This window comes from Gymnodraco acuticeps, unplaced genomic scaffold, assembly GCF_902827175.1.
Source record: "Gymnodraco acuticeps unplaced genomic scaffold, fGymAcu1.1, whole genome shotgun sequence".
Classification (NCBI taxonomy): domain Eukaryota; kingdom Metazoa; phylum Chordata; class Actinopteri; order Perciformes; family Bathydraconidae; genus Gymnodraco; species Gymnodraco acuticeps.
This window is the reverse complement of record NW_022990501.1, coordinates 1,545,928-1,601,377: the sequence shown is the minus strand read 5'-3', so window position 1 is coordinate 1,601,377 and position 55,450 is coordinate 1,545,928. Positions and strand designations below refer to the sequence as shown.

The 55,450-nt window shown below is 39.9% G+C and overlaps 2 protein-coding genes across 2 annotated transcripts; both read left to right on the top strand.

Annotated features, from left to right (window-relative positions):
* Positions 1 to 1,832: 1,832 nt before the first annotated feature.
* LOC117552987 (protocadherin alpha-C2-like) lies at positions 1,833 to 24,198 on the top strand. Its single transcript, XM_034226726.1, is given in 5 exon segments — positions 1,833 to 3,504; positions 3,507 to 4,642; positions 8,316 to 8,374; positions 12,021 to 12,106; positions 20,278 to 24,198. Coding segments are annotated over 5 exon segments (2,991 nt in total). The 5' UTR covers positions 1,833 to 2,102; the 3' UTR covers positions 20,586 to 24,198.
* Positions 24,199 to 35,451: 11,253 nt separating this feature from the next.
* On the top strand, positions 35,452 to 43,922 carry LOC117552986 (serine-rich adhesin for platelets). The gene is made up of 4 exons (XM_034226725.1): positions 35,452 to 35,824; positions 36,998 to 40,249; positions 41,914 to 41,988; positions 43,595 to 43,922. Exons 2-4 carry the CDS (start codon positions 37,068 to 37,070, stop codon positions 43,812 to 43,814), a joined length of 3,477 nt encoding a protein of 1,158 aa, XP_034082616.1. The 5' UTR covers positions 35,452 to 35,824; positions 36,998 to 37,067; the 3' UTR covers positions 43,815 to 43,922.
* Positions 43,923 to 55,450: the final 11,528 nt, after the last annotated feature.

Genomic DNA, 55,450 nt, shown 5'->3' with positions numbered 1-55,450 from the left:
ACAATTATAGACAACAATATGTGACAAAAGAGCTGGTGAATTTAATTTAAAGGTGACACACAGACAATGAAATTCCACTAGAATCTACCGACCAGGGTTTGGGTTGCAGTCCACCAGGAAATGTAACAAATGGTCACTCACAGCCAAAGAAAATGTGAAATTACATGAAACACAAAAGTAAAGATAAAAAAAAGAGGCAAAAAAGCACTTAACCACGCATTAAAATGGCTCATCTAATCATTTCACCATATGGTGTACTGTACATAGGCCTACTACCAAACAATAAGAAGCCTCTGAAATCGCAAATAAAAAAGGAACAATTAAACAATGAGCCAGTATTTGCAACTACTGACATTTGAACCTAAAGGCAATTTAAATATCTAAGTTCACTTAGGAGAACATGCTGCCTCTTACATCAGTGTAAACTCTTGCTTGTGTCTCCCCTATGTTATAATTGGTTTCCCTGATTTTTTTAACAATCAACTGCAAGGTTGGAAAGCAAATCCCTAGAAACAGCTAATGGAATAATTGAATATTTGCATTTATTGAAGAGTAGAAATATAAGAATAAACCTTAAAAACATAAGATAGATATTATTGTTTTAGCTTGATCTTCCTCTGATAAAGACAACACGCTCAATCCTGTATGTTGATTAATGCAGCCTCAGTATTTATTTATTTAACATATTCTGCACGCTCTCCGTTATTCCCATAGTATACCCCTATATAACGTTTCTCTTCGGGATATATATCATAGAGAGGAAATGAGACTGCTTTATGGGGTCCACCACGGGCATCTTAGATATGATTATGTGACCTGACAGTCTGAGGTCTGCCTCTGACAGTGATCCATGTGGAAGGAAGCTTGTGATTGTCAGTGCAATGCTTTATTTCTTCTGCGCCTTGCCCAAATGCTCGCCATGCGGGATGGCTCACAGAATCGCTACCGGCAAATGAACCATCTTCATGTCTCCAGCATACAGACAAATGGAGACACACACAAGCCGGTCCCCAAACGTGCCGATGTATGCGACCACGTTTCTGCTTGTATCTTCCATGTTGGGGGGAGGTCCCGGTGTTAAATATTGTGCAGATGAGCCTCGACCTTGCCTTTTATGAGCAACAGTCGAGTAAAATGTAACAACGGGAAATAAGATAATTTATCATCAGGTTTTATTTTACGTTTTCAACATAGGCTAGGTTTTTCAGCCATGTGCTGCACAGCATTTCTGATTTACGTTATGAATTACCGGTGTTGCTGAATAGATATTCATTTTTAATTCTGGGGGTGCTTTTAATGTGGTGGTCGTTCATTAGCTCCCAGACCGTAAGCAGACATCGCAATGGAGGCATGAGAGGCGAGAAATGGGTGGGGAAGGAGGAGGGGAGCTGCGCCACATTGGAGAGGAGAAGGCAGGGGTCTGAGCGCGCGCTGAGGTGGGATGTGTTGCTTCCAAAGTCAATTCAGCTACATTCAGTTATATAACCTCCGGTTCTAGTTTTCAGAATAAATCTTCTACATACTAGCTGTGCTGCTAAATGTTTAATAAGGCACACAGATTTATTGTGATGTGTTGTATGTTTGTAGCAACCACACGCAATACAATACATTCAATAAATTCATTATGCATAATGGTAAGAATTAAAGAAACTATAAGTCAGGATTGTATAACAAATGTAACAAGCTATGACTCCCAGCACGTAATTGAAAGATCGTTAAAAAAAAAAAGTGCTGAGAGAGTACAATGGGAGTGGGTATATGTGACAAGTTTCTTATTTTATTTTGAAAAGACTCCACCACGTTTCCAGTAATCTTGGTGCAGAATTCGAACGGCTTTACCTAACTCACAGCTCCAGAGGCAGGGAAACACACCCGTCAGCAGCGCGCATTGGAGATAAAAAAAAGCGCATCACGGACAAAGGAAATATGGGTGCGCTAGAGAGGGTTCATCTCCGCCGGGTAGCACAATGGATGAGCTGCTTGTGCTTCTTTTACCGGGAGACCAATTAGCCCACCTTAATGAGGTGCTGGGACGCAAGATACTGCAAGCTAAACAGGCGGAAGGCTGCGTTTAATCCGTCTGCGGATCCTTTGAGCTTGCAATGGCTGTGACGGGGATATGCAACTGGATAGGGAATAATGTGCCTTTTTATTTTGTGATATTTTCCTTATTTTGTGGCCTTTCCTTTGGACAATTGCGCTATTCTGTTACAGAAGAGCTCGAAAATGGGGCACTGGTCGGCGATGTGGCGCATGACTTGGGGCTGGATATTCGAAAGCTCTCCACCCGAAAAATGAAGGTAACCTCCAGCAGCGGTAAACGTTATGTGATTGTCAACCCCAAAAATGGGAAATTACTTGTCAATGAAAGAATCGACAGGGAGGCACTGTGTGATTTATCCAACACCTGCCTCATAAATCTGGAGGTGCTGGTCGAAAATCCCAATGAGGTGCACCACGTTGAGGTGGAGATTGTTGATGCCAATGATAATGCGCCGCAGTTCCCCAGAGACGAGTACCAACTAGAAATCACAGAATCTGCTTTACCTGGTTCTCGTTTCCAAATTGAAAACGCTGAAGACCCAGACATTGGTTCAAATTCTGTTCGCATGTATCAGCTCAGCACAAACGACCATTTCGCGCTGGTGTCCAACAAACCCTCCCTGAATACAAAGCATATCGAGCTTGTGCTCAAAAAGCCCGTTGACCGTGAACAGACGCCTTACCACCAATTTATTCTAAGTGCTGTGGATGGTGGGATGCCAGAGAAAACAGGCACCGCCACAATCAATGTCCGAGTCCTGGACTCAAATGACAATGTCCCCACGTTTGACAGCTCAGTGTACAAGGTGAAACTGTTGGAAAATTCAGCCAAAGACACCCTGGTTATCCAACTGAATGCATCTGATCTGGATGAGGGCACAAATGGAGAGGTGTATTACTCTTTCAGCAGTTACACCCCTGAGAGAGTGAGGCAGATGTTCAGCATGAACACCAATACTGGAGAAATAAGAGTGAGGAGCAATGTTGACTATGAAGAGACCAACTCCTATGAGATGTACATCCAGGCGATGGACAAGGGCCCTGGTGCCGTGGCAGCACACTGTAAGGTGGTCGTAGAGGTGGTTGATGTAAACGACAACGTTCCCCAGATAGTGCTGTCATCTCTGTCGAGCCCCGTGAGGGAGGATGCCCGTGCAGACACCGTAGTGGCCCTTATTAGTGTGACCGATCAAGACTCTGGCGCTAACAAGCAGGTGAGCTTAGAGATCCCAGCAGGCCTTCCTTTCAAGATCAAGTCATTCAGAAATTACTACACTCTGGTTACCTCAGCCTTCCTGGACCGCGAGACCACTGCTGCCTACAATGTCACTCTGAGTGCCACAGATGGAGGGAACCCTCCCCTCTCCTCTCAGAAGACCATACAGGTGGATGTGGCTGATGTTAATGACAACCCACCCCGATTTGAGCAGACTTCGTACACCGTCTATGTGGGCGAGAACAACGCCCTGGAGCCTCTTTGTGTACTGTGAAAGCTCAAGACGCAGACATCAAAGAGAATGCACGCATCACCTACACAGTGCTCAATGACAACAACCATGGCATCCCTGTCACCTCGTATGTGTCTGTGAAGGCCGATACAGGGGAGGCGTATGCCCTGCGAGCCTTTGACTATGAGTCACTGAGAGAGTTTCACTTCCAGGTCAAAGCCCAAGATGGGGGCATTCCTCCACTCAGTCGCGTCGCCACCGTCTACATCTACGTAATGGATCAGAATGACCATGCACCACTGATAGTCAACCCTCCCGGCAACGGCACACGCTCCTTGGAAACAGTGCAAAAGAACGCAGAGCCTGGTGTCATGGTTACCAAAGTGGTGGCGTACGATGCAGACGCAGGTCCAAATGCCTGGCTGGTGTATGTGCTGGAGACGGCCACTGACCTGGACCTGTTCAAGGTGCACGAACACACAGGGGAGATCAGGACCACTCGGAGGATCCTGGAGGACAACTCCACATCTTTCGGTCTGACTGTTGTGGTAAAGGACCATGGGCAGCCTAGCCTCTCCTCCACTGCCACCATCAATGTGGCTGTCATGGAGGTGCCGCCCAAAGTGGCCCCTGACCCGAAGAGAATCATACGCCCCCACAGCACGCTGCTGTTCTCCAATGTGACCCTCTACTTGATCGTGGCTCTGAGCGCCACCACCTTTGTTTTCCTAGTCACTGTTGTGGTGCTGGCAATCGTCCGTTGCCATGCCTACTGCACCCAACCTGGATCTTGCTCTCCTTGCTGTGTGTCGCAAAAGCCCCCTCCCGATGGGGGGAGCAGCAGCGTGAGTGCTGGTGGGGTAGGCGGCGGAGGACCTGGAGCACAGCCCAATAGCAATGTGATGCTTCGGAGAGACCTCAAAGTGGAGCCTCACTACATCGAAGTGCGTGGTAATGGCTCTCTAACAAAGACTTACTGCTACAAGACCTGCCTGACAGCCACCTCCGGCAGTGACACTTTCATGTTCTACAACACGGGACGACCCATCAGTGGCACCTGGGGCAGCGGCGCCGACCGCTTCTTCACCAATAACAGTGGATTTGTACGCAGACTGAGCATGCCTGATGCCTCCATGCAACTCTGCCCAGAGGTGGGTCATTCATTTTGTATGTTTACCTTTGTGGGAGGTTAGGACTGGAAGGTCATGAATCACCATGTTTACACATTAGTGGCTTTAACGTAGCCTACGTAGGGCTGCAAAAAAAACACCTATTATTTTATACAATGTGGATTAATCTGCAGAATATTTTCTAGATTCATTGTATGCACTAAAAAATACAAGAAACAGAAAGTCTGTAATCTTTTAATGTTTTGTAATGTCAGTGAGAAACCTATTGATATTCAGTTTAATATTATATAAAACAGCATTTTTAAGAGGCTGAAAACAGCATTTCCTGACATTTGTGCAGAAAAAATAACTTTCAAGAATAATCGATTATCAAGAGATGTTAAGATTATCTCCATCAACTCAATCGACAAGTCAACTAATCGTTGCCGCTCTACTTGTATGACATATTTTCTAGCTCGAAACAATGTAACATCCCTTTTTAGTACATACTAAACATGACTTTTCATTAAGGTCTATTGCCATAGCATGCATTGTCATAATTTCTGTCTGTGTGATAGTGTTGCTGCAGGGCGTTGATATTTCTGTATGTCAAGTTTGATCGCCTCCTGCAATGAATTGAATCCTTGCATGCCGCATTCTCTCTGTGCAGTTCCCACTTGTGCTGTGCTGTCGCCCAGCCCAGCTCAGCACTCACACTGCATTAGTGTCAGGCCTGATGCTTTTCAGGGTCTTCTGTTATTTCTGATGATTCAGAGATTTGTGTTTCAGTTTGAGGTTGTCATCACATCTACACTAGGAACAGGTCACGTAGTATTCACAACTCTCTCATTCTCTGTGCAAGTGTGTTTCACTTTTGTGTGTGGGGGCAGACTTGTGTGTGTGTGAGTTGTGTGTGACTGTTGCACTGGAGCAGTAAGGGTTAATTGACTTGATCAGAGGCCCTATGACTAGTTTTTTCTTCTGAACTTGCACGACTATTCTAGATGAGTTAAACAGTGAATGCCTTCACCTGCCAAGCCATATCTAATGATTTAATTCCACACACACTACATCAAAAATCCCTGAATTACATGACATTATTGCAACAAAAACACCAACACTATTATCACTTATATTGCTGTTTAATTGACATGATGCTAATCGAGATGCTCTATATACATGCTTTCCTGAAGATACATGTGCCATTTGTTTAGACCTCTAATGTTGACATGTTCATGTTGTAGATTTATGGAGTCCATGTTGGAGATTTCTGGGTATATATTTTGCCTTTATGCAGGAGACGTTAGATTAGAAGGTACAAATATTTCTGTCCGATTATTAAGGCAAATGCTGCTAAGGTTAGGCGTTCATCTCTGGATGCATCATCCTTATCGGTTGCCAGCCACTGGTACATTAGTTACAAAAAAATCTCCAACCAAGACTAATGTAGCACTGTAAATTAAATTAACCTCCAGCCTCTGTTCCTTAGCCCTGTAAATTAGATTTACTCAAAGATGCTGGTTCTCCCAGCAGGAAATACTCCCCTCTGAATTGAACTGAAGAACACAATGTGCCAGCATTATCTGGGACACTTGCTGCTGCCTGAGCAGGTTTGTGTCTTAAACACAGCTTTTTATTTTGTTTTAAGGGTTATTCAGGTTCCGAGGCTACAACCCACATGATGCTGCCAAATTTTTTGCATGAATGCAGCTGTTCACATTATTTCATACAGTGCAGCTAGACGGTACCTATTCATGAGGAAAGTGATGAGTAGGCATAATCAGGCATGAATGATTAGCTCATTAAAATAGGGCTTTCCCCCTATGAGACCAATATGGTATTTTTTTTATATGAAGGCATTATCATCAGCAAAATGTGTCCATCATCAAAGGCAAAGGAATAGCAGTCTTGGCAGCCTTAACATAATGTCCAAACATCTCAATACTTTTAACCAGAGCTGCAACTAACAAGTGTTTTCATTATCGAGCTGCAAAGTATTTTCCTTCTTAAACATTTTTCTTGTCAATAATGATTTCCCTATCAATAATTTTTGTCTGAAAATCGGAAGAAATGTCCATTAAAGTTGCTTCAATGTCTCTGAATATCTTCTCGTACAAATGTCAGTCTATAACCCAAATGTATTCAGTTGTATATGATGTAAAAAAAAACTTTGAGAGGCTAAAGAAAGCATATAAATGTATTTATATCAAAAATAAATCTTACCATTTACACCATCACAGCTCTGATGAGAGCTAATGTAAGATCATTTAAAATAGTGTTACATACTGTATGTTGTTAAAGATTACCCTCATCCAAGCAATGTGTTTCAATTTCAGTATAGTAAATATCCAAGGTATGTAATATAGAAGAAATTAATTTGTGAAACATTATTGATCAGTTGTAACATGCATTGTCTTACACTCAGACACATTTGCGATTTGCTATACTGTACTGATATTGTTTATATAAATGCCTCAAGTAATACAAGTGGTTGACAGTAAATAAGTACATTTACTTAAATACTTTACTTAATTACAATTTAAGTTCCCTTATTTGAGAATTTTCATTTCTTGCCACTTTATACTTTTACTCTATTGAAATGCACAGGAAGTGTTTCATTTTTTACTTAACTACAATTATCACTTAGCTTAAGTTACATTGAAAATTCAAATTAATAATGAAAATGTACAATTACTAAATATTTTATGAACATAATAATATAATACTGTATACTGAATTGTTTTATGATTAGGCCACTGTGCAGGATGAGTCATTTTAATTGTTGTACTTGAAGTATTCTTTGACGCAAATACGTTTGCTTACTTTCACTTTAAACAGAGTAAATCTACTGTTTTGTATTGCTGCTTTTACTTTAATAAACGATCTAAATACTTAATCTACTACCCGGCTAATATAAACCAGAGGTATTGGATGCGGTTGCCCTGGCGATAATGGCTCTTGCTTATTGGTTTTCAAAGGCAATTATTCACCACAGGGACTGCTGGGACTTCCAACCACTCAGCTCAGCCCGGGTTCATCAGGAGCAGACAGACACTCACAGTTACATACACACACACACACACACACACACACACACACACACACACACACACACACACACACACACACACACACACACACACACACACACACACGCACACACACACACACACACACACACACACATACACATGTGTCTGTGCACACACACACAGCCATCCGGCACTCAGGGAAAGGGTATTTCTCCCACTCCCACATTTATACAGTCGCAGAGTGACACTGTCCAAAAACTCGTCAATATGGCGTTCAGTTACTGCCCTTTTTCAAGTCCTTCTGTGTCTGTGGATATCAATATGTATGTGTGTGTGTGTGTGTGTGTGTGTGTGTGTGTGTGTGTGTGTGTGTGTGTGTGTGTGTGTGTGTGTGTGTGTGTGTGTGTGTGTGTGTGTGTGTGTGTGTGTGTGTGTGTGTGTGTGTGTGTGTGTGTGTGTGTGTGTGTGTGTGTGTGTGTGTGTGTGTGTGTGTGCGTGTGTGCATGTGTGTGTGTGTGCGTGTGTGCGTGTGTGACACGACTGCAGTGTTCCCATCACGTCCAGAGCTGGGATGTGTATCATGATTAATTGATGAGGCCATGGCCCAGCCTAGCGCTGCACTGAATGAGATCAAACCTAACTCTCTCTCTCTCTCTCTCTCTCTCTACCTCCTGCTCGCTCAGCCGAAAGCCCCGAATGCTGACTGGCGATATTCTGCATCTTTGAGGACAGGGATGCAGAGGTAAGCACATTTCCATCTTTTAACTCTTTTACAACTTTGATCCTCTAGAAAAAGGCACACTTTACACTCTTTATCAGAGATGCTAAATGTACAGAATCTAATACAACATTTATCCACACATCATCACCTTTTTTGCATATCCCTACACTTCCATCAGAAATGATAGCAGCGCAATAAAAAAAACTGCTGACCAGTATGTGCCATTATTAAAAACAACCATCAGTGGCCCCCTCAGCATCACTTTGTGAACGTCTTCCTTCTTGGGGAACAGCCATCTGCAGCTCCCATCAGTGGATGCATAGCACTCCTCCTCTGCAGTGTAACACTATATAGGTCATCTACATTCTGAGCGTCGCTTCCCCCCAGTCTTTAAGCAGGAAGCATGAAGGACAAATGAGCTGACTATGACCTTTCTCAGATGATCAGAGCCACACATGCATCAGTCTCTACGTGCACATCACACATGCATGCCCTTCTGTGTGTCTTTTTGTCCAGCGATGAGGGGAGAAGTTGTAAATACAGACAGTAGAGGACATTTTTGGACTTTATTCCTGCTGTTAATTGGCCTGCAGTGAGATTCCTACGCCTTATTGCTTGACCAAATCTGAATTATAGATTGGTCTAAAGATCTCATTATCATTAGTTTCAAAGCAATCAGAGAATACTGACATTGGATCCAAAAATAGCTTTTTTGTATCTACATCTGTCATTTGAATTTGGTAATGATCATGTCAGAAAAGTTATTTAAAATACATAATCAAGTGTTTCGCTAATTTAATACGAGGACAGCTGTAACGTCGGGGGCAAATTAGTTTTACCTCCGCATGTCTGTAATTTGTACTAAATTCTCCTAATTTCCTGCCAACAATGCTCACCGCTCAGTCGTGCAGTCCTCTGCGTTGTCTAAGTTTGATTTAATTGGATATTAGTGTTAATTTCTATGGCGTGGAGGGTATCATAATGAGCATCATGTCATCAAGTCACTGTAACATGACATGGATTAACATAAATCATCATTGCAATTTGCCGCTGCCATCTCTAGAATGGCAGTGCCTGTAACACGCTAAGACACAGAGAGGCTCATGTATTAACACTTCACCCTAACACACGCATGCTGTAATATATCTAAACAAAGCGTGGAGCATCAACTTTACTGACCCACATTCCTAGGGTAGTCAGTCAGTGGAGAAAACACCAGTATCTGTGTCACGCTCTCACCCGTTACAACTAGCTCCCTTGATTATGGAAAAGTTAAACTCACACTGTTCAGAATGCACACAGCCATTTTTTATTTATAACTAATCCCTATTCAACGTAACACATAAGCGTGTTGCAGTTTTGAGGTAGATGCTCTGCTGCATTGCAGAGGCCACAGCCAGGATAGTGCCTCCTATACAGTAAGCTCTGGATTCATTATGGATGTATGCGGGGAAAATCTCCGGACTAGGTTGGAAACCCTTGGCTTTGGATGTTTATAACATCATTACAAAAGTTTCTTAATCTAAAGTTACAATTGAGTGATTCTGTGTCATCCTTTTCCCCCAGTTGTGTTATGCTTATGTAGGAAAGCTTAAGGGAAATTAGCCCTATTAATGTCCTGTTTGACTCTTTGACCTGAAAGCATGGGTGTAAATAATACATTAAATGATGGCTGAAATCCATTTAGCTGCTTTGATTTCAGGGTCCTGCATGCTGGCAGGATGTCACTCTTACCTCAACAGTCATTTAGAAAGCAACACCGGAGCTTTTCCGAGAATAAAACATTTTTATTGTATCTTGTCAAGTCAAATGTTGCCATTTAAAAAGCTTATTCTGATTCCTAAATGCTCTGATTTAACAACAAATTATGTCCAAGGAGTGTAGGGTTTGGGAATTATGGCAGTTATATGACGAATTTCGAGCTGTCCTCCACTCCACTAGCTGTGACATCACGCACTCTAAGCCTTAACGAGCTGCGCAATACACACTCATATTTAAATCTGAAGAAGGCCTCTTTACCAAGCTCCAAACTAAGTTAAATATCTCAAAAGGTGTAAAAGATATGAAGGATCTGAAGAACAAGTTTTATAGCTGAAGGGCTTGTGATCATTTTAAAGTTGGAATGAAGTCTTTAGCTGAAAGTATGTGGAAGGAGAAGCATTTGGCGCAAGGTGTAGGTAAAAGAGGATTTGAAGGTTCCTCCCATAGTTCCATGTTAAAAAAAGAGTTTAAAAAGCTGAATATTTCAAGTATAAAATATTTTGAAAAAGTTGAAAGTTTCCCATCATGTGCTGAAAAGGCTGAATATTTTTGATATTTGAATGGTTTCTGTAGCTGAAAGTATGCTGAAGTTATTGAGAGCCAAACTATTTGGTGAAATAAGAAGATGATTAAAGAATCGAAGAACTATAGTGGAATGCTGTAAACAGCAAACAAATGTTGCCTAGAGGTTCCTGACGGCTCGCCACTGGTAAGTCGCTTTGGATAGCGTCTAACATGTAATGTAAAGGGTAAAACAATCATCTTACTATTCAATGTTAAAAATAATAATTACTTTGAGGCCTTCTTGTAGAAAATATATAAAAGGAATGACTTCTACATCTACAGCCCACCCGCTGAGTCGAATAAAACAGTCGATCCCAGAAAAGAACACCCTTTGGGTTTCATGTCTACTGATGACATTTAAAATAAAAAACATCTCAGACTTCAAAAACTGCCAACATCCTGAGAGTCTATGTTGTGCTTGTAGCGTGAATTCTTAATATTTTTCATTTGGGTGTGGTAGGAGTGTCCTACTTTCTATACACATAATTATTCAAATATAAATATGTAACAAGATCAGCTGGAAACACTTAAGTACTTTCAAAATGTTATGTATCCCAATTGAATATGTAAATAAGTCTAAAATGTTGACAGATGAAAAACCAGCAAAGTAGAAAGTGCTATTGGAAAGCTTTTACTGTGAAGCAGCGTTTATAGAAGAAAGGCACTCAGCGTGAGAGAGAATGAATTGTAGAAGAAGGATGATGGGAAAATAGGGGTAAGGGCGTGACAACTCTAAACCACAGCAAGTCCTGTGTTACTCAACAGCTACACAAATATACTAAACTGAAAGCAAATGTTCTAAATGGCTTCTTCTATATTCCATCTGTCAATGTCTCGCTCTCTCACAGACAGCGAGATCAGTAGAAATGGCCATGTCATGGGACCTTTAATAAAATGTATGTTGGCTCAATTTTATTTAGCTCTTTATTTGAGGGTAAAAGGGGATTTCTCACACTGTTTAAAGGCAGTGTATTGTACATGTAAGGGTTGAATGTTGTTGTTTTTTTAATATATGAAAACTGATAAGTGGATTCTACGGGCACCAAAAGCACAAGAAATAGATGTAGTAGTCCAAAAGTGGTCGCTCTCGGCACTGGGGTTGTTGAGGCCTGAAAATAGTGGCCAATGCTGCTAGAAATGTTTAGAATGTAAGTGTTTAATAGCCATTCAGTTGATGCTTTGGAAATATATACTATCATAAAAACAAACTTCTTTAATATGAAAATGCTTAACAGCCAGACTGTATAGCCATGAATAATGACTCAATGTTTGATTCAAAGGTTGAATTAATATTTGATTTGAAGTGTCTCATTGAGTTTGCTGAATGTGTTCTGCCTTTCAGTTCGGTCCACATGGAGGAGTCCTCTATGGTGCAGGGGGCCCAGGGGATGCTGGTCCAGAACTGGCCCACTGTGTCCAGTGCTGCAGGTGAGTAGCAGTGAGGAGAGAGTGGGGGAAAAGCACCGAGAGTGTCAGCTTATTTGGGGAAATTGTGTATTCAAAAGCAGAGGATGTTCAAGTCAGGTGTACTGGAATGTCCTTACGCAGGCACCAAAGATGTAATCCCTCTGGGACCCTTGTTGTGCGTGCCAAAAACATAATGGTCGGGGAAGCCAGCAAGTGTTCATGTCCCTGTCGCTGCACTCATGTTACTCCCTCCCAATAAAGCTGCTGGCAGGTGAATAAATTAAACCCTGGGGTTCATAAACACAGTAGGTTGTACAAGCTATTCTTATATACATAAATAATAACATCATTAGACAGAAGGGCATAACCCAACACTGCCCAGGGCATAAACTGTTGTGTAAGCTACTACTGTTAGCTAAACAATTGCTACAGTGATGTAGTGGACTATCATTTTTTTTGTATTATGTATGCTCTGTAATAGTGTCACAAAACACATTTTTTAGACACATTTTAAGTCTTCAAGGAAACAGATAATAGTTTAGTAAGCTAAAGTAAAGAAGTACACTAATTTATCATTTTGGGAAATGCGTGTTTGTTTTCTTAACAAGGGTTGGGTGAGAAGAATCATTCTACTCTCATATCTGTAGCTCATTAGAAAACAGCCATGATACGCTTAGCTTAGCATAAAGACTATAAACAACGGGAAACGGCTAGCCTTGTTTTGATTAAAGTAGTTTTTTAAAAATGGCTACCAGCACCTCTAAAGCTTGCTATTCAACATGTAATAGGCTCATCTTGTTTGTTTATTCTGTACAAGAGCCAAAGTGTAAAATCCGAAAGTTGCTTTGCAATTTTTTTTCGTTTTCTTTTGTACTGTTTAAAGGTCCCATGTCATGCTTTTCCAGTTATTACCCAGGTTTTTCTGCATGTAAACGGTCTGCAAAGTCACAAACTCTCAAAGTACACTCTGTAGCGAGTACAACTCTAACACAGAAAAGACCTGTCTATGCTGCCCCCTATTCTAGTAGACCTCAACAATGGAATTATGATCAGTAGAAATGGCCATGTCATGGGACCTTTAAAGAAGATATGTGGTTTGTCCGTGAGATTTTACAGGTACCTAAATGTTTGTCTTTTACGTTTGAACAGTGCTAGGCTTACTGATTCTCCCAAATATTGGTATTCAGGTTAAGCTAGGCTGACTGTCTCCTGACACTAGGTTATTATTTAACGTACAGAGATGACATGTGTATTTATTATGTGAACATCATTGCAACAAAGAGCACTTCCTAAAATGTGAAACAATTAATAAAAAATGACAATATATTATCTAGGTCAATATTTGCAGAAAGGAGTCCCATAGGGCATGCAACACAGAGGTTGTCTCAAAATAAAAGCCACTAAATTACATTTAATCACAATCACAATATGTAATACATTTGTAAAGTTGAATGAATCTTTGGTTCAGATAATATAGTAAAACTTTGGATTTGACATCTGCTTTAAATATCTATATGATCTGAATTCCACTGCAGTGTTCATGCAGAGCTTAGCTGAGGTGCCAAAAGCCTGGAGCTCTTTCACAGAGCCACAGATAAACAACTGTATCCTCCCTTGAAAGCAGCTGCAGCATAGGGAGCTACAGACTGAAAAAGCTGTGTGTTTTTAATAAGACATGAGCTGTCCTGAGTGGGTGGCAACATAACAACTGTGTTGCATAGCACAACATAAGTGTAAATAGAACCGGCTAGGAAATGACCTGTGCTTCACATAAACACAAGCTCAAAGGAAGCTAAAGACAGTTTTTGTCCAATGATTGGAAAACTTTTGAAACGTACAACTTCGAAACAGTGTTTGGAACATTGTGAGCTGTTCCATCCTTTCTTCCTTCAGCCATTTATTGATTTTCTGTCTAGCTGCAGGAATAACAACATGAGTAGAGATCTGAGGGTGAAGGGTAGCATCCCAGTCAATCACACGGCAAGCAAGTGACAGAATATGTCTTACTGTCTGTCAGCGCTTCTCTCTGGGGAAAAAAGCTGGAAAATGATTCAAGGTACAAGCTCTACCAGCATCTCTGTGCCTGTTGGCTGCAGAGGAATGTGTTTTTGTCAGCAGTTTAAAAAAAAAGCTGCCGGCATGGTCATGTAAAGACTCAAATATTGTCTTTAAGCAGAGTGTACAGTGTCTACTGCAGACATGCGTTGTTGCATGATAGGAAATAATTTGTCATGAGTGGCTTGGCACTAAAGGCATAGACATGTAATGGATTGCAGGTTAATCCTCTTATGCATCAAGAGGTGGAACCTTTTTTGTGACACATTTTCATGTCTGCAGTGAATTGTTATCATGAAGTTGTCTGGTATGCTCTGATGCATCTAAATGTAGCACCCTCAAAACTGTGTTTATGTAAGTGACCCATGGTGCAGATGAGGAGACCTTTGTCTAATGCCAGAGGGGGAGAGAAGCTATTATCAGTAATAAGAGAGTATCAGGGAGAAAAAAAGAGATCCAGTAACATTAAAAGCTATTTTAGAGAGGGATAGCAGAGGAGAGGTACAAGGGGATGGAGAGAAAAGGAAAACAGCGAGGTGTGGGGGGATGGAGGAAGAGAAAGGTTAAGAGGATTGGCAGGTTCCTGCAGTAGTGTTGTTGCTAGGGAACGCCATGTGACCTGTTGCCTGGCAACACTGTCTAACTGAGAGATTGCTGCAGCAGCCGCACCCTCCATCAGCAGGGAGTGGGCGAAGGCAGTTTCCATGGCAACGGGTCATATCTTTAAATGGAAAATGTACAGACAGAAAAAAAAGGAAGGAGCAGGGAACGGAAAAGGGAAGCAGACTCTGCAGGGGCAGGTAGTAGGAAGAAAAAGGGGATGCAGTAATATTTGAGGAAATAATGGTTCTGGTAGATGTTTCTCATGCAGAATGCATGGGCTAAACCGCACATATTTATACAAGCGTTACTGCACACACAGATGTGTGACCCTATGTGCTACAAACCACTAGAGGGATTCTTTTTTAGATGGAATCGTATCTTGGATGAAATAGAAAAAAACACAGCCTATTTTAAATGTAGGACATCAAGGTGACACGAAATGAGGCTTCAAACACCCACATATCTAGCAGGTGTCATGGCAACCTCCTCACAAGGAGCTGTGCTGACCTGCTTACCAGCCATTTCACCATAATCCGTTTCAGGATGCGAATTTGCTCCAAAATATAGGCTAATATGAAGCTATGGCAGAGTTACAAATAATCCTCCATGTTAGAGAAACAGTAGCAGAGGAAGCAAAGCTCTTGCAGCACGTTATGACTTCTTTTTTTCACGTACACACAGAGGAATATCTCAGATTAATACCTGGGCCAGGATTCTAATTAACAATGTCAGGGTTTTGGATTCGTCACAGCCGCTGCAGAGAGCCCTGGGATGTCCCGAGTCGCTGAGACAATATTCATTTGATTAGACACTTCACAGCCACTTGACATTTTACCTCTGTTGGTCATAAGGACATGAAATGCTATAGCCTCATCAAGTGCAAATAAACCAAACACTGTACTGCTCTCAAAGTGTACAATTTTCCTCACTGCAGGAACACAGTCATTATAGTGAGGTTTCCAGCTTCTTTACTACTAGTACAGTAATTCAAAGGTTCAAAGGGTTTATTGTTGTATGCACAATAGCTACAGTGCAGTCTGGCAATGAAAAAAGTCTCAGGCTCATAATCAGCACAGGTTAATTATATATACAAACAGATATTAAAGTTTACAGAGTTTAGCATTTCTATGTCTTCTTAAAACATGAAAGGAAATTATTTATAATATTTGATTTATTGATAACATTTAACATTTAAATGAACTCAAAAGGCACTATTTAAAAATTACATTTAGTACGTTTCAAAGTCTTCTGCTTTTATTCACTTTAAAAGAACAAAAAACGATGTCAGAATTGGACATTGCAATGAAAACAATAAATTACGCAGGCCAAATCTAAAGGCTTCTTGTTACCTTTTTCTATAATGAGTGGTCCACCACAATTAAGGTCCTGTAGCCTGCCTGCAATGGTCTGGCCAAAACCAAATAACTTGGATCAAATAAAAATATACCAAGAATGACTAGACACATAATATTCTATAAAATCTTAAGTGAATATCAATTTGAATCGGAGGATAATCTGGATGTATAGGTGGACCCATCATCACCTTTTGTCTAGCACCTCCATCAGGCTTAGTACATTTTAATCATAGACCCTATATAAGAAGTGGAAGTAGTCACTATTATGTCAGCCATTGCTTTTTGGATTACCAATTTCAATACTTGAGTTGGGCCTTCTTGGTTTTAGGCTTGTGTATTTTTCTCTAAATGGCTCTGTTATTTTCTAAGTGCACATCAAGCTGTATTAAAGAACAATTGAAGTGAGCGATATTTACGATAAACTTGTCAGGAAAAACAGACATCCGCAGAGGTCTTCCGCTTGATTAAAATGTAATGAGCACATTCAAACTTCCAGGAGGCAGAACCCTTTCCACTGTGTGCACGTATTGACCTTTCTCCTCCATTTGGTGTTTGTATTTACTTTGGGTCTGACATTATTTGTGTGTAATCATATTTGTAAAGCTGTAGGAGAGTTGTGCAACCTGCCCCGTTATACTTAAATATAATTAAAAGTCATGTTATGGTAAAAAGGTAGTTTGCAGGCTGCTTTGGATTAGGTGTAATGCTTTACTTTTAAATTACAGGGTTTTAAACCTGTAAAAATGAAATGTCAAAAGAAATATCCTTTGTATGTCTTTACCTCCATAAATACAGGTTAAGACCGTCTAAATAATGTGTTAACAAAATATAACGACTGAAAACACTTACCCACCTTTAAATAGGTAACAGGACATGTCAGTTATATAAAATGGAGGTGCATTGCGTACAGCAAATGTACTCACTGCATTACTGGCTGAATGAGATCTTCCACATTCTGCCTGACAGTATTTTGCACATCTAACTAACCGGCTGTCTTTTCAGGTTATTTTAAGAATGTTGTCCTCCTCCACATGAGAAGCAATCTTGCTGTCTAACCATTGAAAGCCATTGAATTGGACTGATTTAAAAATACCAGATCCTCTTCCTGGGTTTAATACCCAGATTAAAGAGCATACCATCAAATCATAATCCTCTGAAACAGCATTACAGAATTATACTAATGGTAGGATAAAATGATAACATATGACACTGACAAATCATTTAACAAGCTAAATAACTTAGGTCAATGGCAATCTACGATGGCAATGGAAGAGTCTACCAAGGCACAAGCTGCTTTCAAGTGTTCCTTGAATGGAACCATTTCCAAATTTGGGTAGTTGCCCATCTAACTTTAGTGTGTTCATGACACCACAAAAAAGTTTTTGTTTACTCTTAAGAGTTTTCAACATCATCTTGGTACTAAAGATAACATTTGTTGTTGCGACATAAGGGGGCGTTCACTTGAATTTTCTCGGTTGTGGACTTATTTTTCAGATTGGGAAATGTTTCTGTCACCATTTAAAAGTACCACAAACACCCTCTCTGGAATCGTTGAAGCAATTTAAGAAACACAATTCAAGTATTTGCGCCTTGTTCTGGATCTGCTCCAAAATGTAGTTGTTTCTGGACCACCATGTAAAGAGAGCTGGTGGCCCATGTAATGGAGCTACAGTATGTCACAATGCGGAGGACCCTTCTGTGTTGGCATGAGACAACCTTTTTAAAACAAAGAAACTAAATCTGCATTTTCCTCTGCAGTCGAGGCTTGAAGTGATTTATTAGCTATCCTGTTCCTTCACATGCTTATTATTTAATGAAGCTTACAAATGAATACTTCTATTTTTGCCAGAAGAAAACTAATTATGTATGTGTGTTTCTGTTCCTGTCACAATGGTACGTTGCTGCTTTGTTACTTTAAGACACACTATCTGACCACTCCTGCTATATTACAACCTCAATCCTTTACTGTGTTAATATATGCATTGTGGTATTGCCCATTACATCTGCTCTTATTATAGTCCATTTATATATAATTTATTCTCATACTTGAAGAGCTCATTTGTAGGGGCCGGTTCATGGATGCATTTTCAGAATAGTGTACTTCCCAATGGGACTATGGTTTGAAACCATTTCAGCATTCCAGTAGTGTCATAAATAGCCTACAACAAAAAATCAAACAGAATCTTTTGCAAGGGCCGTGTTTGATCTAAATGAAATCCAGAGAGAAAGTAGGTCAGCGCAGAGGGAACTGGTGTGGGCCTGAGAGCACGGTGTCTGCAAAACCCACCCACCCCCATCTTTCTTACTGCCTCTCTAGCGCTCTCTCTCTCTCTCTCTCTCCTCTTATCTCATCTCACATCCTCTTTCCTTTTCATTCCGCTGTCTTTAACCTTTTGACCTTAATATCTATGTCTTATTTTCACTTCCCATAGCAATTCCTCTATATATACACAGGTTTTTTGTCCTACTATCTTTTCCCCAAATGGGTTCCTTTCTGTCACATCCAAGCTTGAGGGCAACATGTTAGATTTTGAATCCCTGTCTCTGGCCTCCTATGAGAGTAGGATTAGGCTGCTGTCATCAGCCAAATACAAATAACACTGCCACGTCAAACATCCCTGTGGTTTAAAGGTTAGCCCCCTCCAGTGTTCCCTCCTGTGGTCTATCTGTCCTGAAAACATCCACTCCCTGTGGCTACCGCTCCATTGTCAGGCTACTGCTCTCCACTCTTTTGTGCACCATTTTGATTATTCCTTACATGTCAGATTAGATGAACATCTCAAGGACCAAATCATCAAGTCTTATTAGGAAGCTATGCATGACAAGCAGGACAATTAATTCACATTGAGTAGCAAAGGTGGATTTACCTCTGTGAAGTCACGGTCAGAATGGACTGCCCTGCTTCTGCCACTCACAAGTAATCAAAATATAATTTGCAAAGAGCTACTGTGGAATTTATACTTCAAGGAATAGTTCTATATTTTTGGAGAAGATTGCTACACCTAGTTTAACAGCCAATTGATGGGCATTATCAATGGATTTCAGACTCATGGGTTTGGGTCAGAAAGGGCCTGCTACTTCAACCAGTAAATATTACAGTCTATTCATACTGTTGATTAACGAGAACAATTAAAACAAAAAGGTGACACCTAACTAAAGCAGCAGATGTCATTATCACTGCAGAGGCAGAAGTCAGCTAATATATGTAGTATAAAAGCTAAAAACTAAAAACACAGGACCAGACCAATGTTAGTGAGATGTGTTGTTGTCTTTGTGTTCATGAGAATGTTTCACTTTCATTTAATTTTCACACAAATTACAATCTTTTCCTTAACATGTAGCTTTGGTGCTTAAACAAGTTAAAAGTTATTTGTAATTCAGTTATATAGCCCGTTTATTTTTTTGGTTTCACTTTTAGAACAAAGTAGGTGCAGTTTTGCCCATGTGATGCATTAGAATGGTAGCAACTGTTTCACTTAGCTTAGCATAAAAACTGAAAACTGGGGGATACAGTAGCTAGCCTGCCTGTAAGACATAAACATCGGCCTACCAGCACCTGTAGTGGCCGGAAAGGATCAGACGAGAGGCAGGAGGAGATTTGCAGCCCGACAGGTCTTTTAGTTTTATTCCAGTGTCAAATATGATACACCACGGAAACAATACCAAGAGCGCGCCTCAATTATACAAATATCACACATATATATATATATATACTGTAGTTACTTTCCCCACCCACCTAGCTTACGTTATTTAGTATGATAAGTTACAGGATGCCAAGCTTTGTCAAAACAAGAACATCCAAATGAATATAACAACTCTCTTGCCCCCATCTGGTTGGTGTACATTTTCTGTCACAGATACAATAATTATTCCTCCTAACTCTCATGTCACTCTGGCCTTTTCTTGTTGGCAACGAGAATATTTTTCTAAGTATTTCACTCAACTAATCCCAACACACTGACTTTGTCCAAGCCGGGAGTACACTTCCAAGAATAAGGATTACACGTTAAATATCAAAATTGAACATTTTGTTTGAACAAGTTTGTTCAACTTGTAATTAAATAATATAAGAATCGATTTCCTAATTTAACTTTCAATAGCTTGTTGACTCAAGAAAGGATTTCATAAATGTAATAGCTAGACTTGACATCATTCTTTTTATTTGTCCTACCTGTGCAGATGGAGATGGTGGTGAACTCTCCCCCCCAGTGGGTGCTGGAGTAGACAGCAACAGCTGGCACTTCAGGTACGGCGCCTCCGGACAGGGCTACTACCCTCCTCAGCCCATGAGGCCCGGAGAGATTCATCCTGAAGCCTTCATCATCCCCGGATCCCCAGCCATAATTTCCATTCGCCAGGACGCCGGCCCCGTGGATGACAAAGGTGACTTCATAAGCTTCGGCAAGAAGGAGGACGCCAAGAAGAAGAAAAAGAAGAAGAAGGACAAGAAAGACAAGAAGGATAAGGGCAAGGATGATGATGATTAGAGGTGAAGGGGTGACTTAAAAACAGAGCTACCAACAAACTACCATCCCAATTACAGAGCCAGAAAAAACGCCAAATACATATTGTAGAAACGAGGGAGCCTCCTTGCACCATACTTGCATAGACATTGTACAGTGGCCAAACCCTCATTAGAACAGGCCTGGCTCCCCACGTCATAAGAACAAATGTCTTGGCTCATTTGATCCATAAAGTAGGCCTATAAAAGTCTAAGGTTTATGGTAAACAAATGTTCTTAATGGACAGACTTGATCGAAAGGTTGGACCAAATTCAAACAGAAAGGGTTTTATTGGATTAGATTAGCCTTTCTGTGATTTGCTGCCCCCTGCCCCACTTTATACAATAAAACAAAAACACCTGAAAAGGTGTTCTATTTGTATCTGACCATTGTCAGCTGAGGCTGCCTGTGTTGGCTTCTCTGTCTTTATGCAGCCCCCTTCCTTTTTGGCTAACCTACTTGGAGGTGAAGTGGAAGCCAAACAAAAAAAATGAAACCGAGGCTTTTGTCTTCAGTATTACGGAGGCCTTGTAGAAATTCAGCAAATGCGGTCTTTTGTAAAAAATAATATGAAAATGAAAAAGTAACAGCATACAGTATATGTATCATGAGATTAGCACCTTTAAGAGATTGGGGTGGCTGAGACAAGTAGGACCACACTCTAACAAAGAGCTCTGTTTTTCAATGTAATATAGCACACTGCTGAGGCTCAGGACTTGGACTAGGTTGCACCAACTATGCGCACATTTGTTCCAAGGTTAGGGTATAAAGTAGTTTCTCCATAACTGCTGGTTAATTTGCTATTAGCAAATTACTCGATTCGATTGTACCATGGGTAGTAAGCGGGCAACTCTACGGCTGTAAGTTATAACCGAGATTTCAGATAATTTGCCAATCAGTAATGGCATTACCTCGCAGATGGGTACAGGGTGTGTAGTTGACTAGATTGGCATAAAACAAAACGATCGGCAAATAACATCCATATTTGACTTTTAAACGACAAGACTAGTTTTTGCATGTTGCAGTCCATCTTTTACGTCTCTGACGATTTTTTAAATTTGTTTTTGTGAGCCATTGTCATACTATTGCCACAAAAATAAATGAGCTGAAACCCTGAAACTATTTACCATTAACATATGCATTAAAGTGAACACAGGGTATAGTTTACTGCATTATACAATTTGGCCAGGTCTCAGAAAATGTATTTTAATGGAATGGAATAAAAAAAAAAATCTTAGTTCAAAAATTGTCATCAGTAATGTGTCCTTGTGTAGAAAATGTGCAGAAACATCACTGTTATAGTCCTTAAAAATTGCAAATTGGCATGGAATTACTGAAGAAGAAAGGAACAATGTTAAAAAAAAAATTGAAGTTCTGCTTTACTGTTAGTGAGTGCAATTGTGTGACTTTGTATCATTTGCACCTGCTTACTTGCTTGCTTAACTATTTAGTTGTGACTTAAGGTTAACAGATTTTTGTGGTGCTACCGCTTGTGTTTTAGCAATGCGTGGATCGGGATAAGTGGCTAACTTCGGATAAAACTAGGGAACCTACGTGCAGCTGATGCAACGGCACCTGACCATGCCTATTTTCTTGGAATATGGCACAGGTCAATGGGGTCATAATCCCACTGTGTATCAGCACATTCAGACTGACATTATTGTACACAAACATAGCCTCTTACTCACACATACACACACACACTCTCTCTTACACACATACAGATATACAGAATACACAAAAATATACGAAAAGAACACTAACGGGAGGCCAATGGCAACCTTAATATTGAGTGTATTATATGGATGGGAAGCAGGATCGTTGCTTGTTGCTTCATTTCTGTTCAAGCCTGTTCCCTCTTCTTCTGTCTTTGAATGTTAAGTAGTTGTTATTCAAGCCCTGTGCCACTGCCTCAACTGCTTCAGTGCTTGGAGCATTTGCTTGCCCGCTGCCTGTTTCCTTGCTCTACTCCCGTTTCTTCGAATCAACATGGTTGGACGACATTTCTCATGGAAGTCATTCTGCTTCAATACCACAGATAGATACATGCACATATAGTACACACACACAGACACATCTTTTGTTAGGTTCAACTTCAGCTGAGCTTAGGAACCTTTCAGCCGAAGTGTCTCTGTCATCTCTTGCATAGTGCATTGTTCGGAAATCTGACAAGTTAGTTGAATCTGGGTTGATGCTGTACTGGAAATGTTGAGACAAAATGGAGAAGCAAAAGAATAGTCATTGTGCATCTCCAACGTAGAAGATGAGGAAACTGCAGCAGAGTTAATTGGGCAGGTCATTCCTCTTTCGCATGAGCAGAGGCATTGCAGTCATTCTTCTGTCAGCCATTAGTAAGAACTGATAAATGTGGTGTTGACTAAAACCATGTACAAAATACATGCAGCGCAGTTCAGCAGCAGTGGAAGGAGGTTGACTTGTGGTTGACTTGGAAAGGGGGGAATCCACTTTATTGGAGGTGAAGGACATTTTTAAGACAATAATCTCAGCTAGCAAGACCTTTGAAAGGATACTTTTTGTCTTAATTGCTGCACACAATCGATAGAAATAGTGTTGCAAGGACATGCTGTGCAGAAAGAACGTACAAGTTTCATTGTTGAAGTGTGAACGGTGTAAAAGTGATACGCTTTGTTTGGCCCTGACATTGTGAAACCCAGGTGTGGCATGGTAGCAAACAGTTTTAGATATTGGAACAGCATTACTATGAAGGAAAAGTGTCATAAAACCTCACCTCAGTGTCCCTTTCTTTTAAACATTGTCTTACCACTCACAGTAGGGAAATGTAGGTGCTGCTCGGGCTCAATCCCTCCCATGCACATGTGTTTTCCCCCCCTACCCCGTCCTTCAGGTGTACCTCTGTCAGATCACCAAGTGGCTGTTTGCATGTTATAAGCAAAGGAAACAGATAATATAGAGATACTATATATACATAGATATGTTTTTCCACTGGGAGATGCGTATCGGAATACATATACCTCTGATACACATTCTCAAATACACACACACTGGAAGACCCACACACATTCATACATACATACATAACTATTGCGAACAGTAATTCTGTGGAAAAAACCTAAAAGAATCACATTTTTTATCCTGTTGAAAATGAATTTAATCTTCTAGATATACATAATGCTATTGTGTTATGCTATGAAATGCTTCCCCCTCCCCCATGTGTTTACCCTTATGATTTTCTAAGATCAGAAAATCATTCCTGAAAGTTGTGTTAAACTTTGAAATGATGATCAAACGAACACCAGTGTGAAAGTCATTTACTCATCCTCCATATATAACACTTGTAAAGAAAACGGTATAAAAAGAAGAAAAAAAAGTCAAAATACATAAAACGTTGTAACAAAAATAAAGTTGATGTATTCTCTGCTTGTGTATAGTGAATGTTCCTCGGTCGCTGGGTGTGGCAGTGAGTGGTGCACGCCAGTCGACTGTGACAGTGCAGATCAGTTCATAACTTTTTTTGTACACCTGCTTTTCATTGTAAAGGTGATAATAGTGAATCTTATTATTTCATCTGGTAATGTGTTTTGTTAATAAGTCACAAATAAAGTTTTTCTTAAATATCTTTCATCTAAGCTGTGTTTTCACTTGTTTTCAGCTAACGGTTAGTAACTCTATATCATGGAGGTAACTCGTCATGTTTTATTAGTACAGTCCATTAAACTGGAATGAATCAAAGGCAGAGTTTATATAACAGCTTGTCATTCATGTATTTATTCAGAAGAAACTGGCACATGCAGTTAATGAAACAAAGATAGATGACAGAATGTAATATGTATGATCCCTTAAGATATTGTAGAGTATTTGTGGGAGTACAAGACACTAACTCACATAGTAAACCATCTGTTTTATATCTTGTCTATCAGATAATGCTAACATCTGACACGTCTTCCTGGAAATCCCTGTCCATAAATTGAAACAGTGCCCTTGCACTATTGCGACATTTGTGAAAACAACAAAAGGACACTTACAAGGCCCCCAACTTCTTAAACTGTGCTAGGTTTTTAATAATGACTGTCACAAAATACAAACATCTGATTCGTCTTCCTGGAAATCCCTCGCCATAAACTGAAACAGTTCCCTTGCACTGTTGCGAAATTTGTGAAAACAACTTAATCACACTTACAACTTGGAACTACTTAAACTCTGCTAAGTCATGAACATTTGCATTTATTGGCAGTAAAGACTGTTAAACACATTTCAAACCCGTTCATTACACAAATGGGGGGAAAAGGCTATACACTTGATGGAAAACACATGATAACAAGGGAAAGGCTTCATAAGCAGCTGGCCTATGAGAAAATCAATTGAGCAACCATCAATAACAAAATTGGAATAATAAACCCTTTGTGCTTGTAATTCTCAAACTGAGCAAAGGGTCAAAGGGTCAGCAACATAGTATGTGCACAAGTTGGGAGAGATTCTGTGGGCTTTTCTCAATGTTGAGTAAAGCTACTCCAGAGCCACTATTTCAAGCATACTACGTCATCGAGTGCCGTCGAAGGACTGTTCCAATGTCCAGCATACTTGGAATTCTACCGAGCCCGGCGTACTTCGTAGCGAGAAATTTCGAGGCTTCACATGTGTAAACTCCGCGGTCTTAAAATCCCCACCATGCTTTGCGCACGGACCAATTTCCCCAAATCTGTGGCGGAAAATGTAAGGCGGGCCTCTCATATGAAACCCACCTGCACACTTGCTCGCCTGTTCCACTCTTTGTTTTCTGAATGCCAGGAAGTATTCCTGCCTCGCTTCTGAAGCAAGTGACTCGGAAGACATGTGCTACCAAGCAAGCGTACTCGACATTGACAAACACCCACTGATTCTGGGGAAAAGGAGAATCTAATATTTTCCTTCTCCATTTGAACAAAGTGTTATCATTGTGGTCTGTAGATGTATGCACAACAGCTCTATCTGCCTGTAGACTGGAGAAATCCTTGATTCACTTCCTTCTCCAGGAGTCCATGGGTGTTTCTCAATGTCGAGGAAGGCTGCTCCAGAGCCACTATTTCAAGCATACTACGTCATCGAGTGCCGCCGAAGGACTGTTCCAATGTCCAACATACTTGGAATTCTACCGAGGCCGGCGTACTTCGTAGCGAGACATTTCGAGGCTGCACATGTGTAGACTCCGCGGTCTTAAAATCCCCACAATGCTTTGCACACGGACCAATTTCCAAATCTTTGGCGGAAATAGCGCTCCATTTAAGGCGGGGCCTCACATATGACGCACACCTGTTAGCCTGTTAGCCTGTTCCACAATTCTTTGTTTTCCGAGGCTAAGAAGGATTCTTGCCTCGCTTCTGAAGCAAGTGACTCGGAAGACATGTGCTACCAACAGGGGCGGTTCTATGGGGGGGCCAGTGACACTGACTTTGGACCCCCCTGTGGCCCCCCTGAAAATGAAAAAAAAGTTTATGATTAAACGATTTCCTGGCTGACGTAATAGGCGGAACTAAAGATAATTTTCATTCTAGTCTGACCCATTAGAGCAGGAATCTCCAACACGTTTTTTTTTAACGCAAGCCGTCATCGCTACGGAGGAGCACACAGCCTCTGTGAGCGAGCACACCTTTATCTATTTAATATATTTGTAAAGAATTAAGTAATAAATCATTCCAATGTGTACTATAGGACAGTAAAAAAAACAAAAAACAGTTTAAAAGGGGAGTTACTAGTCAAATATACATAAATAAAAAGAAAGAAGGCTAACTAGGTAACATAAGATAAGAATAAACAACTTTAAATGATTTGTTATTGGTTGTGATCATATTCTAAAGATTTTTGGATTATTGAAAAGTATACAGCTCCCTTTCATGAGTGTTGAGAGCTGTATCCATACATTAATGTTGTGTTCAAAGTATACCAGATTGATGCTTTTAACTTCAACATTTAAAAAAAACAAATCTTCCCGGGGGTGCATGCCCCCGGACCCCCTTAGATGATGTGAGGTCCATCCCCAAATAAAGCAGGTTAAAATAATTAAATGGCATACATTTTCTTTTAGTAAACACTGAAAACAGGTCCCACAGACCCAAACAGCACACAAAGGTAAGCATATAATAATGTGTAATGAAACAAATACAAATAACTATATTGCATTGTGTTCTTATGCGCAATTACTTCATACTGTCTTTGTCTTTTTCGTCCTGCATTTATTGTGCCCCCCTCAGAAAATAACTGGCCCCAGCCTGGCCCCCCCAGTCAAATTGGTCTAGAACCGCCACTGGCTACCAAGCAAGCGTCCTCGACATTGAGAAACACCCCATCTCTCGAGCAATACTGACACCCACTGATGAGAGTAGGGACTGGCAACTGACCCACATTGTTTATATTTGTATAACATATTCTTTGTGTATAAAAGGAAAAAGTAACAATGTTACACAGAAAATCAGCAAATAAATATATTTAAATTTTAAATTTTAAATTGTTGATCTTTTAAGATGTATACAAAACACATTAATCCCAATGACAATGGCATACCAAAAGGGAACATTCATTTACCTTACCAGTCATATTATCAGTGAATAGATTACTGAAGGGCGCAAAGCCAGTGGCTCAAAATGTCAAAGAGACACTTACCAACCATGAAGAGACTAAAAATTGCCCACAAATTGACATAAATAGACTACAAAGTTAAATTAAATGACTACAGAGAAACACAAACAACTACAAAGAGATGTACAACAACTGCAAAGGGAAACAAAGTGACTCACAATGACTATAACAATTGTTAAACAACCAAAAAGAAACATTTTAAAGAATATAAATAGACGCAATATGATTACAAACAAAAGAAAAAAATTAATAAAAAGACAAAAGGAGGCTAAACATCCATAAAGTTTGTGAATTAAAACAAATCAGACGAAAACTGAAACAAATCTTACATTAACATTACCATTATTAGTTGTCTGTTTGGTGCCCATCTGCCCCTTAGTGGGCATGTTCTGTAATGCAGGTTTAAATAAATGTAAAATCCTGTCCCTTATTTAGCTTTTAATTTCTAGACTATAGTTATATTCAATTATTTTAAACCTGACAAAACATTTTTTTAAACCCACCAATGCAAACATGTAATTCTCTGAGCAATGAAAATTATGTAAAAACGCACTGTCATGAACGTTCCCCACTGGATTTCTAAACCATGTTATCTAGCAAGCACTAGCTTTTATCAAAAATGAATGTCTTGGAAATACAAAAGGATAGAACATTTCAGCTGTTTCAACACTGATTCAAAAAAAAATATCAATGAAGTGTGTGTGATTGTGTATGTGTGTTTGTGTGTGGCCTTCTCTTTTCCTCTCGTGTTTTCCTGATTGCTGTTAAGTTGATTCACCTGTTCCAAGCTGCACACCTGCAACCCATCCACTCATCAAAGCAGCAGTAACCAAACCCTGGTTCTTCAATCACTGTCTTCCAGATTGTTGATTCAGCTTTAGCAGCCACTTGATACAGTTCATCACATAGAGCCTTATGGACTTGGGTCTGATGAGGAAGACACTTAAAGTAAGAATTACAGAAAACATTACAACACATACACACACTCTAAAGAGCCACAAACTATTATGATTAGTAAATTCTAAATATAAAAAGCTCTTACAGTGACAGTAAAACTGTTGTACCTTGCTACTGAGGCACAGTAGACTTTGTCACTGATACAATATTGTGTAATCACCTTGAGGCAATGGGACAATTTCTATTCACAAGTCAGCCTCTTGTTCCCCAGGGCTGCAGTGATGGAATATGAGTGCAATCTACTGAATTTGGCACAGTCAGGCATCGTAAAGTGTTTCAATCCAGTAGCTGTTCATAGCTGTTGTCGCATTTTATATTATATTTGAGAAGATTTTCTTACAACAAATAATGTGGAAATAAATAAACAACTGTAGTGTATATTTCGATTGTAAGAAACAACAACATCTACTCACATCGATAGGAACCTTGATAGAAAGGTGAAATGATAATGTTCCTGTATTCTGTAGGAAAGCCATTTAGCCAAAACATGCCCAACTAAAGTGATCTAGGACTGATATAACCGATACAAAACTATTTTAGATGGGTCTATAAAGATGTCCATGTCCTTCTCCGACTAGATTTCCATTTTGAGGAGACTGTAAAAAGCATCTTCTCATCCCTTTATCTGCAGCAGAAAGGTTACTCTAATTAATCTCAAACACGGGCCTTATTTCAGATTCAGAAGTGGGTTCAATAAACCAATTAATTGCCATGTATAGCTGTCATAAAGTGGCTTTTTTGGGGATATTGAAATAAGCGTGTTAAAAATGGGGCGTCTGATCATTAACTTTGAAACGACTTTCTCTAAATTGCTCCAAAAAGTGATATTCGTCTTTAATATGCTATTAAAGCACAAAGGAGGGATCTAAAGTGAGAGCTCACGGTGGGACAGTTTGCTAGGGCTGTACTTGCTCTTCTGATCATCTTAATCAAAAGTGCAGTTTATTATCCACGAGTGAACTTTTCAATTCATAGATATTGCCTGAAAGCAATTTCTTTCTGCATCTCTACTGGTACTTTGGATTTAAATGTTGAGGTATCCCATTTTAATTATTTCTATGCAACATAGATTGTCTCCAGCAGTGGTTCCCAAAGTGGGGCATAGAGGCATGACAGGGGGGGCGTGAGAGACCAGAAGGAAAAATGGTTATTAAAAATGTAATTTTAAAAATATTTTTTTTAAAAATCATAATTTTAAAAATTATTGATTCGGAAATAATATGATACAGTACAGTACTATTACGTCTGGGTCTCTGTCTTTCATTAAAGCTCGGCTCTGTGTGTGTGTGTGGAATGAGCCATTTTGTGTGCGTGCGCGAGCGAGAGAGCAACCCAGTCTCATGGCATTTCGTGTTCACCAACACGATTTTTAATCTATTGATTCGTGTTCACCAACACGATTTCCCCCTTTTTTTCGTGTTGCACAGCACGATTTTTAAAAGCAATGTATTTCTACTGGTAATGTGTTTCGTGCCTGCAGCACGTCTTTTTCTCCGGTCGGGTCGTGGAAGACCGGAAGCTGTGTGGTTCATAAAAACATGTTCTTACTCAATATCAAGCCACAATTATTGCTTTTATTTTAAATCGTATAATTTCTGACTTTTGTTTCCGTCTGTGAGGAAAATAAATGGGGCTCAGAGCCTCAGAATACTGAAATCTGTATTTTTTAAATATTTTTTTCCTTCTAATTTGTTATTCTTTTCAAAATAACACACTGTTATTTACTCACCAATAACACACAATTATCCTTGCTTTTATTTATTGGTTTAATTCCATAATCTCTGGCTATTTTGGCGTCCGTCAGGAACTGAATTTCAAAATAAAAATAACCGGAAACAGACGTAGGCCTCTCGGAGTTTAGGATGGCCGAAGACACTACACTACCCATAATCCCCAGCTATCGTTTAGGACTACAGTCCCCATGATTAATCTTCAAGCTCTGGGATTGGATGTTGGAGTGGCAGTGCGCCAAGGTTACACCGAGTGTCAAACAGCTGTTTGAAATGGAACAAAACCACGCCAGACTATCCAAAACTGGAATCGAACGCCCCCCCAGAACTACACATGCTGGCTATTGTGTTTCGCAAAATGTTCTATGGGACGTCTCTACTGAACGTTTTCGTTTTTCCCACAATTAGAAGTTGCCAGTATTAAACACATTGGTGTTATCAAATGTAAAAAATATAATTAATAAATGGGTGAAAATCGCTTGTGTCCATAATGCGCAGCATTAATACCTACATGACAGCTCATTGTTACTTTGTAATTCTACTCCACTACAATTCAGAGCTTAACCTGGTATTTTTACTACACTACATTTATTTGAGTTACTTTGCAGATTCTGATTAATTATGTGAAATATAAACAACCCTTAAATCAGACTTTAGTTACACCTGAGTAAAATTCAGGGAAGGTGATTGTCAAGTGCCAACAATCAGGAGAGATATTTGATAGTTGGTTCTTGAGAAGACTAAACATTTATCTGCAATTTACATGAATGGAAACGAGTAATAAAGTATATTCATTATTCGTTATTCTCTACTAATAGTTAATTAAAGACTGTATATTATGGCTATTTTGCACATCCCTTTCAAGATTTTCAAAGGTTTAGTGACATATCATATCATATACATGGTGTATGCAATGAATGAAGATCTTGGGTCACAGGTTCCTCAACAGCGCATTACAAGACATCTATCAATATGTGTGTATACCTCCACCATTAAACTGTCATATTCTGCACATTTCTTATTCTATCTACAGACATAAGAGTATAATTCATATGTATAATATCAGTTAAAATAAGTGCTTCAACATAGTTAACATTGCAGGAAAGCAATATGTTAGACGTTAAGTACTTTGTCAGGCTTAATATTGATCTGTACCCCCAAAGTTTTTTTCTTATTTAAAAGAAGACCTTAATCTAAAGTATTATATAATGTTTAAATAAAGGTTAATTCGTTTTTCTGTTTTGCACCTCCTCCTATTAATATCTTTGTACATCGTGCACTAAACTGTTTTATTGTAGAGATCACTTATAGCAGGGGTGCCCAACCTTTTTTGAACCGAGAGCTACTTTTAAAATTGCCAGTCTGCCGAGATCTACCAGTCCAAATAGAGAGGCGTAGCCATTACTGACAGCCTACTACCAGGTAAATACACACTTCTACTTGTATAAAACTGACCTTCGTACGATTAATACTCCATAAACTACTTTAGATCCTTTATCTTACCTCTTTCTAATCTACACACATACAAGTATTTAACTGAAGTTACACAACAGTGTTGTTGATACAGAGTTGGTGTTTATTCACACGTCACTACAGTGGGTAATGTTTTCAAGAAACATTGAACAGTGCTGCCACATATGACACATGGAAAAAAGAAAAGACTCTGAACCTTTCTTTGCCATTATATACAAATAGTGTTGCTACAAAAGTATAAATTAGGCTTACTAATAAGACAACCCAGATCTGAAGCTACACAGGAATCTGCTGCAACAGTGCAATAAAAAAGACAACATTAATAGAATCAAACCCTTTTTTTGTTGCATTTTAGTAGATTATAAAAATAAATGCCTTTAAAATAGGATGCAAGCAACATAGTTTCTTAACCTGAATTGATAATAGACTATAATCAATTTAAGTTTGCATTCTTATACCATTTTGTACAATAATTATAATGAATAAGTTCAAACAAACTCAAACTTACAGCTGATTAATAACGGTATCTAACTTGAGTTTTTATCATATCAAAAACCTGTTGAAATGCTACTGTTATTTGTATTACGCATCGAACTTCGCCGTCTTTGAAAGACTTCATGTGTTTCTCAAGAACGTGACTGACACGATAAGGTGCTCTGGTAGCAGCCTTGCTCTTGTTGTTGACCTGGTGAAAATGGACTGCTTTGCATTTAGCTGTCCTTTCAGGCCCCTCCCCTTTTGGAGCGTAGGGCAGAATTAGGAGGGAATTCCGTCTCGTAGCGTTTGTGCACTGTTTTGAAATGCCGCTCCTAAATGACCCTTCTTCGATAAAGCCACGCTCGCATTGCAGATGAGACAGATGGACTTTGAATTGGAATAGATACAAAAATAATCATCCTCCCACTCGGAGTGAAAATTATATATGTTTTGCTTCTGCCATAATTGCGGTCTTGTGTGTGTGTGCGGACTGTCACTCCTGTTGACACGGACAACGTTAGCGAACTAGTGCACTGCCCACTGCTCACCAGCCACGCCCCGACACATGGGGTCACGCCGGCCAATCACAAAGCTTTGATGCGTTCAAGTGCATTATTCTGGCACAGGAAGATTATGTTACAGGACATTAACGATAAAACAGAATATTGTTGTTCTATTTTTAGACACATCTCGCGATCGACTGGGAATCTCCCCGCGATCGACCGGTCGATCGCGATCGACTGGTTGGGCACCCCTGACTTATAGTATCTTCTTGATTTTTTATATTCTATATTTCTATCACAGACCTTCTACTTTCCCCCTATGAAAGTATGTACTCTTAATATTTTTTTATTAAAATATAACACATAAAAACAATAATTCAATAACGTGCTTTAACCACTAGGCGGTGCACACAAGGTACACACAGCAATAATAACTTTGTATTATTAGTGTAGGACACTTATGTATGTACAACATCTGAAAATGTGTAGTTTTATTCATGCTTTCACATAATTTTACAGCATATTGCTATACTATTTCAGACTCAGTATGTACATTCTTATATTCAAAGAAAATCAGTAATATCTTTAAAAACTACAAGTCCTTTTATATCAGCTGTGCACCGTTATGGTGTAAATATAACCTATCTATGAATTAGATCAAATGTAAAAGTCAGCCGAATTAATGTTGATACTGCAAGGAGACGTATTGTGTGAAGAGAAATTGAAGATGTTGTTTAATTGTTGAATATATTTATGATCCACGTCAAGTATTCAGTTTCTGCGGCATTTCTTCCAGTTTTTCCAAAGGTCTTCTGATCAGGGCTCTATAAATAAAGAACTACGGCAGATCTGTAATATGTAATGTAGCCGAACCGTGTATTACAATGCCGTTATGTGATGACTTTCAAAGAGAAAAGCAAGAACACTCGGAATTAAGTATTATTTTATTCTTTTTAAATGTTTTCCGGATTTCATATCATATAAACACCAAATCCCAGCATGCATTGCGGCTAAAACATCCAATCAGCGAGCTTAAACCATAGCTGAGGATCTTGGGTAATCGCCCGAAATGCCTACGTCTGTTTCCGGTTATTTTTTATTTTGAAATTCAGTTCCTGACGGACGCCAAAAAAAGCCCGAGATTATGGAATTAAACCAATAAATAAAAGCAAGGATAATTGTGTGTTATTGGTGAGTAAATAACAGTGTGTTATTTTGAAAAGAATAACAAATTATTTATTTTTTAAATACAGATTTCAGTATTCTGAGTCTCTGAGCCCCATTTATTTTCCTCACAGACGGCAACAAAGGTCCGACATTATACGATTTAAAATAAAAGCAATAACTGTGGCTTGATATTGAGTAAGAACATGTTTTTATGAACCACACAGCTTCCTGTCTTCCACGACCTGACCGGAGAAAAAGACGTGCTGCAGGCACGAAACACATTACCAGTAGAAATACATTGCTTTTAAAATCGTGCTGTGCTACACGAAAAAAAGGGGGAAATCGTGTTGGTGAACACGAATCAATAGATTAAAAATTGTGTTGGTGAACACGAAATGCCATGAGACTGGGTTGGAGAGAGAGAGAGCGCACCGGTACCGGAGATCGTAGTTGTTAGCTTCTGGTGCTAGCGAGCTACGCTAACGGATATAAAGAGTTTTTTCAACAACAAAGTGGAGGAGAGTCCTCTCCTGTCAGACTGAGAGACTCAGTGAACTAAAGGACTCTCTGAGTGTTTAGATAGTTAACTTTAGTCTAAGTTATCTCAGTGGGTCTCAAACGTTTTGGTCACGATTAATGTAAACAATTATTATTTGCGTGGGGAGTGTTGCAGTAGAAAATGCCACTGTCGCGCCCGGTACATTAATGGGAAACCCTAAATGTTTGGGCACCCTCTATGAAACGTCAAGCTACCCCACAGCACCCCAAAATAAATCTCTGGCGCCGCCACTGAGCCTGACTATTTGTGTTGGGGGGGCCCGACTTTTTTTTTTGTCCAAAGGGGGGGCCTGACAGAAAACGTTTGGGAACCCCTGGCCTACAGTAATTCAGGTGTTTCACTTAATTTAATCATGCCCCTATTATCAATGGCATGAATGTATCTGCCTGTGTGTGTGTGTGTGTGTGTGTGTGTGTGTGTGTGTGTGTGTGTGTGTGTGTGTGTGTGTGTGTGTGTGTGTGTGTGTGTGTGTGTGTGTGTGTGTGTGTGTGTGTGTGTGTGTGTGTGTGTGTGTGTGTGGGTGTGTGGGTGTGTGGGTGTGTGGGTGCGTGCGTGCGTGTAAACATGTTTATTCAATGCAATAATGTTTGTTTGAATCTGAAAAATGCAAACTCTGGACTCTAAAGTAAGTAAGTAACTCTAAAGTAAATGTAGTGCCTCAACCCTGTTTACTTGCTAATAGCCTGCAGGGGGCGACTCTACTGCTTGCGAAAAGAAGGATGATTGTATAGAAGCCTATTAAATAATTACTATACCTTAATTTTTTACCGTAGTGATGAAAAAACGCTACTCCAAAAACCAATAGGTGACATCATGTGACTATGTCCAGTTTAGTTTGTGTTTATGTTACAACAACACCTCCCAAACACTATATACGTGTATGAAACCATAAACCAATGTTGGTCATAAAAATGTAATTAGTAATAGTTTATTGTATTAAAACTTGCTGCCCCTGATGCCACACTCAGACTCCACAAAAAAGTAAATTAGCAGTCACAATACAGTATAAAATACTAAATTAATTAAGTTCTGAAAACAGTATACATCTTTCCTGATGTAACATATGTGACAATAATAATAATGTCCTGGTAGCAGAAAATACCTGGATAGAGTTGTCGTAAAAATGAAATCTTTTTAAATCATTGTTAATGACTTTCCTTGCTTTTTCACCTGCATGGTAATTTACACACAGTCCCTACCGCACTGATGCAAGTCACTTCCTCTCTCTCCCTCTCTTTCTCCCTCGCTCTGTTCTTCGTTCTCCACCCAGCTGTAGAACAGGATACATGAATGCTGGGGAAGAGGATTGTGGCAGAAAAAAGAGAGGGGGTGAGAGGGAGAGAGTGAGGGAGAGAGTGGAGGAGGAGGAGGCAAAAAAGGCAAGACATAGTAGACAGAGAGTGTTGGAGGGCAGCACACAGTAACATTCTGCTGTGTTGTGATTATGGAGTGAGCATGGAGCAGCAGGACCAAAACAAGAGGAGAAGGGGATACAATGAGGACACAGCGTGGCTTTATGCCTGATCAATGAAAGGTAGATTAGTTCAGAATTGAGGGCTCATCAAGAATCGATGCTTTGCAGAAGGACCGCCTGCAGACTCCTATGAGTTTGTTTTCTACCACCAAGGGATTGGATATATGAAGACAAAGTCACTCCAAAATGTGATGGATCAATGAGGACATAAAACAGAAGGCGTAAAAGTAGCTACTGACATTTGGACTCAAGAAAACAAGACAACTCGCAGCAGGATCAAAACAAACACTCAGGTAAGCCTGCTTAACAGAATAATACAAACACATTTGGTAGGAATGTGCTGAGAAACAGCTCTGTTTTCTTTAGTCTTGATCATGTGAAGAAAGTGTGTGGCACTGAAAGAGCATGTATATATTTCACCCCGGCAAAGGAGAATTTAATTGTGCATTAACAGGGCAGGACAATTATCACATTAAACGGTGGTGACAACAGACAGGTCACTTGACTGAGCGTACAGTAAATAACATTAGGTGACACGAAAACCAAAATAATAATAATAGTCTGTACCGATAAAGATCTCAAAATGTTCTCCTTTTTGCAATTCTGACATCCCTGTATGAAGGCTGTTGAGGGGGATGGAGAGGAGCCTTGTCAGAATGTGTTTGCATGAAAATATTGTCATAAATCACCGTTCGCGAGCCCAAACATTCACACTGCATTTTCAGTGTGTAATGATAGACTGCCTGTTAATATGCACAAAAAGAGTCACACATTAAAGCCCCGTTGGTGACTACGGAACTGCTGTTGCGTAAATTATTAAAATGACCTCTCGCACACGAAAATACTGGCACATGTGAATTTGTGAGTGTCATAGACACACACACACGCACACAAAATGCCAGCCGTGTGAAAGGGTGTTCCAGTTAAATGCACACAAAGCTTAATGAAGTCTATAGCATCAGTGTGTGTATACATTATGGCCTCTTTCCAAGGTGAGCTGAATGTGGAGGACAACACAGTGAAAGCTGCTTGCTATGACAAACATTCCCATTAGAGAGGAGACAGAGTTTACCAAAGCAGCAACATTTTGAATTGTATTCGATAAATTAATTTGTGCTTTGTGCACTAAAAGGAGACAGTATTTGTCAAGGGCTAATATAATATAAAACACTTATTTTCAAAGCCCACCTTTTTATCAGCATTAACAGATGTATGTTTCTTATTCAGGCTTCTCCAGGTTGGGAGAGTTTTTTAGCTGAGAGCGTGATTCTTTCTGGCTTATCTCAAGTCTGCCTTTCATTTCTGACAGCAATAGTTGTCTTTGATTCCTGCGGCATTGAAGCTGTCCCTCGTCTCAGTTCTAGCTCTGCGCATTGTTTCAACTTGTCCTGCTTTCTCATAGATTTCTCTCATGGCACCATCTCAAACACCTCCCACTGTAAACTTGTTCCTCTCTTACTTTTTAGACGGATGTAATGACATGGAAATACCGCTGCTCTCTTGAATTACCAGACTTTTGAGACAGCCAAACAAGGGATGGGGAGAAGAGCCGCTGACCTGACAACTCCAGTTCCAGTTTTGGGTGTCCCTGCCCTGGTTGGAGTGCGTGGTTGGAGAACAACAGGAGTAGACAGAGCCCTGCTGCACACATGGGGACCTCAGTGCAGCGTGGGTGTTCAGACATCCCCGGGGATAAGCAGACCACTCACCCAGCACAGTGTACAGTTAACTGATACACTCTCTACGCCATCGGATAGCATTACTCAAACATCCAAGAGCTACATCACCAAGGAAACAGTGTACAAGGAGATATTACTTCAAACAAAGACTGACAAGGAGAAAAGGGTTATTTTAAAACAGAAAAGTGGGGAATCCAAGACCAAAAAAGAAGTGACTTTCAAAGCACTAGGAGGTGAGGCCTCTGAGGATGTGGCCTGCAGTCAGAGGAACAGTAGTGGGACTTATTGCTATGCCAGGGCAATCAAGACCAACCCACACTTTGCTGGGAATGTAACCAACGTCAGGTCTAAATTAAAATCTGCTCACCGCTACACCAACGGCAGCGTGGTAGATTCAGAGGCGATCGGCGGAATTAGCGTTCACAGCGACGAGGCAGAGTCTGTCGACAGTGCGCTCTCTCGTGAAAAAGACCCAACCGGACTGCAAGGTCATTATGCAGAGCGGTGTGGGAAGCTGCTGTTATCTGCTGCCCGACCTTTTGGTATGCCACAAAGAATATGCAGCCATTGCGGTGGCAGACAGAATGAGAAAAGCTCCAATACTGGTGCTTGTCTCGCAGAGAAACTATCGAAGTCAGCCTCCGTCTTGCCTACCACGCATGTCCAGATGCCCAATATGGAGAACAACTTTAAGCCTAGCCATTATGAAATCTCAGAGAGCATCACAAACAGAGGCAACAGGACACTCGTTAATCCACAAATGTTATATTTTAGTGAAGAACTAAAGTATGGAAATACCCCACACCCAGCATGCCTAGTGCACTCTAAAGGCAATTTGGACACTTTTTCAGAGACACATGCTGCAATTGATGCAACGTCTCCTCAACCCACAACCATCCTCAATGCCAAAATCATAACTTTTACTAAAGCAACGATTGAAACAAGAAAAGAGGAAGCCAGTATAGAATCTTTAGCAAAATCGCCACAAGGCGGTAAAATCCCGCGACCAACAACTCTCGCTCTGACTCCGCAGTTTGCAACAGCTACCAAACCAAACAAGCCACACACACACACTTATCCTAAGCAGTTTGAAAACCCACAAAACAACTCGGCGCAAAATAAAAAAGATTTGTCACCATCTTCTCAATTTGAAAACACATCTACTACCAACACGCGCAAATCCATCACAAACTTTAATACTGTACTGGCGTCCACTGAAAGTATACCTGCTAAATTTGCTAATGCGCAACATGAAATAGTATGTGTAGAAATAAATACAACTCATAGGCTGGGAATAAGCCCTAAAAGACCTGTCTTATTACAAGTAGCCAATGCATTAGACCCTGCAAGTCCACCACGTTTCTCTCGCAATTCTGGATATACCCCTCAAGAAGAAACACTATCAAGCTTCGAGGAAAAATCACCAGGCAAAGCATCTTTTATTGACACTGCGATGAACTCAAGTAGATTTTCCATGCAAAACAAAACTGCGTCACATTCAATTCTCAGAACTGTTGTCCCACAGAATGCTTTGAATCGCACCTCTAGTTCAGATCATACCAGCACTGAAAGTAAATCTGTGGCTACACAGATCCAACCGATTCTACGTAACGCCTCAAAGTCCGAGCCTGCGCTTCATGTTTCCACAGTATCTGTAAACGCAACATTTAGTGAAACAAAACCCCAAGACTCAAGAGTTAGGTTGCCTTCAAGTGCAGCACCCAGTTCTACATCTACATGCAACGGCGCTCTATTCAAAAATAAAGCCCTCAGGTACTCCTCAATCAATCTGAAAACGTCACCACACACTGTCTCCACCTCTTCATCTACATTGACAGGAAACCAAAGTAACGTCTGTGCCACAGATACAGCTTTGCTGCAATCAGCAGACACAACACAACCCACCAACGTTCTTAATCGGAATGACGCGCCTCAACCTGATCACACACTAGCAACAGACAGCAGGTTTCAAAGCGGGAATGAATCTTGTGTGTGTGGTGTTGTTTCCAATCAGGAAAACAACTCAACAATGACTCCGGTTGCATTATCCGAGCAGCTAAACGTGTCAAAAGATCACATCAAAGTCAGTGATGCAAGCACCCCAACTCCTAAATCAGCCATTATTCCGGATACTGAATCATATACGCGTGGAAATAAATTCAGTGGTAATCTAATCAATGAATTCGTTTTGCATGAGTCAAATGACCATGAAAATTCAAATGTGCCCCAGGTCACCGACCTTCAGAATTACATTTCCCTAATTAAGTCAAGCAGCTCTTGTCTCCGGGGTTGCATGAACACAGGGCAACAAAGGCGCACGCATCATCAAGAATACAAAGACACTGAACATGAGGGACAATCCACTACATGCCCACCAGTAAAGAGCGCCCAGGAGATGGATTCAAAAACAGAACAATTCTCCTCTGGATTCTCAGTCAGGCATGCGAATATTAGTCTTAAATATAAGGCCGACGAACGGACACTTCCCAATCACTCAAAACCAGTTGCCAAAGCACAATCAAACTGTGAGACCACTTTCTCATCACTGAAACACACTGGTGCACATGTCGAGGCAATTATTAAACCTTCAGTTCTCCAAACCTCTGATTCAGAACCTTCATCCCTATCACAAACACACAAAAGTCCAGAGCTTTCATTCACTGCACCAGTCCCTTTTAACAGCCAGGAAAAGTGTTTTATGCGCACAGGCACTGAATGCAATTCCATATTGCCGTCATCAACAAAGCTCTTGGCATCCATTTCCCGCCTCCCGTCCTGCGAGGCAGAGGCGATCGTCAGAGCGGATTCAAAATGTAGCGCTGCCCCCCCTCAGCCGTGCCCAGAGGACCCCAGCCTGGCTCACTCACAGCCAGCTGCTGCAGCCCTGTTGCTGCCTCCTTCCCCACAGTGCTGCAAATCAGCAGCCCTACAGCAGAGGCTCGAGACTGTGGAGGCCAGCCTGGCAGCCAACAAGGACAGGATCACTACTCTGCTTAACATTATCCATAACCTGGAGACCTGCCACACTCCCACCAGCGGGTAAGATGATGTGTGTGTCTGCATGACTCCTCTATAGTGTAATGTATTGCTTTACATATAGACTAACAGCAGCATTATTACATGATGCTTATCAAACATTTAGTGTATAGTTTAACTATAATACAAACCCTGCAGTGTCAGATATGACTAAATTATTAATAGACTCCACATTCAATTCCACATTCCAATAAAGTAGCTGCTTGCCAGATTTGGTCAAGGGAATTACTTTAAAAGCTGCCCTGCTTTGCTGATCTTTGACTTTTCAGTGAGTCATCATTTGCATTTACTGGATACACACAGTGGCTTTGCAATGCTTTGGTAAACTGTATTGATTTTCAATCGAAAAAACACTTTTGTGTGTGTTTGTAAAAATACATGTACAGTAGCCTTCATCCAGAGTTAAGTGGAGAAAGTACTGGTTACTCTGATTGTTGCCTTTAGGGCGGGTTCAGATGACCCCGACACAACAGAGGGTGGGGGGGGCAGGTTTTTCAATGCAAAGGTCTACTCTACTGTGACAATACTGCATTGCTTACACAAATATGTTTTATAATTGGCTAGAGGAAAGCTAGTTAATGTTAGCTGTAAGATGTTAGCAATTAGCCTGTTAGCTCTTAGCAGACTATGGGCTGCAAAGTCCTGCTTTTCTAAATAAAATATTTAAAAGCCTTAACAGATTGTTGTGTTTTTATGTAAATAATAGAACAAAAACGATGTAAAAGGATTAATATTTAGAATTATTGACTGGTCATGGGGTCTAGAACGTTGAATAATTTATAAAGCCTTGACTGGTGATGGTAAAAACAACCCATATACAACAGAAACATTGAAATTGGGTGACAGATACATCAGACATTTCAGTTTTTTTTAAACCCCCTTTTTAAAATATCTACAAGAAAAATATGTGCAACACAGTCAAAAAATGGTTTTGTTCCCAATTTGGATGAAGTGGATGGTTAAGGAATTAATTTAAATGCAGCAAATTAACATTGACTTTCTGCTGACATTGAACTAGTATCCACCTTTGAAATAATGGATTAACCCTTGGGGGTGCGCCAAAGATCGCAGGGCCAGGCCTCAGATGATTTGAGGCCAAATATGATATTTAACAAGATTAAACAATTCTTATGTGCACTATTTCTTAGATACACTTGGATGTAAGAAGTTGAACAAACGTCTTTTGAAGGGCAACATACTGTCAAGATGTTATGAAGCTGGGATCATAGTGTCGTGATGTGAAGCCTTAACACTAAACATTGCAACCAGGCCTGCGAATGTGTGCATGAGTGTGACAGAAACCTACTTGGGCATTTCGAGAGGGCATATCTCGGAGAGATTTATTTAGCCGTATAACTCTTCTGGGATAAATAACAAGAATTAAAATTGCCTTCTGGCAATGTGTCTATGTCAATCATTCTCATCCACTGTAGTGTGCTAATAGGTTGTGACTGCCTCCGAGGTCATGTTTCAGAATAACCAGCTCCTAATAACCAACTGATGTCTGACATAATGCATGTTATACGGCCCATCGCTGCCAACATCAGTCTGGAAGAATATCACACACACAGGATGAGTGGTGAGAATAATAAGCTGTGAATCTGAAAGAATGGGGGAGTTTTCTCTTATTCATTGTATGCAATTATGTTTACTTTCTTTTATCCTAGTCGGCAATGCTTCAACACTGGACAGGACCTCAACAACTGCTTAACCTGCCAGAAGACTGCTTGTATTGTGTACAGGTGAGATAATAGTTAAATGACCATTTTGCTTGCATGCAGTGTTTGAACTGATAATTGAAAAGAGCAGCTCTAGAAAATAGGTCTCTTGCCCAAAATAGAACTATGGTTGCAAAAAATAATAAATATATAGTATGATATTGTGTTATGCCTTGGCGTTGATTATAGACCAGTCAACCTTTATTAAGATCAAGAAAATAATGTTGGGCCTGAAACAATCTCTTTTGAGATATTTGTACAAGGATACTCCCAAAAAATAAATCAATATTTAAGAATGTCCCTCTGTATCAAAGGGCAACTTAAAATTATGGATTTGATTCAAAGTTCATTTGTGTTCAAGGCATGGTTCAACAAGGTCGAGGCCATTTGCCATTTCAGTTACCGAGCACTTCTCTGTCAGACTGCCCACTTCTCCTCACTTCAAATGAATGACTTACTGTATGGGCAGCTTACTAAATGAAAAGCTCTGTACTGCTCATTTGTTTCATCGCTCAGAATACATAGGGAGATTACTTTCCCCTCTGAGCATATCATAAATCTTTTCGGAACACTGTCAAATTAAAACACTGACCATATGTGACTCCAGCTATTCACAATCCAGATTTATGGAGATAAGGATTCACTCTCTGAAATTTAAACTAGCAAAAAGGGACAAGTCATGCCAAAGCAGCTTGCACTTTAAACACATATTTACAAAGATCACTTCACTTAAGATATGAAGGCATTGTTAATTTGCATATAATTTGATATTGTGTCAAATGTAAATACATATTTTAGCTCTTGAACTGAGTTTTCCTAAAGTAGCCTTATCTTGAAAAGTATTGTATTCACATCCTGCAGCAATTATTTAATCATGTTAAAATGTCCTTTTTATTTACTTTAAAAAAAAGCGAATGACAGACGTTTATATATACCTTGCCCATTTTGTTAAAGATGTGATGCATGAAAACATATCATGCAATAGTTTTTAGCTCTCATATTCTAACTTTGATGCTGGTTTGCACCCATTAGTGGAAATGTTGCATCAGTTGAGACAAAAAACATTACAGAGCATTGTCCCAGAAATACTGTATTTGAAAGGCGGCTATGGAAATCTAAGTCTTCCCATCATCTTCTGAAAACAAAATACCTCACACTCTACAAAGCGAGACCTAAAATGGTATTTATCTTGAAATATTCAACACATCCCTCCTGATCTACTTGCTCCCAAAACTGCTTTTGCATGATAAAAACACATTACATAAGTTGATCTGCTGAGTGCTTTGTGTTGCCATCTGGTCCTTAAAGGCCGAATGGAAGATAAGGCCATTTGAACAAAATGTGTGCACCTTCAAACACAAAGGACACCCTGCTGGGGGATGTCTTCCTGCCTGAACCAATCGTCCATTTTGAAATCTAACAAGTGCAGATCCTCCCACACGAGTCCCACAAAGTGAGCCGTAAATACTAAAGCTTGATACATAATAGAAAAAATAAGCTGGAAATACAGATTTGACAAATCTAAGCATTCATATGCATTCTTTGGCAAGAGCTGATACATTTTGTGTTGTTTTCAAGCCTCTGTTTTGGGGGGTTTTAGTAATTTTGGGCTGCATCTGTGTCTGTCCAGTGTGGAGTATGACTTCAGGCAGCAGGAAAGACGCTTCTTGGAAGTTCTGAACCTTTCGACAAAAGGAAATAATGCTTTCAACGCGCACTCATCCCCTCCCCTGAACTTCAGCCTGCTCAGAAATGTCATCATTAAGAACTTAACAAAGTCAAAGGTGAAAAGCAAAAAGCTTTGCAAGACCCTGTTCAAATGGCTGCCCAGGAAAATCCAGCAAGTGTAGACCTCTCCACAAAACCTGTGTGCTGTTTTATAGCCATAAGCCTGTGTTTCAAGTGACCAGCAGAAGCCTTTGCAGAGGACTTCTACTCCTCCTTTCCTATAGAATAGGGTGACTCTGGATTAGGCTCTTACCCAGTAGAGTTCCACTCTCCTGCACATTGTCAAAGCTTATAAACATGATTTTGTACCCCTTATCTTTGTGGCCTTCATATAGTATCATCCATATTTCACTTCTGAAAGTTAATGTGATTTTGTTGTCAATATGCCTGCTGCAAACCCCAGCCACACATTTCTGTATCTAATTTGACATAAAATATTCTGTTATTCACATTATGATTAATGCACTATAAGTTCTAGTTGATGTCACATTTCCCTTTTATCTGTCCCTCTTGCCTGCTTCTTAAGATTAAATGTGCAGCATAAAACAAGTTTTTCAATGGAATCATTTTTAAATGTAAAAATAAATGGGAATTTACTCACCGTTTGTTTGTCTGTAAATCTGTTCATTTTTCCAGAGCTTTGTTTAATTTAGAATGCTAAACCTCCCTTTATGAATATATGTAATCTGCTGAGATGTACAGCTTCAGTGCATCTAAACCTTTTTTTAAAACTGCAAACTAACCACGAGAGTGGAGAAAATAGAAAAACATTCATTATGCCTTTGTCAATTGTGCTGATGGTCTCCAAATCCCCAAACAATCTGAGCTTCATAAAAGGTTTCGGAGTAAAACAATGACATGACGAAAGGCTGCAATGAAGCGTGAGTCAAATTCAAAATGTGCACATGCACACACAGGAACATGAATATAAAAAGCCAAGAACAGCATGAAACAAAACCTTCTGGACGGTTTCACTGAAAACTTCATCAATTATCAGTGCAAGGGGAATATGAGATTTAGAGAGTTTTGGGGAAGAAAGGCTATAAGAGAAACATATAAACTGTATATTGAGCAACAAGCCAAGCAAAGGTTGTTATATCACCTTTTGAGCTGAAAATACTTTGGAAGTGTTTTAATTAAAATGACGCAAAGAGGAAATAATTATGAAATTGGAAAGATATTCTTGCACATGATGCTTGAGGGAAAAGTGGTTATATAGCAGGTGACAGCCTCATGGCCTTCTTAGATAAAACAGTAAGGTTTTATCTCAACTAGACATTACAACAATGCATGCATGCATGCATACATACATACAGAGATGTAGTATTCAGGAAATGGCCAAACATCTTCATCCTCAAATTGTACTCATCAAAGTTACTCATACAGCGCAGTGCTGTTTGAGCCTTTCATGGCTCCAAAGGGAATGTTATGAAACATTAAGAGCAAGTTGAAATGCTAAATCAGGGAAATATTCTCTTAAGATATAGAAGTTGTATTATATAGTACTATCAAATAAAGTATTTTTTTTTATTATCAAGTTGTTTATTTTCCATTGGGCACAACTTTGAGAGCTTTCACACAATCAGGACCGCAGCCTGTGATTGGTCAACAAGTCGGAAAAACAGACTGCTGTGATTGGTCGACAGACTCAATAATCGAAATCCGTAGTTGCTAGAAGACAGCTAGAACTGTTTTCAACAAGGAACAATAGTTTAAAAAAAGACAGAAGACATGTATTTTTCGACTTATCATGATGGAATTATTTTACAAAGAATCCAGAAGGACGCTGCTGGATAACAAAGATCCTGAAATGGCAACCGGATACAATATCGCACCAGGAACCCTCTTCGGAAAGGCACAGCAACTAGCTTCTCGGCTAAAAGTAAGTGTCTGCTCTGCATGCTAACAGCCCGACAGTTAATGTGGTATATGACGTAGTTCGACATGACGCTAAAACTATATTAAATAACATAAGTAAAAGTAGTCATGTCACATTGTAAATACTGTAAGTGACTGTGACAACTACATGCCCTTCAATTAACGTAAAAGTAACTTTGGTCACTATGCACAATGGCCCATTTCATAACACATAATCACTGTTGTCTCCATTTTAATGTTGCAGCTATTTTTTACTGCTGTGCAAAGTTTATCTTAACCTTTAAAAAATTCATGATAGATGATTTGTGGACTATATCTTGCAATATTAATCCTAATATGAAGCTGTAGTAGAGCAAACACATTTTTGCTTCTGAATTATGTTTGAGTAGAAGCATCAAATACCCTTAAAATAAAGTTATATTTGAGCATTGTAGAGTAAATTGGCACATTTTAGAAAGTTCACTATCCGCTGTGGCAGATCCCTCTATATAATATTGTGTTTAGTTTCCATACTTTCCATTAACTTCTTCAAACAAATGCATTGTTGATTTGCTTGTGAAAACAAACACTGAAATGACATGATGGTCTGGCAGGCCTTGCTGCTTGGTGTTTGAATGCTGATGGACCTAGTCTAGATAACGTTTCTGTATTGCATTATACTACTGTGTATACCTCTACCTTTACAGTAAAGCTAGATCCTATTACATTACATTATTTTCAGTGAAACATTTTCATGAAACTTACTAACTAGCTAGAAATGTATAACATGGGATGAAGAAGCGTCCATGCTTGCTTCTGCAGAGTGCTACATTCTTGATTTAAGAGCTCTGCTGAGATTCTGCAGCTCTCTGCCAACGGACTTGCCAATTTTGAAAAGTGGTTCTGCTAAACAATATTGCAGCAACCTCTTTACACTAGAGTCCTAGAGCCAAAGACAAATATCTCTATAAAACAAAACATAAACGGGGCCAGAAAACATATTTGCACTTGTGTTCCATATTAGAGAATATCTTTGTTACGTTCCCTATTGGGCAGCTAGGGGGACCGAAGGGACACGACACGACCAGATTGGAATTGGTATATGTTACCGGTGGTTTATTTGTAACCAAAACTGAACACAATAATGTACACAAACAGTTTGACACAAACAAAGGGCCAAACTGGTACTATTTAACAAAAGGGGAACTCCAAAAGAGAGTTGCGCAGTATTATACAACAGAAAAGAAAAGTACCTCACTTCTAAAGTGGAACAAAACAATAAACAAAATGAGGCTATGTGGGAACACAGCTGTTGCTGATCAACAGGTGCTAATCACCTGGGTCTAAGCAATACCCCCACAAATGCTGATCTACAGGCGCTAAGCTAACCTGGGTCTAAGCTGTTTCACAATGTCAATAATCCTAAATGCTGTTCTACAGGAGCTAAGCAACCTGGATCTAAGCAATACACACACACACCCTATACTAAACACAGAACACTACGACACACTGCTAATCAGTGTACTCGCACAGAAACCCTACTGAACACACTGCTAGGCAGTCTAACGAGGCACAGAATATGGCAGTAACACAATGAGAGGTTTGAGGCGTCTGTCCCACAATACAGAGCCTCCTGAATGATGTCCGGCCCGGCCTTTGTACTCCTCCCCCGGATGACGTGGCAGAAGCGGGCGGGGATTGGGTGACGTCCGTCCAATCACCGCGGATGTTGCGAGGTCGGGACGGCCAATGACAGCAGAGGAACTGCACAGCTCATTTATATATGCACACACAAACAGAGTTAATGGCACAAGGAAAACAGCGGCTGTAACAATCTTTCACACAGAATGAAACTATTTGTCGTCTATGTGAACATAGACATATAAAGAGTAGACGCCGCATCGACCGCTACTGCCTATTGGCGCTGACGAGCCGTGGGGCCGCCATCTTGGACCGGTCACCCGCTCCACTCAGTGTAATCTGTCTGGCAGGTGCAATGAAGTGTCAGCGCATTTAATCAATCATAACTCACTGAATACAAAACTGATTTTCACGGGCATTTTTTTCTGCAAACGTCATACAGTATAGGCATGATACCGGACACATGATTCGGCGTATTTTAATATTCATAGTAGGCTTAACAGCAATAGAATATTCTGGTATTTGATAGCCTATATGTTATGTATGATAGGTATTTTGCAAAAGACACACGATATATTATATAGGCTAATATATACACACACACACACACATATACCAAAATACTAATGGTCTATAGAGAAGCAGAAGCAGATTGTGTAGGCCTACTACTCAGCTATTTTAATAAGTTGAAAAATGAAGAAACAATAATACGTTATACATAGACAGAAGTTATATATCAGTAAAAATGAATATCTATATCTCTGTCAGAAAAAATGAAAATCTACATCTATATAAAAAATGTAAATTTTCAAGTTAAACACAAGAACATGACACCACCCCGCCCCAAACCATATTTACACAAAGTTGCTTATGAAAGTTTAAATGAGCTAAAAGCCCTGAAAGAGGACTGTTTTGCAGAGCTTCTTTCTCGTGCTCCCTTTCTGCAGGTCAAGAGAGGTGAGTTTGGCAATGTGGTGTAGTCTTATTTTCAGAAACACAGACACAACCAATGACCAGGGTTCGTACGGGTGCTTGAAATCCTTGAAAATGCTTGAAATTTGACGTGGTGTTTTCAAGGTTGGGAAAGTGCTTGCATTTTGGGAATGGTGCTTGAAATTGAGATAATGTGCTTGAAAATGTAAATGCTTTACTTTTACAATAAATTGCTGTCTGACTGAATAGTTCGCTTTTTAGATTAAAAGAAAATAATCCGCTGCGGCCTTCCCGCGCTATGCGCGCGACCTGCAAGTGTTTGTGTTACGTGTGACCTGGGCATTCTGATGAGTGATAGATGTGTGCCAGGAGGTTGCAGTTTCAACGAGCGTTGGCTAGCAGAAGACAAATACAAGCCATGGCTAAGACGAGGGTCAAGCCCACGAGTAGCCTCCTGCAAAGTTTGCAAAGATAACGATGCGAGAGTCTGCGCTGACGAGCCACATAAAAGGTACGCCGTTTTACGCACGCATTTTAGATTATGCTAACGTTGCGTGTTACGTTTGTTTAAGCTAACGTTAGCGAGCTGAATAGCGAACTCGATTGAGGGATAATAATAATTGCAGTGGACAATCATTTCAGAGGAGCGTACCTATGTTATGTGCGTTACAGTCACCATCCTGTGGTGTTCAGAGGATGAAGCACTCACGGCATTTCGTGTTATAGTCACGAAATATAATCTATTGATTCGACACAGAGCGATTTTGAAAGCAATGTATTTCTACTGGTAGTATGTTTCGTGCCTAAACCAAATGTGACTTGCTCTATCGAAATCAGTCACATTGACCCGAAGACACATTTTCGTTTGTATTACTGGTCTGGGGGAAGCTCGCGAGTGTGTTTGTGTATTTTTGCATTTGTGTACCGGGGAAACACTTACAAGAAACACCGGCTGTTGTTATGCTTGCTGTGACGTTACATTAGTCCGTTCTATGCTTGTAATTATGCCGTTACAAGCTTCAAAGTTGTATTTATCATCTGAATTTGCCGAAACAAGTTTAATATTCTGAAAGCCAAGACTTTGTTTATTTGAAAACAGATGAAAACAAACTGTCTTTTATATAAAATTGAAGTATTATACAAGTAAAACTACATTTTGCTTTAATCCCATCATGTAATTGTAGAATGAACACAGTCTTCCTTTGAAGATGTATAAATCAGGTGTCTTGAGTAGTCAAAATTACCTACAAATCATTGTACACCTTTGTAATTATTTTCCACTTGTTACCATTGTGAGTAGGGCTGAACGATATACCGTGTCATGGCGATAACCGCGGCATGCGCGGTATTCACACCGCAGGGACGTGCGGTTTTATTCATTTAAAAAAAAAATGCTAACGCCCTTTAGCACAGAATTCAAAATAAAGATACTCTTATTACTTATCGAAACTGCACATACTATATATCCGATTAAAGCTGAGACTCCACAGATTATTTAAGTATAGTATCTAAGCGATCCGATCTCGCAACAGGGGAAGCAAACACAGACATCACAACACGTACCATTTACGGAGCTTTTACGGGAGATCGTCTCACCGTAGCTGTCAATCTGATCAAAAGACGTGTTCAATGGCATTAAAACGAGAAAGAAAAAACGCGGCTGAATCGGTTGATCCATAGGTTGATAATGTATCTGTGGCTTTGAAGCAATTGTTTATAATCCATAATTCCATTTGTATGTAAAAATCGGATCACAAAAGTTAGCTGCTAATGGTAGCCACCTTGGTGGTATGCAGCTTCCGGTTTTGGCTACGCGTCGTCACTCTCACTCCTTATTTGTTCATGTGTTGGTGTGTGTAGAACTTCCCCTGATATTTGACCTTTTTAGACAGATTTAGCACAAAAAAAACCCTCTTTTGGGGCCATTTGGGTGGATTTTCCATATCTCTGGCCCACCTTGCTGGATTTTGACATGTGACATCTCTTTCTGACCGTCAGAGCCAATGGAATCGAGGGGAAATCACACAGTCCTTATTTGGTAATGTGTGTGTGTGTGAGAGACTTCCGCATCGCCAAGACCGGAAGCAGCAGCCATGGCTACCATTAGCAGCTAACTTTTGCTCTGCGATATTTACATAAAAATGGAATTATGGATTATAAATTAAATCATTTTTTTATACAGAGACGTTAAAAACCTATGGATTAACCGATTCAGCCGCGTTTTTTCTTTCTCGTTTTAATGCCATTGAACACGTCTTTTGATCAGATTGACAGCTACGGTGAGACATCTCCCCTCGAAGCTACGTAAAGGTACGTGTTGTGATGTCTGTGTTTGCTTCCCCTGTCCGAGTTCAGATCACTCAGTGATGATACTATATACCTAAATAATCTGTGGAACCTCAGCTTTAATCGGATATCTTGTAAGTGCAGCTACGATAAGTAATAATAAGGGTACTTTTATCTTGAGTTCTGTGCCAAAGTGCGTTAGCATTTTTCGCTCAGGGGTCATTTAGATGCTTCTTATGAGACTTGTGTTTTGTGTTGGTATAAAATGGTTTGTATCGTCAGTTAGCTGAGATTATTTCCGTTAATCTGGTATAACACATTAATAGGTTCTTAAATATTACGATCCCCTGAGACACTGTCGTGAAAAAAAAAAGTAAAGTAGCCGCCGGGACTTTGGGGTTTAACAGGTTAAAAAAACCGCAATATATACCGCAGGGGGGGGAAAAACCGCGATGTCAGTTTTGTTCAATACTGTGCAGCCCTAATTGTGAGTCTATTTTTATGCAGCTCTGTGTGATTTTGTGGCTACAATTCAGACTAATACACTACCAGAGGTGGAATAAGTACTCAGATCTTGTAGTGAAGTTATAAGTACTCAGATCTTGTACTTGAGTAAAAGTAGAAGTACCAGAGTGTAGGAATACTCTGTTACAGTAAAAGTCCTGCATTCAAAATGTTCCTCAAGTGAAAGTAGAAAAGTATTCTCATCAAAATATAGTTAAAGTAGCGACAGTAAAAGTAGTCGTTGTGCAGATTGGTCCCTTTCAGAATAATATATATGATATATTTTATAAAGATTGATCATTAAAGTGTTCTCAAAGCTGGTAAAGGTGCAGCTAGTTTGAATGACTTTACTGCAGGGTAGCTTGTGGACTTACTCCAGGTGGAACTACAGTCTGATTTAACACTTGATTAGATTTCACATCATTCATCCACATCTATGAAGTAACTAAAGGGATTAAATACATGTAGTGGAGTAAAAGTACACCATATACCTCTGACTTATGTTCACTGTCAACCTAAAAGTTCCTCAACAATAGTAATCAATAATGTATTAAAAAGTTATTTGGCTGATTGTTTTATATTGGCTCAGACAGGTTACTATATGGGAGGCCTAGTCTACATAAAGATCACTAATTTAGAAATATTAAACTTAAGTTTTATTTTCTTTAATTTTTCATCCTCGTGTAGAATGCTATCACGAAACACACATTTGGTTGTTTATAGCATAAAGAACATCTGATTTAATGTGAGGTAGGGAAATAATCATTTGAGTATGTGTATATAAATATGTAATTTACAACAGCTGTAAGATGCTTGAAAAGCTGGAAAATGCACCTTGAAAATGCTTGAAAAGTGCTTGAATTTGACTTTGGAAAAGGTGTAAGAACCCTGAATGACAACAAGTTGGAATAATGGTTGTCGATGCCAAACTGCGTCTCCTCAATGTGTTCCCCAAGCTGAAAAACATCCTCCGTTCCAATCTCCTCCCGGACGATGTAGGTGACTGTCGACACCTTTGGAGCTTGCCTTGTTGAAGCTTGGCGAATCACCCTCTCTGCAGCTCTCAGCACCTTCACTGTGCCTTGTGATGGAATCACTAGGCCACCGTTGTTTTTCAGGGCTAGAAGGTGGTAGCTCTCATCAAATGATGAAGGTACAGCATCTCTGACCAAGCTTGCACGGCACACATCACAGGACAGCTTTCGCAGAATCTGCCGGACTACAAATCCTGCGATGTAGACCAGTGCATTTTCCACCAGACCACCAAACCGAGTGGGAAGATAGCTGTGGTCACTCACAACAGCCGAAATGTTGGCGAATGGAGATGGGTGCTCTTCAGCAGTTTCAGCAGAGGACATCTCTACCGCAGACAGGGACACAGTGTGATCTTGGGCTGCCACATTGCCTGTCTCACTAGGTGAAACACCACACCGAACCATCAGATGGCGGAAGATGGCCTGGAACTGGCGTGCAGATGGATTGTTATTCCAGCCACCTTGTATGGAAAACAGGCACACAATACATACATTACTCATAAGTCATTTTCAGAATTTATTACAATTAAAAGAACATCAACCCTACCTGACGCTCTGATGGAATTAAATAGGAGCTCCAAGTGATCCTGGCTGAACCTGTAGGTGAGGACATACTGCTGAACTTGGAGCAGTTCAGGAATCATCAGCATCAACGTGTCGATGTTAATGACAAATCCGATGACTGACAAGTACCTGCAAAAGAAAAACATTTTATTACTCTGATCATGGCAAAACATATACAGTATACTTGTAGGACACTTACTGTAGCTAACTAGGAACAATGTAATTGCAGAACTGGGATAACTTGAGAACAAGAACACATGCAAGAACACATGCAATACATACCATTTTGACACAGGTCTACATGTGCTTGATGTTGTGTAATACGTACCATTAGAAGCGTCTGGGACCTCAAAACACTGAATACAAGATCATTCAAATAGAAACAAAACTGCAGATTGAAAAACATTGAAACAAGAGAACATCATTTCAACATACATACCCTCCTTCTGACACCTGCAAAACTTGATGTTGTGTAATACATACTATTTAGAAGCATCTGGGACCTCAAAAACAATGAATACAAGATCATTCCAACAAACAAAACTGAACACAGAAAAATATTGAAATAAAAGAGCATCATGTTAGCAGACCAAACTAAAGGAAAAAACATTGTAACAGTAGCATCATATGAACCTGATGTAGAGAACAGAGCATCTTATGAACTCGATGCATAACGGAACAGAGTATCGTTGAACTCATGTCGTGAACTTTTCATGCATGAATAACAAGCACTATTTGAATAGACCTCTTAGATCGGTGAAGTGGTGTTCCATCTTTTGTCACCAAAGTGAGCAAGTACTCCCTGGCTCTTGACAAAAATGCTTTCCTCTCTATCCAATTCAAAGCACCCAAGGGAGATTTGAATCCTTTGGCACGAGGATTGCGTCCATTCATTGTGTCAAACAGCCTGTCAATAATCTATAAAGAAATATCGGCATCTAAATCACTATCATTACAGTGTTTCATTAGGTATCAGATAGTTGTAATCAATACTCATCTATTCAAGATATAAAGAGAACAGAGTACTTATTTCTAAACTGTATGTGCAACATGCAAACTTAGTATTTGCTTGACTTCCTTCTCTCCATAGGCCTGCTTTGTGCTACAGCAAATTTCACACAGAGCTTTACCACTCTAACATTTGTGAAGGTATGTGTTAGGGGTGCACCGAATGGGAACTTCTTGGCCGAAACCGATACCGAAAATAGGAAACAGTTGGCCGAAAACCGAATGCCGAAAGGCCGAAAATGATTAATAGAAATATATATATATATATATATATATATATATATATATAATGTATACATTTTTTTACCAATGTTGTTCAGCTACCTGATTATGGAAATAGACATGATTATGGCAAAACTTAACTTAAATAATAATCACTATTATGGGTCCATAAAACATTTATTCAGCACTTTTGAATGCATACAGTACATTTATATATGTCATGTATTATTGCTAAAAAACATTATATCGCAGTCTTAGTGTCGCCAACTCGTTTCTAATATGCAAAGACAACAAATGCGTCTATGATGTATTTTCGATCAGACGAGATCTCTCTCCCGTCTGTGTACGAGGGGGCGGGGCAGTTTACACACACGCAGCTGCTACATGCAGCGGAGCACACTGCGGAGATGGCGGAGAGAACGCGCTCCGAGGTGTGGTTCAACTTTACCCGTCTCGATGTGGAGAATACTTGTTACCATAAGTGCAATAAGAGTTTAGCATGTAAGCACGAGCAATTTGTCTAAACATTTAGCAAAAGTGCACCGCATGCAGACGGAGGAATGTACCGGGTTCGACTGTCTTTCTAGCAGCTCTGTAGCTCCATCACGAGTAACGTTTCCACGTCAGGTGTTATGTATGCTAGCAGCAACACACGGAGTTAACTCCATGATACAAACATGGGTTAATGATTAGAGGAAACTGAGTTATTTATTTTGTTAACATTTCAGCTATTCTGTTTACAGTCTGTCATCAGATTATTTAATACGATTTGTTAAAGGCTCAGGGCAATCTCGATGACAAAGGTCAATATTTTTTTCGGTGCTAAAACCCTTTCGGCCGAAAGGGCCTTTTTAACCATTTTCGGCCGATAATTTTCGGTGGCAGAATATTCGGTGCATCCCTAGTATGTGTAAGGTTATATACAAACTTTTGTATTTATGAATATGCAATATCACGGTTCATGAAAATATTTGCATGTTGAACTTAGAGAATTAGCAACAAATTGTTCCTGATGCTCAAATCACATTTTGATCAATTATTTTTTTTTAAACACGTACTTGGTTCTATAATCACTAACTGTTTACCTTCAATGAATTCTGCCGTTGCCTCACAGTCTTTAAACTGAGAGTACCTAAGATCCCTCATTGTGCGGAGAGCAACTGACACGGAGCGACTCAGTGTTTGTGCAGCCAGGGACACCCTCATCTTGTGGTTCTCAAAGTAGACATGTTTGTCTGTGATTTTATTGGCAGCATGCAGTCCGTCTTTTTTTTGCACATCATTGAGATGATTGATGAACCTCCACTTGATCTGTCCGGTGGTCGTTGCAATTGGACTGTATGCCTGCAGAGAAAGATTCAGTCACTGCTCAAACAAGTACAAACAGCAAAATGTTGATCATCACGTCCAGCCATAACTGTGCAAATGAACAGACAACAATATTTAGATACAACTTTTAGCAGCAGAGACATAACTTCTACAAATAGGTCTACAACAATCATCATTTACCTGCAACATATTACGTGCCAACTTCAGCATGTGGCATCCATCATTACAAATACTTTGTCACCAGTCGAGGGATGCGGGAAATTGGTTTTAAGTGGCTCCTGTGGGTTTCCCTTCAGCTCACACCCAAGTTGGTTGCACATGCTGACGTTGGAGGCTTGCCCATCCATCGTGACAGATGCCACCCGAATGCCCCGTGCATG

Coding starts and splice junctions, on each gene's coding strand:
- LOC117552986 (XM_034226725.1), top strand. CDS start 37,068: ATGGGGAGAAGAGCCGCTGACCTGACAACTCCAGTTCCAGTTTTGGGT. Junction 40,250..41,913: donor TGCCACACTCCCACCAGCGG/GTAAGATGATGT, acceptor CTTTTATCCTAG/TCGGCAATGCTTCAACACTG. Junction 41,989..43,594: donor ACTGCTTGTATTGTGTACAG/GTGAGATAATAG, acceptor GTGTCTGTCCAG/TGTGGAGTATGACTTCAGGC.